General features: G+C 45.7%; 1 protein-coding gene across 1 annotated transcript; it reads right to left on the bottom strand.

Annotated features, from left to right (window-relative positions):
- Nucleotides 1–24,195: 24,195 nt before the first annotated feature.
- LOC102437311 (tissue factor pathway inhibitor-like) lies at nucleotides 24,196–51,224 on the bottom strand. Its single transcript, XM_006098406.1, has 11 exons — nucleotides 51,113–51,224; nucleotides 45,483–45,659; nucleotides 44,790–44,855; nucleotides 41,946–42,011; nucleotides 35,650–35,826; nucleotides 34,957–35,022; nucleotides 32,110–32,175; nucleotides 25,860–26,036; nucleotides 25,168–25,233; nucleotides 25,011–25,021; nucleotides 24,196–24,378 (listed from the first exon to the last, which is right to left on the bottom strand). The coding sequence occupies exons 1-11, from the start codon at nucleotides 51,222–51,224 to the stop codon at nucleotides 24,196–24,198; spliced, it is 1,167 nt and encodes a 388-aa protein (XP_006098468.1).
- Between the last annotated feature and the right edge of the window lie 20,865 nt (nucleotides 51,225–72,089).

Genomic DNA, 72,089 nt, shown 5'->3' with positions numbered 1-72,089 from the left:
AGCGCCCCATCTTCGCCTCCAGGAAGCAGAAGCCAGGCCGCCCTGGGGGTTGCACGTGTGTCAGAGAGTTCTCATTGAAGTAAGTTACTTATTTCTATTAGACTAGAGGCCCAGTGCACGAAATTGTGCATGGGTGGGGGTCCCCTCAGCCCAGCCTGCACCCTCTCCAATCAGGGACAGCTTGGGGATGTCCAACTGCCAGTTTAGGCCCAGTCCTAGCAGTTGGACATTCCTCTCACAATCTGGGACTGCTGGCTCCTAACTGCTCACCTGCCTGTCTGCCTGTTCGCCCCTAACTACCCCCCGCCCACTGCCAGCCTGATCACTCCTAACCACCTCTGCCTGCTGGCCTGGTCACCCCCAAGTGGCCCCCCTCTGCTGTCCTGGTCGCCACCAACTGCCCTCCCCCGCCGGCCTGGTTGCACCACGCATCCTGCTGTTCAGTCATTTGGTCGTCCCTCACTAACCCCTCTGCCGGCCTTGTTGCCCATGCAGCCTGTTCGGTTGTTACTGTTACTGTGAGGGCATCCCAGACAATATGCGTATTCCTCTATTGTTAGTATAGATGGACACATAAATGGTTGTGCTGAAGTCATTTAAGGAGCAAACATGGAAAGTTAACAACAAGAGGTGAACATGGAACAACCACACAGCGTGACAATGACCTGTGACATCGCCTGCGACATGTAGACTAAGACAGATGCAGCTATGATCGCAGGTGGCTGCCACTGGGATTCCATGCCCTAAATTTCTCGCCGTCAACTAGTGGGGCATTCACTACCAAGTAGTCCATGATTTGACAGAATAAAATACTGGGACATTTTACCCTCGGTTGGGAAGTATACAATATTATGGCTAAAACATGGTTTACTTATTTTTTTTTAATTAAGTTAATGTGTATCCACATTTAGGAAAATCTATAAATAGTTCATGTTTTTAGGTGTGAGGTCTCATGAGGGGAAAGTCTAATGTGTTGCTTCACTAAGAAATTTCAATCGCCCTGTGGATCAGTGGCTTCCACAAGCAAATAATTTTCATTCTTCAATTTTGTTGGAGACTGCATATTTGGTAATTGTCCCAACTAAGCTTTCTTTAAAAAAAAAAATTCATGCCTACGGTCCTTAGATATATAAAGTCGTATTCCTATTTCAGCTGTATACTAACAGTAAATATCAACAAGAGCAATTATGTATTGTTAAACATCTCTACTTTTTCTTAATGATCATCGACAACTCAAAGACATACGGATATCCATTGAGGGTCACATTGAATAAAATTTGCTAACGCCACACAACACTGAGATCATCCAGAGATACAGCTGAGAGCTAAGGTACGACTCACAATATCGAAGTCACTCTGTGGGAGAGGTAGCAATATCATGTGTGTGGCCCGTGTTGTAAATAATCTGCTACTAAATATCATATGCATTAGGATAAGAGTAAACACAGTGTGTGAAGCCTTTCCTATCACACACTATGCGTGTTATTTCTAATTTCTTGTTGTTTCTACTAAAAACAATATTTCAGCCCTGGCTGGTTGGCTCAGTGGATGTAGCTTCAGCCTGGGGACTGAGGGGTCCTGGGTCTGATTCCAATCAAGGGCACATGGCCAGGTTGTTGGCTCGATCCCCAGTGTGGAGCATGCAGAAGGCAGCCGATCCATGATTCTCCCTCATCATTGATGTTTCTCTCTCTGTCCCTCTCCCTTCCTCTCTGAATTCAATAAAAATATATTTAAAAAATAATAATAAAAAATAAAAACACTATTTCAAAGTTCACATATATTTATCATGAACCTCATGTCAGAAAAACCTAAGAATTGAATACATAAATGAGTTATATGAATAAGTAAATTATACTAAGTAATTATACAAATTATACTAGTTATCCGATATAATAAAGAGGTAATATGCAAATTGACCATCACTTCGACACACAAGATGGCCGCCCCCATGTAGCCACAGGATGGCCTGCACGGGAGGGCAGTTAGGGGTGACCAGGCCTGCAGGGGAAGGTAGTTGGGGGCGATCAGGCCAGCAGAGGAACACAGTTGGGGGCAATTGGGCTTGGAGGGGAGCAGTTAGGCATTGATCAGGCTGACAGATGAGTGGTTAGGGGGTGATCAGGCTGGCAGGCAGAAGCAGTTAGGGGCAATCAGGCAGGCAGGCAGATGAATGGTTGGGAGCCAGCAGTCCTGGATTGTGAGAGGGATGTCCAACTGCCCGTTTAGGCCTGATCCTTGTGGGCAGTTGAACATTCGTTGAGGTGTCCAAGTTGGAGAGGGTGCAGGCTGGGCCGAGGGACCACCCCCCCAGTGCATGAATTTTGTGTACCAGGTCTCTAGTACTAATAATAACCCCACAAAGGAATGTTCACCGTATTTCCATTACTGCCTCCCTGTCACCTGAAAGAAAATACAATAAATGCATATCAGTTATCACAGTCGATGAAAGAATGCTGTGAATTCTGGGACAATGTTTTCATTACCATTAAAATTATTATCATGAAGAATGTCAATACATTTCTTTTGATGTTCTCTAAGCATTAAATTATTTTCAAGTATTGTAACCATGAAGCCATCTCAATTTATCATAGTGATGTCTCTAAATCTATCTTCAAAGGTTGAAAACTTTTACAAAAATTAGAGTGCATGGCAAACTACTCAAAATACTGATGATTCAAGCAGTTTCGGGCTACCACTTGCTTCTTTTGAGAAGTTTATATGCTTCTTCTTCATTCATTGTTAATATAGAGATTAAATTTTGAATATTTCCTCCATCTTACGTACCTTGCAGAAGCCACACTCAGTCATAATGTATCGTATTTATATTGCCCTGAATTTGAGTTGCTGTTATTTTAAGATTTTGTGTATGATTGTATTTATGAGGAGCATTGGGTCTATTGTTCTCTTTTTAGAATTGTGTTTCTTTGGTGTGAGTGTAAGGTAATGCTGACTTATATCATGAACTGGAAAGGGTTCCCTCCTTTTCAATTTTCTGAAAGTCTGTGTTGGATTGGTATTGTGCTCCCTTAAATGTTTTCCAGAATTTACCAGTCAAGTCCTCTCGCCCTGCAGTATTCTCTGCTGCAAGTTTTTTATTCACAAACTTAGTTTGTTTACTATAGTGAGCGCTATCCAGGTGTTCTGTTCAACAGCGACGCTGAGTTCTCCCGGGAGGGAGCCTCTCTATGCGGAGAACCTAGTATTTACAGTTACCCAGGGCGATGGGATTATTTGAGGAGTTTTGGTGAGTTTTGTTTAGTAGATGTGTTCATTAAGGATAATTTACTTAAAGAATGATGCGCATTGTTATAGATTGGGTAATGTTTGGCTTTCACAGATTCCCTGTGGTTTTTTTTTAAGTTGTTAAATGTATTGGCACCAATTTGTTAGTAAGATATACTTATTATGTTTTTAATATTTGTCGATTCCTATATATGCTTTTTCCTGATATTGGTCCTTTCTTCTTATTTATTGAGGTTTATTTCTATATGTATTTTTTATTTTTAAATGTTTTACTGGGATGACATTTGTCAACATGAACATAGAGGTTTCAAGTGTGGGTTTCTATGTTATAAGATCTTTATCATTTCTGTTTCTCTCTCTCTCTCTCTCTCTCTCTCTCTCTCTCTCTCTCTCATATCTGCTTGGAACTTTACTACTTGTATTGATTTAAAAGGTACATCATGACCGGCCAGAGTATCAAAGTGGGGCTGAGCGTCAACCTATGAACCCGTGGTCAGGTTTTGATTCCCGATCAGGGCACATGCCCGGGTTGCGGGCTCCATCCCCAGTGTGGGGCGAGTAGGAGGCAGCGTATCCATGATTTTCTCTCATCATTGATGTTTCTATGTCTCCCTCTGCTTTCCTCTCTGCAATTAATAAAACTTTTTTTAAAAAAGAAATATCTAACTGAAACTGAGGAATTCACTGATTCTCCTGTTTCTGACAGTGCATTCTTGGAAAGTTTTGAAGTTGTGTGATTGAGGCATAGACTTAGCCAGTGAGGATTATTGTGTTGTTTTGGTTCATTGGCCCACATTCTTTCTCTTATGAATGTTTCTGTCCTATCGTCTGTGTTTGTTAATCATTCTTAGGGGTGTTGCTTGTGTGGTCGACCTTCTCTCACCCCTTCCCTTTTTACAGCTGGGTCTTTATTTTTAAAACTAGAGGCCCAGTGCACAAAATTCGTACATGTGGGGGTGAGTCCCTCAGGCTGGCCTGCACCCTCTCCAATCAGGTACCCTTTGGACATCCCTCTCACAATCTGGGACTGCTGGCTCCTAATTTCTCACCTTCCTGCCTGCTGATCGCCCCTAACCACTTCTGCCTGCCAGCCTGATCACCCCCTAACTGCTCCTCTGTTGGCCTGATTGACGCCTAACTGCTCCCCTGCTGCCCTGATCACCCCCAACTGCCCTACTCTGATGGCCTGTTCGCCCCCAACTACCCTCCCCTGCTGGCCTGACTGCCCACAACTTCCCTCCCCTGGCAGCCATCTACTTCCCTCCCCTGGCAGCCATCTTGTGAAGACATCACGCGAGAGTGTCGTGCGAGGGCGTGATGCCACCTAGGCTTTTATTACATAGGATATCTTTCCTGTAGTTAGTTCTTGATTGTTTGTATTAAGTCTAATAGACGGCTGTTCATTGGAGTGACTGCAGCGTTGCATGGTACTGTCATGATCGCTAAGGTTCTGTAGAAATCGAAGCTGTTTGTTTTCAGCTTTCCATCTGTTCTTTGTTCCCGTGTCCTCTTCCTGTCTCATAAAGTCTAAGTCCATGTCACTAATAATGTCTGTCCTGCAACTCATAGCTGCTGAGTTACACTCACTTTCTTGCAGATATAAACCCTGTTCTGCAAACTAGAAGTTATTTCTGCCATCTTATTCTGAGGAAGAGCGTCAGACAGCAATGGGGCTTGCTCTGTTTTATAGTGACCTGAAAGTAGTGAGCAGGAATGCTGAAGATGTGAATGTCGTGAGAGACTAATGACTTGGGAGAAATGCATGTTTTTCTATAACATGACAGGCCATTATTTTAATTAAATAGTGTAATTCTGCAAAATGAGTTTGGCCTAAAGTGACAAATGGTACCTCCCAAATGGAATTGGTTCGGATATGGGATGGTGTTTAATTAAAAGATTAATTAAAAACAAAACAGCGGGAACTGGAAAAGACGCTCAGCCAGGCCGCACACTGGTCTTCAAGTCCCGCTCGGTGCCCAGCTGGGGGCGTGCAGGAGGCAGCCCAGCAATTTCTCTCCTCTCTCCCTTCTCTCTGAAATCAATAAAAACTGTCTTCGAAAAGTTTTAAAAGCAAAGCAAAACAAAGAAAGAATCAAAAACCCCACCAAGTGCCTGCTCAATGGGAACTTCACATCAAGGTTCGATGACAGTCAGGAGCTGGGGGTGGAGGGGGGTGGCTGTGCAGGTTACCTGTGCGGTCCGCGTCCTCCTCGTCCTCCCTCTCAGGAGCAGCGTCCAGGGGGCGGAAGGCACCGCTGAGCAGCAGACACACGGAAGCCCAGAGGAGGGTTGTCTTCCTCATCACGCCACGTCTGCAACACAAGCCGGGACCTGGTGAGCCACGTGTACAACACAGGCCGGAACCTGGTGAGCCATGTGTACAACACAGGCCGGACCTGGTGAGCCACGTCTGTAACACAGACCCAGACACGGTGAGCCATGTCTGTAACACAGGCCGGACCTGGTGAGTCACATCTACAACACACCGGACCTGGTGAGCCACGTCTACAACACAGGCCCAGACCTGGTGAGCCACGTCTGTAACACAGACCCAGACCTGGTGAGCCACGTCTACAACACAGTCCAGACCTGGTGAGCCACGTCTACAACAGAGGCCGGACCTGGTGAGTCATGTCTACAACAAAGGCCCAGACATGGTGAGTCACATCTACAACACAGGCCGGACCTGGTGAGCCACGTCTGTAACACAGACTGGGACCTGGTGAGTCACGTCTGTAACACAGGCTAGACCTGGTGAAACACGTCTGTAACACAGGCCAGACCTGGTGAGCCATGTCTGTAACACAGGCTAGACCTGGTGAAACACGTCTGTAACACAGGCCAGACCTGGTGAGTCACTATTTGACAAAGGCAGCAAGAGCATACAATGGAATCAAGACAGTCTCTTCAATAAATGGTGTTGGAAAAATTGGACAGATACTTACAAAAAAAAATGAAACTAGACCACCAACTTACACCATACACAAAAATACACTCAAAATGGATAAAGGACTTAAATATTAGAGAGGAAACCATAAAAATCTTAGAAGACTCCATAGGCAGCAAAATAGCAAACATATGTCATAGCAATAGCTTTTACGATACAGCTCCTAGGACAATGGAAACTAAGCGGAAAATAAACAAATGGGACTACATCAAAATAAAAAGCTTCTGCACAGCAAAAGAAACCATCAACAAAACAACAAGAAAGCCCACTGCATGGGCGAACATATTTGCCATTGTTTTCTCCAATAAAAGTTTAATCTCCAAAATTTATAGGGATATCATACAACTTAACAAAATGAAATAAATGATCCAATCAAAAAATGGGCAAAGGACCTAAATAGACACTTTTCTAAAGAGGACATAAGGAAGGCCAAGAGACATATGAAAACATGCTCAAATCACTGATCATCCGAGAGATGCAAATCAAAATGACAACGAGGTACCATCTCACACCTGTGAGGATTGCAATAAATCAACAAAGGACAAGTGTTGGAGTGGATGTGGAGAAAAAGGAACCCTCGTGCACTGCTGGTGGGAATGCAGACTGGTGCAGCCACTGTGGAGAACAGTATAGTTTCCTCAAAAAACTAAAAATGGAACTCCCATTTGACCCTGTGATCCCACTTCTAGGGATATATCCCAAGAAACCAGAAACACCAATCAGAAAGGATATATGCACCCATATGTTCATAGCAGCACAATTCACCATAGCTAAGATCTGGAAACAGCCTAAGTGCCCATCAGTAGATGAATGGATTAGAAAACTGTGGTACATCTACAGGATGGAATACTATGCTGCTGTAAAAAAGAAGGAACTCTAACCATTTGCAACAGCATGGATGGAGCTGGAGAGCATTATACTAAGCGAAATACCAGGCAGAGAAAGATAAATATCACATGATCTCACTCATTTGTGGAATATAATGAATAACATAAACTGATGAACAAAAATAGAACTAGACACATAGAAGCATCGAACAGACTGTACAACCTATGAGGGAAGGCGGGGGTTGAGGGGAAAGAGATCAACCAAAGGACTTGTATGCATGCATATGAGCATAACCAATGGACACAGACAGTAGGGGGCTGAGGGCATGTGCTGGGGGGAGGGGGTGTCGGGGAGAAGTCAATGGGGGGAAAAAGGAGACTCATGTAATTCTTTAAACAATAAAGAATATTTTTTTAAAAAAAGAAGAGATAGAAAACCTAAGTAGCCCTATTTTAAAAATGGGATTTTGTAATTATAACCTTCCCACGAAGAAAACTCAGCCCCAGATGTTTTCACCGGTGAACTCTACCAAGCATTTAAAGGAGAAATAATACCAGTTTTACATGAACTTTTCTAGAAAATTTACCAGAAGGGAGGGCATACTTGAAATTTCATTCTGTGAGGTCTGAACCACCCTGAAACTACAGAGCAAAAATAAATTCATGATATCGTTAACCCATTTTAATCAATATTATAATTCAACTTATTTAAGTTATACTAATAGGTAAGATTTAAAAAATAAACTATTCTGAGTACTTCCTTTCTCTTTTCATATTGTCTTTCTACCTTTCTTCCTTCCTTTCTTTCTTTCTTTCTTTCTTTCTTTCTTTCTTTCTTTCTTTCTTTCTTTCTTTCTTTCTTCTTTCTTTCTTTCTTTCTTTCTTTCTTTCTTTCTTCTTTCTTCCTTTCTTTCTAGTTTTTGGCTGTTTGATTTTTCTTCTACTAGGTAGAGATATGAGTTGAAGTCAAAAATTTCTGACACTGAATTTAATGAACCATTCCTGAAGAACCGTTCTGTAACACACTGATGATTTTGTTAGGTTGCTGGGGAATAGATTGCTAGGGAATAAATAAAGCCTTTTGAAGTTGGCCTTTTCTTGGCAGTAGTTTGTCATCCTGTCCAGTTATCCTTTGAATTGAATAATGTAGATATAACTGACATCAGGAATTTAATTCGTAAGGATAGAATAAATTGGTGTTAAGAAAACTATAGTTTAGTACAAAAGCAGTTTTTCAATTTATAAATCATTACTATTATTTTTAAATTTAGTAACAATAGATGATTCCAGTTGAAATAGTGCACAACCAACAAATACCGGCTAGAGTGATAGGCAAACAATTGGACCAGCAGCACCAACTGCTGGCATCATTCATTGAACAGGAGTCACATGTCCCACAGAATTTTGATCTAGTCATTGGCAGTAAAACAAGTCCTTAAAGATTTCTGGCTGCACCTTAAAAAAATAAAAAATAAATAAAAGGCCCAATCCAGCCTCCCTGATAGAGAGAGGAGCCAAGTAGAAGTGTCATAAAGTACGACAACAAGATCCCATGGTCACCAAAAGAAGACAAATGTGTTTCTTTCGTTCAGCATTTTAAAGCTTCTCTTATGTCTATAATGTTAATTATCTGTATTTACCTACTACTGTTTATACTCTGCAGGCCTCTTTGAATATTTTATATCACTTTATCAGCCTATAGGCCCCAAATTAAACTTTCACTCCAATAAATTTTCAAAGATATCATTCCCCCTTCAGTTTCAAGACTCAATGGAATATAGATAACATGTCTTGAAGCAATCATGGACTAGAACAGTGATGGCAAACCTTTTGAGGTCGGCATGTCAGCATTTTGAAAAACCCTAACTTAACTCTGGTGCCGTGTCACATATAGAAATTTTTTGATCTTTGCAACCATAGTAAAATAAAGACTTATATTTTTGATATTTATTTTATATGTTTAAATGCCATTAACAAAGAAAAATCAACCAAAAAATGAGTTCGTGTGTCACCTCTGACACGCGTGTCATAGGCTCGCCATCACTGGACTAGAATGATGAATTTAAAAGGCACCTAAAAATGTTTTTTGAAAGGATATTGTTAGGTTAGAAAACTTGGCAATAACTTGAATTTGATACGGGGAGACCCCGCTGAGGTAAATATTATGCTTTCCCACATGAAGTGTGACTCTGGGTTGTATGTTTCCTGCTTGGCGTTGCCCTGCGTGTTTATGTTGTCATATATGACACTTGTTTTGTGACGAGTTCCCAGAGCTCTGAGTCAGAGTGGCTGTTGCTTATCTTTTCTTCTTCGTGCAGCTGCTGTCGGCCCTCATGTGTTGGTAAAACTCTCTTACAAGTGAGTGTATAAGTGAAGGTAGTGGTTTTGGTCATAGTTCGGGGGTCATGTACTGCCTTATTAGGTGCTTTCCTTTAAAAAATATTTTTATTGATTTTTTTAGAGCGAAGAAGGGAAAGGGAGAGAGATAGAAACGTCCATGAGAGAGACTCATCCATCAGTTGCCTCCTGCACGCCCCCTACCTGCAACTGAGGTCCATGCCCTTGACCTGAATCGAACCTGGTACCATTCAGTCTGCAGGCCGACGCTCTCTCCACTGAGCCACACCAGCTAGGGCTGTGTGCTTTCCTTTGCTACTAGAAGAAAGTTTCTAACCACCAAGCACATGACAGTACAGCATGTCGGTGTATATCTATTGCTTTAATTTACATAGTTGCTATACATATAGACTTGATTACCTATCTTCTTTTTTTTTTAACTAAATCTTTATTGTTCAGATTATTACATTGGTTCCTCTTTTTTCCCACCATAACTCCCCTCCACCCAGTTCCCACCCCACCCTCTGCCCTCACTCCCCACCTACTGTTCTAATCCATAGGTGCACGATTATTGTCCAATCTCTTCCCTCACCCCCCATACCCCTCCCCCCCCCAAGAATAGTCAGTCCATTCCCTTTCTATGTCCCTGATTCTATTACAATCACCAGTTCACACTGCTCATCAGATTATTCATTCACTTGATTTTTAGATTCACTTGTTGATAAATGTGTATTTGTTGTTCATAATTTGTATCTTTACCTTTTTCTTCTTCTTCCTCTTCTGAAAGGATACCTTTCAGCATTTCATATAATACTGGTTTGGTGGTGATGAACTCCTTTAGCTTTTCCTTATCTGTGAAGCTCTTTATCTGACCTTCACTTCTGAATGATAGCTTTGCTGGATAGAGTAGTCTTGGTTGTAGGTTCTTGGTATTCATCACTTTGAATATTTCTTGCCACTCCCTTCTGGCCTGCAAAGTTTCTGTTGAGAAATCAGCTGACATTCGTATGGGTACGCCCTTGTAGGTAACTGATTTTCTTTCTCTTGCTGCTTTTAGGATTCTCTCTTTGTCTTTTGCTCTTGGCATTTTAATTATGATGTGTCTTGGTGTGGTCCTCTTTGGATTCCTTTTGTTTGGGGTTCTCTGCGCTTCCTGGACTTGGAAGTCTATTTCTTTCACCAGGTAGGGGAAGTTTTCTGTCATTATTTCTTCAAATAGGTTTTCAATATCTTGCTCTCTCTCTTCTTCTGGCACCCCTATAATTCGGATGTTGGTACGCTTGAAGCTGTCCCAGAGGCTCATTACACTATCTTCGTATTTTTGGATTCTTTTTTCATGTTGCTTTTCTGGTTGGGTGTTTTTTGCTTCTTCGTATTTCAAATCTTTGACTTGATTCTTGCGATCCTCTGGTCTGCTGTTGGGAGTCTGTATAATATTCTTTATTTCAGTCAGTGTATGCTTAATTTCTAGTTGGTTCTTTATCACAACATCGAGGGTTTCACTAGATTTCTTGAGGATCTCACTACATTTATCGGCGGTCTCACCAGTCTTTTCGAGGGCCTTACTAAATTTATCGGCGGCTTCTAGACAGTTCTTTAAAGACCTTAAAAGTGTGATTTTTGAACTCTATATCTAGCAGTTTGCTTTCCTCCATTTCTGTCGTTTGTGTCCTGTTTCTTTGTCTCGGCATTTTTTATGCTTCGCTGTGTCGATAGAGTGCCTTTCTGTGCTAAGTGTCCCAATTACCTGAGGTAGACACTCTTGGTGCACCCCCTTGTGGGCTTTGTGCACAGTCTTGTTGTAATTAAGCCTTGATTGTTGTAGTTATCACTGGGAGGAATTGACCTCCAGGCCAATTGGCTGTGAGAATCAGCTGTGTCTGCAGTGGGAGAACTTCTGTGCTGGAGACACCCTTCTGGGGCAAGACTTGCTTCAATAGGGCTTTGGTGCTCACTGAGTCTGCCCCCTGAGTGTGTCTTTTATGGTTCCACGGAGCTGCAAACTGGATGGTCCCACTCTGACCTCTGGGCTTCCTGGCTCCTGGATCTCTAGGGAGGTGCTAATCTAGCTTTTGCCTGGAGCTATCCAGCAAAAGTCTCCCTGCAGGGCTTGGGAGGGGCGGGTCCCACGGGATCAACAGGGCGGGGCTAGCAATTATGGCTGCTCTCAGTCTTGCCCTCAGAGGCTCTACTTCTCAGTGTCCCGGTAATCACTGCAAGCCCCTCAGAGAGAAAGCTGCCCTCAGGTTCTGACCGATGCCAGACAGTCCCGATTCTCCCGTATGAGTCTGGGTCCCTAGAGACTCGCCGGGAACTGGAGCTCAGAGCCTGGGACTCCCTCCCGATTGAAAACGACAACCACACCCTCAGCCGCCAGCCGGCTCCGCATGCACTCGGCACCTTAGTATTTTACTTCTGTACTGCGCCTCCTCTGAGTCTCGGTATGCTTTTCTCTTTCCTTCTAGTTGTAGAATTTCAACTCAGCCAACATTCCTGTGGTTCTGGATGATGTCCATTCCATCTTTTAGTTGTATTTTTGAAGTGGTTGTGCCAGGAAACAACCTCTGGTGTTTACCTATGCCACCATCTTGGTTTCCACCTATCTTCTTATTTAAGTATCTTAGAACATGAGTTCTGATCTGTGGAGGCTTGAAAACATTTTTCATAAAGAGACTTGTTGATGTAAAAGGATTTAGAGTACAAAGATTCTAATGTTTATACCTCAATTAAAATACCATCAATGGCAATGAAAGAAGTTTCTTTAAACATAAGGCTCTCAGATAGTCTTTATTATATTTCTTTACACGTTGCTGAATAATATTTAAAGGTAAACCAGATACTCAGAAAATTCCAACTAAACAGACATAATTAGTGAAGAATTGCCACTTAAGCTTAAAATTACAAAAAAAGACTCCATGTGACCAACTCCTTACACGATGAGCTGTAACGTTTAAAAGCACCTATTGTGTGTAAACTGGCTTCAGAACGAAAGTCCAAGTGCTGAGGACATGGTAATTGAACACGCATTTACTCTGTTTCTAGAAGAGTCAGTTTTCATTTTAGGGGTGCAGACACGGTCCCCCGGCCCCTCTTTCCTCTCAGTGAGGACCCTGCTTCCCCCCAAAAAAGAAGTAGAGGCCCTGGCTCCTGGGCTGGGAAGTACATTCCCAAGTACTCACATGGGAATCTCTGGAGGAAGTTTCTGGAAAGGTTGTTTCAAAGCGAAGTGGAGGTGACTCTGTCTTCCTTGCAGGACTTGCAATGAGGATCTGCCTTTTGCGCTTCTTCTTTTAAGCAGATCAGGAAGGTGGTGGGGGGAGGTGTCTCGTGTGGAGAGTGGAGGCCCCCGAAGGGCAGGCAACGTGATCCTGAGCAGGGCAGGCGTGGTCAGGGTCACTCCCTCTGTGACCGGACAGGAAGCCTCCGGGCTCTCAGACATCACACACCCCAGGACCAGGCGGAGAGCAGGAGCCACGAGACATCTGAGCCGCGGAGGCTCCTTCACCAGCCCCCCAAAACCTTTTCTGATGTGGGGGAGCCACCAGAGGAAGTAGCTGTGATGTCCGAGGACTGTTTGAGCAGCTGCTGCGTTTGCTTTCCAGGATTTCTGGAAATCAGAGAAAAGCACTCACACAGAACTTGTTTTTCCAGTTACATGTTTAAAAATCACTATGTATTTCCTACAACATTGTTACTGCATACAATACATTTTTTTGCATTTTTTTATCTTTTCCAAGTTATTCCACCCCTATCTCCAGTTCTCTGTGAACACCTCTGCGGGCTGTTGCTCTCTGCTGAGGGAAGCACCGTCTTGCGTTGTCGGAGGCAGGATGTCAGGCAGGGCCCTGCCTCCCTTCGCGGCCACCTCCGCACCGCAGTCAGGTGTTCAACCTCCGCGCCTCAGTCTCTGTTTCTCCAACTCGTGATGGTGAAAGCTCCTGGTTTGATGTAAGTAGTGAATGGAATGATACTGGAAGCCTGTGTATACATCGACCTCTATATGCAACACTTAAGACAGGCTCCCAACACAGCAAACCTTCAATGCATGCTCTCATGTGCATTGCTATTGCTCATGTTATAATTATCCTTTTACACGGTGTGTGTGACTATTGAAAGCTGTCACTCAGCATGGCCCTGTGTAGGTTGCTAAGTTGCAGTTAACCTTTAGTATTTCCTATGGAATTATGGTCCCATCAGACTGAGATCACTAAAGATCGCAAGATCTACTTTGCCAAGAAGGTTGAAGTCATTTGATGAGAGAAATCCATTAGTTTCCCGTTTTTTTTCCACCTCGGATTCTCTTTGTGACTTCAACGTTTCTTCTGTCCTCTGACTTCTGCCTTTCCTCCTGTAGGTCTTTAATATTTACTGAGGAATTAGCAGGTGCCTGGCACGAAATGGTCTCATGTAGCTCTCACAGCTCCCTAGGAGGAAGGTCGCCTCTGTCCCCCCATCCGACGGGTGGAGGGGGGATGAGTGAGGTGTGAGGAGCTGTGGTTTGGGTGAGGAGATGCTCACTCCTCTGTGCTTCTTTCCACCACCTGCTGCATTCCATGCCCTCTGAGCAACCGCGCCTGCTGCACAACTCGTGCCCCCCGCCCCGCAGCTCAGCACCCCCCACCACTGTCCCTTTTTGCTCAGAGGGTGGAAAGGGGTGACCTGGCATTGATTACATCTGCTCAGGGAGAAGGAAGCTCAGCCAATCAGATTCCTCCTTGGGAACTTGAACTAAGACTCTAGAAAACAGCACATGGTCAATGCCGGCTTTTAACTGAAAAGCTGAGAGAGAGGGCTGGCAGCCACGATGCTGTGTGCAGGACACTTACGTGGAGAGAGAGGAAATGAAGACCTGAGAGGCAATGGCCCTGGGAGAGGAAGCAGGGAAAGAACAGAAGCCAGGACCATGCGGAGAGCAGGAGCCACGAGGCATCTGAGCCTTGGGGACGTCCTTCCTCGGGCCCCGGTCAGTCTCGCCTACTTCCAAGGACCCACACCCTTGTACAGGCCCCGATTTCCCCGAAGTCTCTTAAGAAATCTTGTTTCTTGTTCGGCAAGGAGCCCTGCGGAAGAGCCGCAGCTACTCCCACCGATGGCTGACTTCATGCCGAAGCCGCACTGGGCATCAGTGAGCACCGTGCACCCCGCGTTCCCATGCCACGCACACGCAGGGGCTTCCGTGCTGGAGGGAACATGGGATGCACAGTAACTGTGTTAGGACCGCCCGGCCCTCACTCACTTGCGGGCTCTGTGGGCTCAGCTCTCCTCTCCCCCAGGCTACGGGGGCTCCTGTTGGAGGGACCCCTCGTTGCCATTCCATGGTGTGCAACTAGCATCTTTGTATGAATCAGTTGCTGCTCCACGTGCTCACCACGACAGAGAGTCTCCTTGCCACTCATCACCGGTCTGTTCCTTCTCCCTCCAGCTCTCACACAATTGGAATGACATGCCGGACTCTAAATATGAATTTAATTTGTTTATTTCTTGTCCAAGAAAATAACAATGGCATTTCTTTTCTTTACTTGCCTTATGTATCAGGAAATATTTCTTAATTTCATTCACTGGGAATCTTGTCTATTCAAATCTATCAACTGTTTCAACAAGGCCAGGTGACAGAGCTGCTAAGAATGGCGTTGTGAGAAGAAGGGGTGCATTGCGGCAGGCCAGAGGACCCCCCAGCCAGGAAGGCCATGAAAAACCAAGTTACACAGACGTTTCAATAAACATCAGACAAAAGCTGAGTGTTTCTCTCCGTGCGTTCCCATCTGCTCCCCAGAACGGGAGGTGCCATTACTTCCCATTCCCACCAACAGCCTTTCACAGGGAGCGGCCTGAGCTTCTCTCTCTGTCCCTTGTCATCCTCTTATCTGGAATCTAAAGGACCTACTGCTGTGGCCAGCGTGTCCCTAAGCAGATTTCTGAGAACCGATAACAAATGGCAGCCTTTCACCTGTCTGGATTCCAGACGTGAAGAACCAAATTGGCCTTTAGGTTTTATCAAGCTGCATCTCTGGAAACTCAGGGGATAGGCCTGACCCACACACTTGGGTGCACAATTCCCTCTGGTCTTACTTCCTCATCAACAGAATTAACTTATCTTTCCAAGCCCCCGTGTGTGGAAAAGGCAACCTTTCCAGTCTAGCCTCCTCTACTGCGGACTACGGTGCTCGCTGAAGTCCAGTCACTTTCAGGGACACCCGGCCACTCAGCCGGCCACGTCCTCACTCCGTCCCTCTCCCCAGGACACCTGGTCCCTCGGAAGAGCTTGGGCCAGGCCTCTGGCCAGCGCGCTGCCCCTCGCCCAACCGTTGTCTGCTGAGAGCCCCTCGGCCTGCTGTGGGCACGACAGTCTGGCCAAGATTCTGGAATTAAAAATAGGTTCTTGCTTTAGACCCCAGTTCTTGCCAATTTAAAGCCATAACTTTGGATAATATCTTCTATCCTGTGGGTTAAAGCATCCATTCAGCCAGTTGAATGAAACCTCTGCTCTTTGCTCTTAGTGCTGTCTGCCCAGGGCAAAGAGCAAGGACAAAAATAGATGGAAAAACACATACCACAGAGCTGTCAACCAAATCCTGCCAGGCCAGTCCTGTTGCCTCATTTAAGCCAAATGTAGGATCGTCCTCGGTTCCCACCAGGGCAGAGGCCTCTCCGCAGGGCTCAGTGTGGGTTGGAAGGCAGGCCATGGGGTTGATTGGCTATGTGGGGAGCTTTCTTTAACCATCAAGTAGCTCAATCTCCTGAATTTCTAATACGTATCTCCAATGGCAATCTCTCTGATAAGGAGGCGGGAGGGTTGGTTTGTGTGTCAGGGAGGAAAACATCTGTTGCTCCTTCCCCACTCCTCCCGGAGCCCGGAGCCTGGAGCCCTGTCATCTTATTCCTCCGACCTGTGGTCCTCCCTCGGCCTCCTTTTCTGTCCCTTGTCATCCTTTTATCTGGATTCTAAGGGACCTACTGCTGTGGCCAGCGTGTCCCTAAGCAGATTTCTGAGAACCGATAACAAATGGCAGGGTTTCCCACTGCCTCTGCCAGGGGCCTGGAGGGCCCCAGGGAGGGTGGTTCCTTCAAACGGGCTCGCAGCGAGGGGGAAAGGAGCAGCGGCACAGGTTCCCCACAGGAGGAGCGAGTAGGCCCTCATCAGGGAACCCTGCAGCCTGTGGAGGTGGTTTGAGATCAGGCATAACCCAGACAGAGATGAGTGACATACTCCCTCCTTCTCCCCCGGGAGACAGCTCACCTCGGCTTCATCTGCCTTAGGACCTCATCTGGCTGTGGACACCAGACACCCTCGGCCCCACCCCCGGGCCCCAGGGCCCCCTCTTCCTCTCCTCCCTCTGCACTTCAGTGAGGGACGTGAAGTAATTCCTGGGGGATGTTGCCAGGAAATTCACTGAGGGGGAGCAGCAGTGCAAACAAAACAAAATAAAGTCATTTGAAATATGCTGCAAATTAAAGTTTTTGTTAAGCAAGAGAGCCATAAAAATAGGGTTTTCCGAGAGTGCATGGTCACGAGCAAGCGGATGTCACCTGTGGGAAAATAAGTTCTCAAATGAGGCGAAATCAAACTACACACGTCCAGGGCAGCGAGGACTGGAGCCCAGATGTGACTTCTGTTGGTCTGGTCCCCGTTTCTATCACTAAGCGAGTTCCTGCTCAGCGTTAGGTGAGGGCGGCTACTGAGCAGGAGTGTGACAGCGAAGGTGGGGGCGCGTCCTGCTGGAGGGTTAGCTGGCCTCTCAGGGTTTCTCCACACATCTGGGCCCTAACCTCCATCCTGGGCACCCAGGCCTCCTGAGACAGCGATCTTCCTTCCTCAGACAAAACAGCAAAAACTAAGACAATGGCGAGAGCTCATCTCTGCATCATCTGTGCTTGGTCCGTGCGTGTCACACACAGCGTGGGCACCACCACGGGCAGTTCCCTGAGCACTGAGTCACGGGGAGATCTGATCGTGGGCAGCACCGGGCACTCCCCTGCCGGCGTATGGCTCAGCGCGCACGTAGGCCTGTGAGGAGCCGCGGGCCAAGGTGCTGAGCGCTGCAGGCAGCTGCATGAGGGCACATACTTGTGTGTCTACACGTAGAAAAGGCCCAGTGAAATCATGCTACAAAAATGAGCAGTGGGACGCTCGCAGAGGGCACTGACGTACATGGAGCTGGTGGGCCTGGAGGCTGCTCTGGTGAGTCAGTGAGGAATCGCGAGCGGCCAGGAGGAGTAGGGCAATTTTAAGCCATCGGAAGTTTGTCAGACATACAGGTAATATATCACTAGGAAATGATATCAAATTGCTCATTTATTCGAGAGAATAGTGAAAGGAATCAAACATGAATGTAGGTCAGCAAAGCTTCAGTTCTCAGGATGGGGAAGGCTGTTTTCCTAAGTATTCAAAACCTGATTAAGACAACACAGAAAACTGTTCTAATAAAACATGAAAGCTTTGTTTTCTAGGTAGAAAACTTTTCATAGTATCTTATCAAGAGTAAAACAATAAGTACAAAGAAAACTTTGTCTTTTCAACAGACTAAACATACAGAAACCAAACTCTAATTCTGTATCAGTCTACTTTGGATATTTTCATCAATTTTCTTATATTTGTTTCAATCTTAATCAGCTTAACCATATGTACAATTTTATTTCTTAAGATTTCTCTTCACAAACCTAATTCTTTTCTAGTCCCTTTTAGTTTTCCTTTTCTTAGCTTATTTGGAAATAACCAACTTCAGAAAAATCATTTTCTTTTAATTTCTTCTAAAGATGTATCTCCACACCTTATACCTTCTCTTACCCCCCCCAAAATACAATTTTGTTCTATCTTAATTAGAATGCTTAACCCTTAAAAACCTTAATTTCTAGTGACAACTAAAAAGTCAGCAATTAGTATTCTTGAGATTGGCAAATTTATGAATACATTTTCTAACTTCTAGAAATATAGGTACTTTAATTGGCAAATATATTCACAATTTCTTAAGAAACATTTTAACATAAAGTACAAGACATAACTGGTCCAAGTTTATCTTTTAGTTTCTCTGTAAACATTCAGTATTTTATGTTAAGTCAAACTATCTAGATGATCAAAAATTTTACCATTTACCTTAGTAAAACTCTAAGGTTTCAAGTTACCAAAAGAATTTCTTAAATATTTGGCTACAATCCTCTGACCTAAGGGTTTTGTTTCCTCCCATTCTTTGTCTGGGAATTATTAAGAACTAAAACTTTTTTTCTGAGAAGACATGACATCAACTTCAGAGAAATCCCCACAACTGTTCATGTTTAAACAAGCCACCTGAGAATTTCCGTGAGACCCTGATGACATTGCCAGTGACATTCAAACTTCAAATCAGTGTCATCTATCAGGTGGTCTCTGCCTGCCTTCATTCGGCAAAAGAACCGAGCCTCACTTCTAGAAACCTCTCAACGGACAGCCTTATAGATCCCAAAACTGGTTCCTAATTTGCTCTGATCGTTAACCTTTTTTTTAAATGTTTTCATAGACATAACCCTTATTAAACACCTGATTATTTGCTTACACGCTACTGGCCATACTGATCTCACTTTGGGAGCCTACCACCTCCTGAAAGGAGACTCAGCAATTTACCTGAACTGGCTTATTCTCAGGATGGAATAATCACATTAATGAAATACAGAGCAGTCTACCAGCTTAGCTTCTGGAATGTGAAACATTTAAAGTTTCCAAGAGGGGGTTGAAGGGAGCTCGAGTGTTGCCTTTCTGAAGTTGTCACAGGACAGGGACTGGGATGGAGGAGAGCCTGTCCCGGCACAGTCTGGAATGTGTGGGTTCTTGACTTCCTGTAGGGATTTCATGACGTGAGTCTCTGTGATTTTGAGAGTATGTTCATTAAAGCTGGGACGGTGAAACAAAGGAAGGGCTGAAGATAGAAGAGGCAAGAACATGGAATGAGGAGTGAGTCACACTGGGCTGTGTGGCCTCAGGAAAGGAGTCACAGAGGCTAAAGGAGAGTCCTTAGGCAAGTTACTGGGGTTAGTGCAGAACAAGCGGCTGCTGCCTGCTGCTCCCCTGGTTACAAGTCTCCTGGGCACCCCTAGAGTTTAGGAGAAGGAGAGTAAACATAGGAGCCTGAGAAAAGGGGGGCATGGGCATGCTCCAGGGAGAGTGTGAGCTGGGTCCTCGTCTTGACAGTTCTTACCTGTTTTCTTAAGGTGGGACTTTGAGGAGGTCTCAGGGGAGGGTCTTCACAGAATATTCAACAGCTTTCCAGGTGTGTCCCTCAATACGCCAGTGCATCCAATGGGCCTATATGGGAGTCTGGCTTCCTTCGCCAGGCAGCTTCACTGCTTCACTGTTATCTTGGGATTGTCCGGCTCTAGTTGGGTTTTTGTTCTTTATTCCCCTGACTTCATTGTTCTGGGGTTTGGCTGGCACTAGGGGCGCTAACTGGGCCTCTGATATTTCCCTCCTTTGCCAGGCTGGGGAGGAGAGGTATAGACCATCTGCTCCTCCGCGCCCTTGGAAGATCTGGCGGTTTATTAGCAGGCTGTCGACTCCTCGGCTTGTTTAATTATCCTACCTCAGATTCCCTCATTCCACTGCCCAAGGAGACTCCCTGGCTTCTTCCTGTCCTGCCCTAACGCTGCCCTTCTGGGGAATTGAGTTTAGGCTGTTTATTAAGGAACAAGACTCAGAAAGAGCCTCTGACCACCACCGCTTTCCTGCCCTGGAAACCTGAGCAGAGAAACCTGATGTCGGAAGGCAGCCTGGGCTTCAGCACCTTAGAAATCTGCTCTGTTGCGTGCGCTCCAAGCCTGTTGGCTCGATGCCTTCTGTGCCCCGTGGCTTCTGAGCTGCCCAGCAAGAACGTCCCTGCCACGTACGTGCTGCTCTGTCTCACGCCCTGGAACCACCCGTTCTCACTCTTAAGGTCGAATAACCTGGACCCCCTTTCCTCCTTTGTCCAAAATGCCTGATATATCCGGTGTTACTGCCCACGGCCCTTGGAATTCTCAAGCCTGTGAGTTCTCCATGCTCATGTATTTAACATTGATGTTCTCCTGTGAATCTGTCTCTGTTAATTACTTTCTGGCCCAGCTAGAATAACTTGGAAAGTGGGAGGAAAAGCAATCATGTATTTTGTAGTTACCTCACTACTATTCTGTCTTTTATAAATGATTATTTCAATCGTGAAACAATCATCCCAAGTAGCTCTTATTACTATTTTAAATTCAAAGGAATCAGAACAATGGAACGCTTCATTCAGCGGGGCAGAATTTAGCACGTACAGAGGGTAAGGAGCAGTGCGTAGCATAAGCCCACGTCTGTGCGAATCCCTTGTCTGTAATCTTAGGTTACACCGCGTTAGAAAGTGGAGGAAATGGCGTTCCGATGCCCATTGGCAAGGGCTGGCATCATGAAAGTCACTTCATATTCTCCCCTCTTTCATCGCGTGTTATCTTTCTGGCCCAAGGACTGAGGTCAGAAGTGTCTGCTGGGTTGAAGTGCTTGTTAATAGGATGACATTGGAATGGAATCGACATCGTCAGGAATAGCAAGGACACGGTAGCACTCTGAATACCATCTTCCTTCAAATTCCGTGCCGATGATTCTTTTCTTGCTCACAGAGAGCGTGGAAGTAGTTGTGGCTAATTACTGCCCTCTCTCGACAGCGTGTTAGAGAAGCTAATTGATGACTCAGGAGTATTTCATGTTGGAGTTGGGAGAAATCTCATCTCCAAAGATGAGTGATTCAATGTGGAGGGTGGGAGAGCCTCACCCAACAGCCAGAGCTGGTTAATGAGACGAGCCGACCGAGGCCCCGTGTGTCAGGACCGCCCGTCCCTACTGTGTCAACTCCATGGAAATCAGTCACTGCCGTTTGCCTAACAGTGTTTTCCGTGTTACGAGTCTCACACATAAAGTTTACAATGGTCTAGTGTAAGGCTGTTCTCTTCTCATTTCCCTCCACCAGGGGGCGCATGCTTCTGGGGCTCCGGTTCCGGTGGTTCTCAACCTTCCTAATGCCGCGACCCTGTAGTACAGTTCCTCATGTTGTGGTGACCCCCAATTTCATTGTTACACATTGAACATAATTAAAGCACAGTGATTAATCACAAAAACAATCTGTAACTATATATGTGTTTTCCGATGGTCTTAGGCGACCCCTGTGAAAGGGTCGTTCGACCCCACAGGTTGAGAACCGCTGGGTTAGACAATCCCACGCGGAGAAAAGGAAGATGTTGGAGAAGACAGCGCTGTCCATCCCACCGCTAGCTCGGCTGTTTTCTACTCAGATATATTTGTGTTCTGCTCTCCGCTGGGTCATACATTTCCAATATGATGCGCATATAATTGATAGGGTAAGTTTCCGAATGTTTACAAAGATGACACAAGGAATAATGACCATATTTAATATATAATTTCTAAGCAACATAAGATATTTAAATATTTTCAAATGAGTTGGAAAAATGAACATAGTTTTATTAGAGAAACCGAAAGAACATTTACTGATTTTTACCCCTTTGTACCCATGTTTAAGTTTCCACATTGAAAATATTGCTAGCACCTCTCAGGCAACCATCTCAAAATCAAATAAAAAAATCAAATTATTAAATGCATATAATTTTTTACCTTTTCCTCAGTTAATCTTGTTAACAGTAAAACCACTTCATCTCTGTGCTCTTCATTCTTCATTCTATAAAATTGTTACTTCAGCAGAACAAAATTTACCGAGCAGTTACTACTTCAGCCTAATTGTCTGAATAATTGTTACGGCCCAAAGAGACTTCGTTCTAAAATCTGAAATGTTCCATACTCAGCGGCTTGTGGTGCCAGTGGCTACTGTTTGATTGGCTTCTGATGCAGCGAGCGCTACGCTAATTCCCTTCATGTGGGCCTCACGGGTCCCCACAATCCCTTCACCCAGAAGAGGGGATGAGGGACACGGAGGCTAACTTTATTGTTTTCTTCCACAATTCTTAACAATTCTTCAGTGGTGTCTGACAGTTTACCGACCGCCAGTCAAGACCCCTATCAGCTAATCAGGGCGATATGCAAATTAACCTCCAACAAAGATGGCGGTTAATTTGCATATGCAGGTTCCAAGAGGTGGAGCAAAGCCAAACAGCCCCGAAGATGGCCGAGCAGCGAGGCCTTAAGGCCCGGGATCAGTGTGACAGGGGGCAACCCACCCCTCCCCGATCAGCCCTGCTCTGTGCCTGACAGGGGGCGGCATCACAGCCTCCCGATCTGCCTGCTCTATGTGTGACGGGGGCCACGTCGAAACCCCCTGATCCGCCCTTCTCTGTGCATGACAGGGGAAGGTGCCCCAACTTCCCATCGTCCCTGCTATGTGCGTGACAGGGGAAGTTGCCCCAACTTCCCATCGTCCCTGCTCTGTGTGTGACAGGGGGCTGAACCCCAACCCCCTGATCAGCCCTGTTCTGTGCGTGACAGGAGGCAGCGCCATGACCTCCCCATTGGCCCTGCTCTGTGCATGACAGGGGACAGCAGCCCAATGCCCTGATCCGCCCTGCTCTGTGTGTGATAGGGGGTGGCGCCCCAGCTCCTTGATCGGCCCTGCTCTGTGCGTGACAGGGAGCAGTGCCCCAACCCCTGATCCGCCCTGCTCTGTGTATGACAGGGGGCAGCGCCACAACCTCCCCATCGGCCCTGCCTTGAGTGTGACAAGGGGCAGCACCCCAACCCTCTGACCCACCCTGCTCTGAGCCCGACCAGGGGCTGCAGGACAGGCACCTAGGGATTGGGCCTGCTTTCTGCCACCCTGGAGCGGGCCTAAACCAGCAGGTCGTTGTCTCCTGAGGGGTCCCAGACTGTGAGAGGGCACAAGTGGGGCTGAGGGACACCTCCCCACCCCCGCCAGTGCAGAAATTTCTGTGCACCGGGCCTCTAGTCCATTATAATGTCCCTAGAAAAGACAGGATGGGGTTTTTCTATCAGCACCGTCTTATAGCAATGCTCCCCAAATGCACTGCTGCGGGATTGTCCGGTATTCGAGAAGGAAAAGGTCGGGCACTTATTTTCACACAGCGCCGCGTAGCCAGGCTTTCCTAACCTCTTCCTCCTCCATTCCTCACTTGTCCTATATAGTCAATCCCAAATTCATATTTCAATAGGGAGTATATTTTATTTTATTTTAAATATATTTTTATTGATTTCAGAGAGGAAGAGGGGAGAGAGAGAAAGAGAGACATCAATGATGAGAGAGAATCATTGATCGGCTGCCTCCTTCACGCCCCCTACTGGGGATCGAGTCCGAAACCCTGGCCTGTGCCGTTGACCAGAATGGAACCTGGGACCCTTCAGTCTGAAGGCTGATGCTCTATCCATGAGCCAAACCTGTAGGACAATAGGGAGTTTATTTTAGCAAAGAACATGTGCATCCAATGAGTCTTGTTAATCTATTAGTTTTTAGTTTGTATTTTGTTCATTGTTGGATACGCGTTGCTGTGAGGTTGTGTGATAGTCACAGGCATGAGAGAGCATTCCTACTCTCTTCCTTGTTCATGTAAAATGCGTGTCATTCCAAACATCTTGGTCTACGAATGGGAAGCCTGTGGTTTTTCTCTTGTAAAGGGATCTGATGTTGTTTAAGTTTTAGAAAAACTTCCCTGGAGAACTCTTGTGACCAGGGCTAACCAGCCACCTGTTACAGAGCAGACTGGCCGGGAGGACAGGGAACGGGGGAGCCAGGGGCCCGGAGCCAGGGGCAGGGGCTGCTTGGCTGGCGGACCTGGCGAGGAGGGCTCTCTCTGTGTCTCGCCCGCTCTCCCTAGGAAGGAGGGCGGGGCACATCCTGGTATAATTTTTGTCTTGTCTTGTCTATTTGGGAGCCAGCTGCTCAGAGCTCAGTGTGAGGCTCGGCTGTCACCCGGGCGGCTGGGTAGGCTCTGCTGGGAGTTTCCACGCTTCTTGGTCTGAGACACATTGTGAAACACTGGCTGCCTCTGGGGGGCGGTAAGGGGTGGTGCTGAGTGGGCTTTGCAGAGGGAGCAACCCTTCTGGTGGCTAATGAGGCGGCAGCTCACTGTCTATGGGGGAAAAGGGTTACAGCTGTGAGCATGGGAAGCATAGTTCATTCTTGTGTTTTATTTGTGTATTATTGTATTACTTACTATTATTAATCTATTTTACCCACCCTGTATATATTATATTAATGTACTAACACATTAACAAAGTGATTATAATAATTATACTAATTATATTATTATATTAATTGTATTATATTTATTCTGTTATATTTCTTTATATTATATTTTATTTCCTATTCTCTCTGAGTCCTGTATGATCTCTGTGACTACCCACCCACCCATCCCTATCTTTCCATCTGGTGCCTGTGCCGCCTGGATATCTTTGCCTGTGGGAGATCTATTGCTTTTTTTTTTTTTGTATATCGTGTCCCAACATGTTGAAAGATTGTTAGGATAAAACTAATTTACACATCCAATTGCAAAGCCACTTTCCTGTCAGCACATACATATTTAAAATAGATAAGTCACATCTTGAAGCATCTCCTTTCAGTCCCCGTGAATGTTGCGGTTTGGGTGACACGCGTGTTGAGGCCCACACGCGGTGGCTGGCGTCTGAACAAACAGCAAGGCAGGGTGAGAGGCAGGGGGTGCCACTGGGCAGGCAACAGAGACAGAGACATGATCAAGCTCACCGCGCCCTCTTCTGGGACAACGGGAAAAGTGCTGACAGACTCTGAGAGTCTGAAAAGCTGGTGTAATTGTTGAAAAGCACAGTTCTAATGTCCATCCCACTTCTGTTGTTAACATGTTATCTTTCTGGCAGCAATTTCAAAAAAATAACGTTCTTACCCCAGACTGTGGCATTCCTCTTGGCAGGGCCGGGAGTGGAGGAGGCAGTGGGCTGGGCGCTGTCATCTGCAGGGAGAGTGCAGCCAGTTAACACGCGAGACACGGGCACAGCTCCTGCTCACAGGAAGGCCACGCCAGCAGGCGTGTTGAGAAAAGTAAACTTCCAGAAAGCTTGTTCACAGGCTCTGTGAAATCAGCGCACAGTGGGGCTTTAAACATCTCTATGCTACTTATATAAACTGAGATAATATCTCCAGGAGCAATTTTGGGTTCTTAGCAAAACAAAGGTATGAGGGTTCATGATTGTCCCTCTGTTACTGCGTGTCATGGGCACATCAAACGATCAATTTTCAAGGTGGAAGGTTCTCTGTCCTGAAATGGCCGTGAAGGTCAGGAGTTCAGATCCCCGCTCTCACCCCTTAGAGACAACGGTTTTCTCGGGAAAGAAAACCAAATAACGGAGAATGAAAAATGTAATGTCCATCTGGGGAAGCCATGGCCCTGAAGTCAGGTTTGTTGGTATCTGTGCTTTAACACATTTCTTTCACATCCTGACTAGTTTCTATCAGATTCAGTGGAAACGAATGCATCTCACTGGTCTGGGAACACACAGGCCAGGCACACCTGTCCTCAGGACACCATATGTTTGAAACGCCAGAAAACACAGTGAAGGGAGAGGAACACAGACGCACCCGGGTCCCCACAGGAGCGCTGGCAATCTGCCTCGGTTTCAAAGTTGTTTAGGTTCCCATCGCAGCCTCCATACCCGAACGCCTCACAGCGCCCAGAGCGGTGGTTGTAGAAGTAGCGCCTAAAGTATAAGCGGCAACGCCCCATCCTCTTCTCCAAGAAGCAGAAGCCAGGCTGTCCTGGGGGTTGCACGTGTGTCAGAGAGTTCTCCTTGGAGTAAGTTACTTATTCCTATTAAACTAGAGGCCCAGTGCACGAAATTGTGCATGGGTGGGGGTCCCCTCAGCCCAGCCTGCACCCTCTCCAATCAGGGACACCTTGGGGGATGTCCAACTGCCAGTTTAGGCCCAGTCCTAGCAGTTGGACATTCCTCTCACAATCTGGGACTGCTGGCTCCTAACTGCTCACCTGCCTGGATGCCTGCCTGATCGCCCCTAAGTAACCCCTGCCCCCTGCCAGCCTGATCACTCCTAAGCACCTCGGCCTGCTGGCCTGGTCAGCCCCAACAGTTCCCTCTCTACCGTCCTGGTGGCAACCAACTGCCCTCCCCCGCCGGCCTGGTTGTCCCACGCAGCCTGCTGTTCAGTCATTTGATCGTCCCTCACTGACCCCTCTGCCAGCCTTGTCGCCCCATGCAGCCTGTTCGGTTCTTACTGTTACTGTGAGGGCATCCCGGACAATATGCATATTCCTCTATTGTTAGTATAGATGGACACATCAATGGTTGTGCTGAAATCATTTAAGGAGTAAACATGGAAAGTTAACAACAAGAGGTGAACACGGAACAACCACACAGCGTTACAATGGCCTGTGACATAGCCTGGGACATGTAGACTAAGCAGATGCAACTATGATCGCAGGTGACTGCCACTGGGATTCCATGTCCTAAATTTCTCCCCGTCAACTCCTGGGGCATTCACTACAAAGTAGTCCATGATTTGACAGAATAAGATACTGGGACATTTTACCCTCGGTTGGGAAGTATACAATATTATGGTAAAACATGGTTTACTTATTTTTATTTATTTTAGTTTATTTGTATCCACATTTAGGAAAATCTATAAATAGTTCATGTTTTTAGGTGTGAGGTCTCATGAGGGGAAAGTGTAATGTGTTGCTTCACTAAGAAATTTCAATCGCCCAGTGGCTCAGTGGCTTCTACAAGCAAATAATTTTCATTCTTCAATTTTGTTGGAGACCGTATATTTGGCACTTGTCCCTACTAAGCATTTTTTAAAAAAAATTCATGCCCACAGTTCTTAGATATATAAAGTGGTATTCCTATTTCATCTGTATACTAACACTAAATATCAACAAGAGCAATTACGTATTGTTAAACATCTCTACTTTTTCTTAATGATCATCGACAACTCAAAGACATACAGATATACATTGAGGGTCACATTGAATAAAATTTGCTAAGGCCACACAACACTGAGATCATCCAGAGATACAGCTGAGAGCTAAGGTACGATTGGCAATATCAAAACCACTCTGTGGGAGAGGTAGCAATATCATGTGTGTGGCCCGTGTTGTAATTAATCTGCTACTAAATATCATACACATTAGGATGAGAGTAAACACAGTGTGTGAAGCCTTTCCTACCTCACACTATGCCTGTTATTTCTAATTTCTTGTTGTTTCTACTAAAGACAATATTTCAGCCCTGGCTGGTTTGGCTCAGTGGATGGAGCTTCAGCCTGCGGACTGAAGGGTCCAGGGTTTTATTCCAGTCAAGGGTGCATGCCCGGGTTGTGGGCTCGATCCGCAGTGTGGGGCCTGCTGAAGGCATCCGATCTATGATTCTCCCTCATCTTGATGTTTCTCTCTCTCTCTCCCTCTCCCTTCCTCTCTGAATTCAATAAAAATATATTTAAAAAATAATAATAAAAAATAAAAACACTATTTCAAAGATCACATATTTATCATGAACCTCATTGTCAGAAAAACGTAAGAATTGAATACATAAATGAGTTATATGAATAAGTAAATTATACTAAGTAATTATACAAATTATACTAGGTATCTGATATAATAAAGAGGTAATATGCAAATTGACCATCAGATGGACTGCAGGGGAGGGCAGTCGCCCATGTAGACACTAGATGGACTGCAGGGCAGTTGATGGTGACCAGGCAGGCAGGGGAGGGCAGTTGGGGGCGATCAGGCCAGCAGAGGAACACAGGTGGGGGCGATTGGGCTGGCAGCGGAGCAGTTAGGCATTGATCAGGCTGACAGGGGAGTGGTTAGGGGTGATCAGGCTGGCAGGCAGAAGCAGTTAGGGGCAATCAGGCAGGCAGGCAGATGAATGGTTGGGAGCCAGCAGTCCTGGATTGTGAGAGGGATGTCCAACTGCCCGTTTAGGCCCGATCCTTGCGGGCAGTTGAACATCCCTTGAGGGGTCCCAGGTTGGAGAGGGTGCAGGCTGGGCTGAGGAACCCCCCACCCCCAGTGCATGAGTTTTGTGCACCAGGCCTCTAGTAATAATAATAACCACACAAAGGAATGTTCACCGTGTGTCCATGACTGGGCCTCCCTGTCACCTGAAAGAAAATACAATAAATGTGTATCGTTATCACAGTCGATGAAATAATGCTGTGAATTTCAGAACGATCCATTCATTACCATTAAAATTATTATCATGAAGAATGTCAATACATTTCTTTTGATGTTCTCTAAACATTAAATTATTTTCAAGTATTGTAACCATGAAGCCATCTCATTTTATCATAGTGATGTCTCTAAACCTATCTTCAAAGGTTGAACACATTTACGGAAATAAGAGTGCATGGCAAACTACATGAAATACTGGTGATTCAAGCAGTTTTGGGCTACCACTTGCTTCTTTTGAGAAGTTTATATGTTTCTTCTTCATTCATTGTTAATACAGAGATTAAATTTTGAATATTTCCTCCATCTTACGTGCCTTGCAGAAGCCACACTCAGTCATAATGTATCGTATTTATATTGCCCTGATTTTGAATTGCTCTTATTTTAAGATTTGGGTATGACTGTATTTATGAGGAGCATTGGGTCTGTGGCTCTCTTTTTGGAATTGTGTTTCTTTGGTGTGAGAGTAAGTTAATGCTGACTTCATATCATGAACTGGAAAGGGTTCCCTCCTTTTCAATTTTCTGAAAGTCTGTGTTGGATTGGTATTGTGCTCCCTTAAATGTTTTCCAGAATTTACCAGTCAAGTCCTCTCACCCTGCAGTATTCTCTGCTGCAAGTTTTTTATTCACAAACTTAGTTTGTTTACTAGAGGGAGCGCTACCCAGGCATTCTGTTCAACAGCAACGCTGAGTTCTCCCGGGAGGGAGCCTCTCTATGGGGAGAACCTAGTATTTACAGTTACCCAGGGCGATGGGATTATTTGAGGAGTTTTGGTGAGTTTTGTTTAGTAGATGTGTTCATTAAGGATAATTTACTTAAAGAATGATGCGCATTGTTATAGATTGGGTAATGTTTGGCTTTCAAGGATTTGCTGTGGTTTTTTCCAAGTTGTTAAATGTATTGGCACCAATTTGTTAGTAAGATTTACTTATTATCATTATAATATTTGTAGATCCCTATGTATGCTTTTTCCTGATATTGGTCCTTTCTTCTTATTTATTGAGGTTTATTTCTATATGTATTTTTTATTTTTAAATGTTTTACTAATTGTATTGGGATGACATTGGTGAACATGAACATAGAGGTTTTTAGTGTGGGTTTCTATAATATATCATTTCTGTTTCTCTCTCTCTCTCTCTCTCTCTCTCTCTCTCTCTCTCTCTCATATCTACTTGGAACATTACTACTAGTATTGATTTAAATGGTACATCATGACCGGCCTGAGTACCATAGTGGGGCTGAGGGTCAACCTATGAACCCGAGTTCAGGTTTTGATTCCCGATTAGGGCACATGACCGGGTTGCAGGCTCCATCCCCCGTGTGGGGCAAGTAGGAGGCAGCTTATCCATGATTTTCTCTCATCATTGATGTTTCTATGTCTCCCTCTGCTTTCCTCTCTGCAATTAATAAAACTATACTTTAAAAAAAGAAATATCTAACTGAAACTGAGGAATTCACTGATTCTCCTGTTTCTGACAGTGCATTCTTGGAAACTTTTGAAGTTGTGTGATTGAGGCATAGACTTAGCCAGTGAGGATTATTGTGTTGTTTTGGTTCATTTGCCCACATTCTTTTTCGTATGAATGTTTCTGTCCTATCGTCTGCGTTTATTAATCATTCTTAGGGGTGGTGCTTGTGTGGTCGACCTTCTCTCACCCCTTCCCTTTTTACAGCTGGGTCTTTATTTTTAAAACTAGAGGCCCAGTGCACAAAATTCGTGCATGGGGGGTGAGTCCCTTAGGCTGGCCTGCACCCTCTCCAATCTGCGACGCCTTGGACATCCCTCTCACAATCTGGGACTGCTGGCTCCTAACTGCTCACCAGCCTGCCTGCCTGATCGCCCCTAACCACTTCTGCCTGCCAGCCTGATCACCCCCTAACTGCTCCTCTGCTGGCCTGATTGATGCCTAACTGCCCCCCTGCTGGCCTGATCACCCCCAACTGCCCTACTCTGATGGCCTGTTCACCCCCAACTACCCTCCCCTGCTGGCCTGATTGCCCACAACTGCCCTCCCAGGCAGCCATCTTGTGAAGATATCACGCGAGGGTGTCATGCGAGGGCGTGATGCCACCTAGGCTTTTATTACATAGGATATCTTTCCTGTAGTTAGTTCTTGATTGTTCTGTATTAAGTCTAATAAATGGCTGTTCACTGGAGTGACTGCAGCGTTGCATGGTACTGTCATGATCACTAAGGTTCCATAGGAATTGGAGTTGTTTGTTTTCTGCTTTCCATCTGTTCTTTGTTCCCGTGTCCCTCTTCCTGTCTGATAAAGTCTAAGTCCATGTGACTAATAATGTCTGTCCTGCAAGTCATAGCTGCTGAGTTACACTCACTTCCTTGGAGATATAAACCCTGTTCTGAAAACTAGAAGTTATTTCTGCCATCTTATTCTGAGGAAGAGCGTCAGACGACAATGGGGCTTGCTCTGTTTAAGATTTAGAAAGACTTCCCTGGAGAACTCTTGTGACCGGGGCTAACCAGCCACCTGTTACAGAGCAGACCAGCATGGTGGACAGGGATCGGGGAGCCAGGGGCCTGGAGCCAGGGGCGGGGGCCTGCTTGGATGGCGGACCTGGCGAGGAAGGCTCTCTCTGTGTCTCGCCAACTCTCCCAGGAAGGAGGGCCAGATGCATCCTGGTATAATTTTTGTCTGGTCTTGTCTGTTTGGTAGCCAGCTGCTCAGAGGCTCGGCTGCCAGGCGGGCGGTGGGGTTGTCTCTGCGGGGAGTTTCCACACTTCTTGGTCTGAGACACGTTGTGAAACACTGGCTGCCTCTGGGGGGCGGTGGGGGTGCTGAGTGGGCTTTGCAGAGGGAGCAACCGTTCTGTTGGCTAATGTGGCGGCAACTCACTGTCTATGGGGGGCAATGGGTTACAGCTGTGAGCATGGGAAGCATAGTTTATTCTTGTGTTTTCTTTGTGTATTGTATTATTTATTTTTATTAATCTATTTTACCCACCCTGTATATATTATATTAATCTATTAAGACATTACAAAGTCATTATATAATTATACTAATTATATTATTATATTAATTGTATTATACTTATTCTGTTATATTTCATTATATTATATTTTATTTCATATTCTCTCTGAATCCTGTATGATCTAGGTGACTACCCACCCACCCATCCCCATCTTTCCATCTGGTGCCTGTGCCACCTGGATTTCTGAGCCTGTGTGAGTCCTATTGCTTTTTTTTTTTTTGTATATCGTGTCCCAACATGTTGAAAGATTGTTAGGATAAAACTAATTTACAATCCAATTGCAAAGCCACTTTCCTGTCAGCACATACACATTTTAAATAGATAAGTCACATCTTGAAGAATCTCCTTTCGTCCCCGTGAATGTTCTGGTTTGGGTGACACTCGTGTTGAGGCCCACATACTGGGGCTGGAGTCTGAACAAACAGCAAGGCGGGGTGAGAGGCAGGGAGTGCCACTGGGTTAGCGACAGAGACAGAGAGGTGATCAAGCTCACCTCGCCCTCTTCCGGGACAACGGGAAAAGTGCTGACACACTCGAAGTCTGAAAAGCTGATATAATTGTTTAAAAGCACAGTTCTAATGTCCATCCCACTTCTGTTGTTAACTTGTTGTTTTTCTGGCAGCAATTTAAAAAAAATAACGGTCTTACCCCAGACTCCGGCATTCCTTGTGGCAGGGCCGGGAGTGGAGAAGGCAGTGGGCTGGGCGCTGTCATCTGCGGGGAGAGTGCAGCCAATTAACACGCCAGACACGGGCACAGCTCATGCTCACAGGAAGGCCACGCCAGCAGGCGTGTTGGGAAAAGTAAACTTCCAGAAAGCTTTTTCACAGTCTCTGTGAAATCAGCGCACAGTGGGGCTTTAAACATCTCTATGCTACTTATATAAACTGAGGTAATATCTCCAAGAGCAATTTTGTGGTTCTTAGCAAAACAAAGGTATGAGGGTTAATGTTTGTCCCTCCGTTACTGCATGTCATGGGCAGATCAAACGATCAATTTTCAAGGTGGAAGGTTCTCTGTCCTGAAATGGCCGTGAAGGTCAGGAGTTTAGAGCCCCGTTCTTGCCACTTAGAGACAACGGTTTTCTCAGGAAAGAAAACGAAATAACGGAGAATGAAAAATATAATGTTCATCTAGGGAAGCCATGGCCCCGAAGTCAGGTTTTTGGGTATCTGTGCTTTAACACATTTCTTTCACATCCTGACTGCTGGAAGCCAGTCCATCCTTGCTGCTTGACACAGTCGCTGCAGGAAAGAAACATCGCACAGCATATGTTTCAAGGGACCTGGCGTATATAGCATACTGTTGTTGATATGTTTGCTCCCCTTGGCGCTATGTGTTTTAATCAAGGTCACCTCTCTGAGAGAGGTTGTTTCCCCAGGTAGGGATTTTTCCCTGAAGTTAGGGAGGGGATAAAACCCCTTAACTAAGTGCCAGGCGGGTAGTTAATCACTTTAACTACAAACAATCACCCTTAAGCTACATAATCTTTACTCCCTGGAATGGAGATAAGAAACGCCCTAACCTTTGCAATAGAAATTGACAGGATTAAAATCAACTGGTATAAATACAGATGTAACAAGACAATAAACACGAGAACTTTGCTGGAGATCCTGACCAGAACTTGGCTGGAGTTCTGGCTAGAGATCCTGGCTAGGCTGCTGATCAATTGAACGCTGTCTCTGTGTCATTCCTTCTTCGACTCCGTCCACACCTTTGGGGACCCCTGGACCTGTTGGGGTTGGACCCCAACATCTGGCGCCCGAACCGGGACTCTTAGATAAGTCCCCCGTACTTGGGACGGATAGGACTGCACCGTAGGGTGCTGCAGACCCCCCCCCTAGAGAGGATACGTAGGGTAAGTGTGTAGTTAGTACAGAACATAGATTGACAAGATTGGTCATACTGAGTCTATAGAAGAAAGACTCTGTATTAATCTTTTAATGCATATGCTTGCTAGCAGAGGAGTTAAGGTTACTCCCAGTCAGACAGAAAGTTTTATACAAGATGTATGTCAATGGCTTCCTGAGGATGGAACTGTTAATTTAGAAACTCGGACTAAAGTAGGAGAGCAATTAAAGAATTATTACAGCTACCATGGATCTGAGAAGGTCCCGGCAGATACCCTTTCCCTCTGGAATTCAATTCATGACACCTTGGCACCAGAGGCAGAAACGGTTGAACTTTCTCAAACTTTAAATAGTCCCTTGGCTCCAGCTCAATCTAAGAGCAATTTAGCTATGCCTACTGATTGGAAGGAGAATAAATATCATAAACATGACCATTGGTCCTTTCCAGTCAGTAGAGAGGAGAGAGGCCCTCCCATTCAAAACAGGCTCCCTAAATTAGAAAGGAAGCCTGAACCAGGTCCTGCGGCTCCTATGAGCTTCATGTCTAAATTTCAAAGGGCGATAAGAGAAGTTGAAGCTAATGGAGATCTTGAATTCTCACTCTGCTTCCCAGTTGCATATGAGAATGAGTTTGGTGAGGATGAAAACCCCACCTGGAAGTCTATACCTTACAAAATACTTAAAGAATTAAAATCGGCCTGCTCTGAATATGGACCTCTAGCTCCTTACACACAAACCTTGGTAGAAACCCTAGCCAGTAAATGGATGACTCCTTATGATTCGTCACAGGTTTGTAAAGCCTGTCTCTCAGGAGGCGATTACTTATTATGGAAAACTGAATATGATGATCTTGCTAAGAGAGCTGTAGCCACTAGCAAAAATTCCAGAGGAGGAATAACCCTAGACATGATATTAGGAGAAGGTGATTTTAACACGGCTCAGGAGCAAATGTATATGCCCAAAGAGGCACTTATTAAAGTAACCAGTTGTGCAGTAAATGCCTGGAAATCCCTACCTTATACAGTAGGAAAAACAACCACCCTTATAGAGGTTAAACAGAAGGTCGAGGAACCGTATCAGGATTTCCTTTCTCGCCTCATACAGGCAGTCAAGAGAGTAATCAGTAACGAAGAGGCAGCCGATATCCTAATTAAACAACTGGCTTTTGAAAATGCTAATAATACCTGTCAGGCCTTATTAAGGCCGATTCGCAGAACGGGAACTACAAATGATTTTGTAAAACAGTGTGCTGATGTAAGTCCAGCATTTATACAGGGTGTAGCTATAGCTGCAGCTCTCAAAGGGGAGACATACCCTCAATATGTACAGGGCATAGGACAAGCCAGCAATAATACAGGTAATAAACGATATATGAACTGCTACTCTTGTGGCTTATCTGGGCACTTTAGCAGAGAATGCCCAAATAGAAATAATAATACTCAAGCCAGATGGCAAGCTCCTCGACAGCCTGGAAATACATCAGGGAATAATATTAATCCTCCAAAAACCGTTTGTCCCCGATGTCAGAAAGGATTCCATTGGGCAAAGGAATGTAGATCAAAAAGCACAGTTCTAATGTCCATCCCACTTCTGTTGTTAACATGTTGTTTTTCTGGCAGCAATTTCAAAAAAATAACGTTCTTACCCGAGACTCCGGCATTCCTTGGGGCAGGGCCAGGAGTGGAAGAGGCAGTGGGCTGGGTGCTGTCATCTGCAGGGAGAGTGCAGCCAGTTAAAACGCCAGACACGGGCACCGCTCATGCTCACAGGAAGTCCACGCCAGCAGGCGTGTTGAGAAAAGTAAACTTCCAGAAAGCTTGTTCACAGGCTCTGTGAAATCAGCGCACAGTGGGGCTTTAAACATCTCTATGCTACTTATATAAACTGAGATAATATCTCCAGGAGCAATTTTGTGGTTCTTAGTGTAACAGAGGTATGAGGGTTAATGTTTGTCCCTCTGTTACTGCGTGTCATGGGCAAATCAAACGATCAATTTTCAAGGTGGAAGGTTCTCTGTCCTGAAACGGCCGTGAAGGTCAGGAGTTCAGAGCCCCACTCTCACCCCTTAGAGACAACGGTTTTCTCAGGAAAGAAAACGAAATAACGAAGAATGAAAAATGTAATGTCCATCTAGGGAAGCCATGGCCCTGAAGTCAGGTTTGTTGCTATCTGTGCTTTCACACATTTCTTTCACATCCTGACTCATTTCTATCAGATTCAGGGGAAACGAATGCATCCCACTGGTCTGGGAACACACAGGCCAGGCACACCTGTCCTCAGGACGCCTTACGATTGAAACGTCAGGAAACACAGTGAAGGGAGAGGAGCGCAGACGCACCCGGGTCCCCACAGGCGCGCTGGCAATCTGCCTCGCTTTCGAAGTTGTTTAGGTTCCCATCGCAGCCTCCATACCCGAACGCCTCACAGCGCCCAGAGCGGTGGTTGTAGAAGTAGCGCCTGAAGTATAAGCGGCAGCGCCCCATCCTCTTCTCCAAGAAGCAGAAGCCGGGCCGCCCTGGGGGTTGCACGTGTGTCAGAGAGTTCTCCTTGGAGTAAGTTACTTATTTCTATTATACTAGAGGCCCAGTGCATGAAATTGTGCATGGGTGGGGGTCCCCTCAGCCCAGCCTGCACCCTCTCCAATCAGGGACACCTTGGGGGATGTCCAACTGCCAGTTTAGGCCCAGTCCTAGCATTTGGACATTCCTCTCACAATCTGGGACTGCTGGCTCCTAACTGCTCAGCTGCCTGCCTTCTTGATTGCCCCTAACTATACCCCGCCCCCTGCCAGCCTGATCACTCCTAACCACCTCTGCCTGCTGGACTGGTCACCCCCAACTGACCCCCCTCTGCTGTTTTGGTCGCCACCAGCTGCCCTCCCCCGCCAGCCTGGTCGCACCACGCAGCCTGCTGTTCAGTCATTTGGTCTTCCCTCACTGACCCCTCTGCTGTCCTCGTCGCACCACCCAGCCTGTTTGGTCGTTACTGTTACTGTGAGGGCATCCCGGACAATATGCATAATCCTCTATTGTTAGTATAGATGGACACATCACTGGTTGTGCTGAAGTCATTTAAGGAGCAAACATGGAAAGTTAACAACAAGAGGTGAACATGGAACAACCACACAGCGTGACAATGACCTGCGACATAGCCTGCGACATGTAGACTAAGGCAGATGCAGCTATGATCACACGTGGCTGCCACTGGGATTCCATGTCCTAAATTTCTCGCCTCAATTAGTGTGGCATTCACTACCAAGTAGTCCATGATTTGACCGAATAAGATACTGGGACCTGTTACCCTCGGTTGGGAAGTATTCAATATTATGGCTAAAACATGGTTTACTTATTTTTTTTATTAAGTTTATGTGTATCCACATTTAGGAAAATCTATAAATAGTTCATGTTTTTAGGTGTGAGGTCTCATGAGGCAGGCGGGTGCTGCTGGGCCAGCGACAGAGACAGAGACTTGATCGAGCTGTGGCTCAGTGGCTTCCACAAGCCACATAATTTTCATTCTTCAATTTTGTTGGAGACTGTATATTTGGCACTTGTTCCAACTAAGCTTTCTTTCAAAAAAAAATTCATGCCCACAGTCCTTAGATATAAATTGGTATTCCTATTTAATCTGTATACAAACACTAAATTTCAACAGGAGCAATTACGCATTGGTAAACATCTCTACTTTTTCTTAATGATCGTCGACAACTAAAAGACATACGGATATTTATTGAGGGTCACATTGAATAAAGTTCACTAACGCCACACAACACTGAGATCATCCAGAGATACAGCTGAGAGCTAAGGTATGACTCGCAATATCGAAGCCACTCTGTGGGAGAGGTAGCAATATCCTGTGTGTGGCCCGAGTTGTAATTAATCTGCTTCTAAATATCATACGCTTAGGATGAGAGTAAACACAGTGTGTGAAGCCTTTCCTACCACACATTATGCCTGTTATTTCTAATTTCTTGTTGTTTCTACTAAAAACAATATTTCAGCCCTGGCTGGTTTGGCTCAGTGGATGGAGCTTCAGCCTGCGGACTGAAGGGTCCAGGGTTTTATTCCAGTCAAGGGTGCATGCCCGGGTTGTGGGCTCGATCCGCAGTGTGGGGCCGGCAGAAGGCAGCCGATCCATGATTCTCCCTCATCTTGATGTTTCTCTCTCTCTCTCCCTCTCCCTTCCTCTCTGAATTCAATAAAAATATATTTAAAAAATAATAATAAAAAATAAAAACACTATTTCAAAGCTCACATATTTATCATGAACCTCATTGTCAGAAAAACGTAAGAATTGAATACATAAATGAGTTATATGAATAAGTAAATTATACTAAGTAATTATACAAATTATACTAGGTATCTGATATAATAAAGAGGTAATATGCAAATTGACCATCAATCCAACACACAAGGTGGCTGCGCCCATGTAGCCACTAGATGGACTGCAGGGGAGGGCAGTTGTGGGTGACCAAGCCTGCAAGGGAGGGCAGTTGATGGTGACCAGGCAGGCAGGGGAGGGCAGTTGGGGGCGATCAGGCCAGCAGAGGAACACAGGTGGGGGCGATTGGGCTGGCAGCGGAGCAGTTAGGCATTGATCAGGCTGACAGGGGAGTGGTTAGGGGTGATCAGGCTGGCAGGCAGAAGCAGTTAGGGGCAATCAGGCAGGCAGGCAGATGAATGGTTGGGAGCCAGCAGTCCTGGATTGTGAGAGGGATGTCCAACTGCCCGTTTAGGCCCGATCCTTGCGGGCAGTTGAACATCCCTTGAGGGGTCCCAGGTTGGAGAGGGTGCAGGCTGGGCTGAGGAACCCCCCACCCCCAGTGCATGAGTTTTGTGCACCAGGCCTCTAGTAATAATAATAACCACACAAAGGAATGTTCACCGTGTGTCCATGACTGGGCCTCCCTGTCACCAGAAAGAAAATACAATAAATGCGTATCAGTTATCACAGTCGATGAAAGAATGCTGTGAATTCCAGGAGGATGTGTTCATTACCATTAAAATTATTATCATGAAGAATGTCAATACATTTCTTTTGATGTTCTCTAAACATTAAATTATTTTCAAGTATTGTAACCATGAAGCCATCTCATTTTATCATAGTGATGTCTCTAAACCTATCTTCAAAGGTTGAACACATTTACGGAAATAAGAGTGCATGGCAAACTACATGAAATACTGGTGATTCAAGCAGTTTTGGGCTACCACTTGCTTCTTTTGAGAAGTTTATATGTTTCTTCTTCATTCATTGTTAATACAGAGATTAAATTTTGAATATTTCCTCCATCTTACGTGCCTTGCAGAAGCCACACTCAGTCATAATGTATCGTATTTATATTGCCCTGATTTTGAGTTGCTCTTATTTTAAGATTTGGGTATGACTGTATTTGTGAGGAGCATTGGGTCTGTGGCTCTCTTTTTGGAATTGTGTTTCTTTGGTGTGAGAGTAAGTTAATGCTGACTTCATATCATGAACTGGAAAGGGTTCCCTCCTTTTCAATTTTTTGAAAGTCTGTGTTGGATTGGTATTGTGCTCCCTTAAATGTTTTCCAGAATTTACCAGTCAAGTCCTCTCGCCCTGCAGTATTCTCTGCTGCAAGTTTTTCATTCACAAACTTAGTTTGTTTACTAGAGGGAGCGCTACCCAGGCGTTCTGTTCAACAGCAACGCTGAGTTCTCCCGGGAGGGAGCCTCTCTATGGGGAGAACCTAGTATTTACAGTTACCCAGGGCGATGGGATTATTTGAGGAGTTTTGGTGCGTTTTGTTTAGTAGATGTGTTCATTAAGGATAATTTACTTAAAGAATGATGCACATTGTTGTAGTTTGGGTAATGTTTGGCTTTCAAGGATTCCCTGTGGTTTTTTCCAAGTTGTTAAATGTATTGGCACCAATTTGTTAGTAAGATTTTCTTATTATCTTTTTAAAATTTGTGGATCCCTATCTATGCTTTTTCCTGATATTGGTCATTTCTTCTTATTTATTGTGGTTTATTTCTACATGTATTTTTTATTTTTTGAATGTTTTATTAAGTGTATTGGGATGACATTTGTCAACATGAACATAGAGGTTTCAAGTGTGGGTTTCTATGTTATAAGATCTTTATCATTTCTCTCTCTCTCTCTCTCTCTCTCTCTCTCTCTCTCTCTCTCTCTCTCATATCTACTTGGAACATTACTACTAGTATTGATTTAAATGGTACATCATGACCGGCCTGAGTACCATAGTGGGGCTGAGCGTCAACCTATGAACCCGAGGTCAGGTTTTGATTCCCGATTGGGGCACATGCCCGAGTTGCAGGCTCCATCCCCAGTGTGGGGCGAGTAGGAGGCAGCTTATCCATGATTTTCTCTCATCATTGATGTTTCTATCTCTCCCTCTGCTTTCCTCTCTGCAATTAATAAAACTTTTTTTAAAAAAAGAAATATCTAACTGAAACTGAGGAATTCACTGATTCTCCTGTTTCTGACAGTGCATTCTTGGAAACTTTTGAAGTTGTGTGATTGAGGCGTAGACTTGGCCAGTGAGGATTATTGTGTTTTGATTCATTGGTCCACATTCTTTCTCTTATGAATGTTTCTGTCCTATCGTCTGCGTTTGTAAATCATTTTTAGGGGTGGTTCTTGTGTGGTCGACCTTCTCTCACTCCTTCCCTTTTTACAGCTAGGTCTTTATTTTTAAAACTAGAGGCCCAGTGCACAAAATTCGTGCATGGGGGGTGAGTCCCTTAGGCTGGCCTGCACCCTCTCCAATCTGCGACGCCTTGGACATCCCTCTCACAATCTGGGACTGCTGGCTCCTAACTGCTCACCAGCCTGCCTGCCTGATCGCCCCTAACCACTTCTGCCTGCCAGCCTGATCACCCCCTAACTGCTCCTCTGCTGGCCTGATTGATGCCTAACTGCCCCCCTGCTGGCCTGATCACCCCCAACTGCCCTACTCTGATGGCCTGTTCACCCCCAACTACCCTCCCCTGCTGGACTGATTGCCCACAACTGCCCTCCCCTGGCAGCCATCTTGTGAAGACATCATGCGAGGGTGTTCTGCGAGGGCGTGATGCCACCTAGGCTTTTATTACATAGGATATCTTTCCTGTAGTTAGTTCTTGATTGTTCTGTATTAAGTCTAATAAACGGCTGTTCATTGGAGTGACTGCAGCGTTGCATGGTACTGTCATGATCGCTAAGGTTCCATAGGAATTGGAGATGTTTGTTTTCTGCTTTCCATCTGTTCTTTGTTCCCGTGTCCCTCTTCCTGTCTGATAAACTCTAAGTTCATGTCACTAATAATGTCTGTCCTGCAACTCATAGCTGCTGAGTTACCCTCACTTCCTTGCAGATATAAACCCTGTTTTGCAAACTAGAAGTTATTTCTGCCATCTTATTCTGAGGAAGAACATCAGACAACAATGGGGCTTGCTTTGTTTAAGTTTTAGAAACACTTCCCTGGAGAACTCTTGTGACCGGGGCTAACCAGCCACCTGTTACAGAGCAGACTGGCCGGGAGGACAGGGAACGGGGGAGCCAGGGGCCCGGAGCCAAGGGAGAGGGGCTGCTTGGATGGCGGACCTGGTGAGGAAGGCTCTCTCTGTGTCTCGCCCGCTCTCCCAGGAAGGAGGGCCAGACGCATCCTGGTATAATTTTTGTCTGGTCTTGTCTATTTGGGAGCCAGCTGCTCAGAGCTCAGTGTGAGGCTCGGCTGCCAGGCGGGCGGTGGGGTTGTCTCTGCGGGGAGTTTCCACACTTCTGGGTCTGAGACACATTGTGAAACACAGGCTGCCTCTGGGGGGCGGTGGGGGTGCTGAGTGGGCTTTGCAGAGGGAGCAACCATTCTGGTGGCTAATGTGGCGGCAGCTCACTGTCTATGGGGGCAATGGGTTACAGCTGTGAGCATGGGAAGCATAGTTTATTCTTGTGTTTTATTTGTGTATTGTATTATTTATTTTTATTAATCTATTTTACCCACCCTGTATATATTATATTAATGTACTAACACATTAACAAAGTGATTATAATAATTATACTAATTATATTATTATATTAATTGTATTATACTTATTCTGTTATATTTCATTATATTATATTTTATTTCATATTCTCTCTGAATCCTGTATGATCTCTGTGACTACCCACCCACCCATCCCCATCTTTCCATCTGGTGCCTGGATTTCTGAGCCTGTGTGAGTCCTATTGCTTTTTTTTTTTTTGTATATCATGTCCCAACATGTTGAAAGATTGTTAGGATAAAACTAATTTACAATCCAATTGCAAAGCCACTTTCCTGTCAGCACATACACATTTTAAATAGATAAGTCACATCTTGAAGAATCTCCTTTCGTCCCCGTGAATGTTCCGGTTTGGGTGACACTCGTGTTGAGGCCCACATACTGGGGCTGGAGTCTGAACAAACAGCAAGGCGGGGTGAGAGGCAGGGAGTGCCACTGGGTGAGGGACAGAGACAGAAACGTGATCAAGCTCACCTCGCCCTCTTCCGGGACAACGGGAAAAGTGCTGACACACTCGAAGTCTGAAAAGCTGATATAATTGTTTAAAAGCACAGTTCTAATGTCCATCCCACTTCTGATGTTAACATGTTGTTTTTCTGGCAGCAATTTCAAAAAATAACGTTCTTACCCCAGACTCCAGCATTCCTCTTGGCAGGGCCGGGAGTGGAGAAGGCAGTGGGCTGGGCAATGTCATCTGTGAGGAGAGTGCAGCCAGTTAACACGCGAGACAGGGGCACAGCTCATGCTCACAGGAAGGCCACGCCAGCAGGCATGTTGGGAAAAGTAAACTTCCAGAAAGCTTTTTCACAGTCTCTGTGAAATCAGCGCACAGTGGGGCTTTAACATCTCTATGCTACTTATATAAACTGAGATAATATCTCCAAGAGCAATTTTGTGGTTCTTAGCAAAACAAAGGTATGAGGGTTAATGTTTGTCCCTCCGTTACTGCATGTCATGGGCAGATCAAACGATCAATTTTCAAGGTGGAAGGTTCTCTGTCCTGTAATGGCTGTGAAGGTCAGGAGTTCAGAGCCCCGCTCTTGCCACTTAGAGACAACGGTTTTCTCAGGAAAGAAAACGAAATAATGGAGAATGAAAAATGTAATGTTCATCTAGGGAAGCCATGGCCCCGAAGTCAGGTTTTTGGGTATCTGTGCTTTAACACATTTCTTTCACATCCTGACTGCTGGAAGCCAGTCCATCCTTGCTGCTTGACACAGTCGCTGCAGGAAAGAAACATCGCACAGCATATGTTTCAAGGGACTTGGTGTATATAGCATACTGTTGTTGATATGTTTGCTCCCCTTGGCGCTATGTGTTTTAATCAAGGTCACCTCTCTGAGAGAGGTTGTTTCCCCAGGTAGGGATTTTTCCCTGAAGTTAGGGAGGGGATAAAACCCCTTAACTAAGTGCCAGGCGGGTAGTTAATCACTTTAACTACAAACAATCACCCTTAAGCTACATAATCTTTACTCCCTGGAATGGAGATAAGAAACGCCCTAACCTTTGCAATAGAAATTGACAGGATTAAAATCAACTGGTATAAATACAGATGTAACAAGACAATAAACACGAGAACTTTGCTGGAGATCCTGACCAGAACTTGGCTGGAGTTCTGGCTAGAGATCCTGGCTAGGCTGCTGATCAATTGAACGCTGTCTCTGTGTCATTCCTTCTTCGACTCCGTCCACACCTTTGGGGACCCTTGGACCTGTTGGGGTTGGACCCCAACATCTGGCGCCCGAACAGGGACTCTTAGATAAGTCCCCCATACTTGGGACGGATAGGACTGCACCGTAGGGTGCTGCAGATCCCCCCTATAGAGGATAAGTAGGGTAAGGGTGTAGTTAGTACAGAACTTAGATTGACAAGATCGGTCATACTGAGTCTATAGAAGAAAGACTCTGTATTAATCTTTTAATGCATATGCTTGCTAGCAGAGGAGTTAAGGTTACTCCCAGTCAGACAGAAAGTTTTATACAAGATGTATGTCAATGGCTTCCTGAGGATGGAACTGTTAATTTAGAAACTTGGACTAAAGTAGGAGAGCAATTAAAGAATTATTACAGCTACCATGGATCTGAGAAGGTCCCGGCAGATACCCTTTCCCTCTGGAATTCAATTCATGACACCTTGGCACCAGAGGCAGAAACGGTTGAACTTTCTCAAACTTTAAATAGTCCCTTGGCTCCAGCTCAATCTAAGAGCAATTTAGCTATGCCTACTGATTGGAAGGAGAATAAATATCATAAACATGACCATTGGTCCTTTCCAGTCAGTAGAGAGGAGAGAGGCCCTCCCATTCAAAACAGGCTCCCTAAATTAGAAAGGAAGCCTGAACCAGGTCCTGCGGCTCCTATGAGCTTCATGTCTAAATTTCAAAGGGCGATAAGAGAAGTTGAAGCTAATGGAGATCTTGAATTCTCACTCTGCTTCCCAGTTGCATATGAGAATGAGTTTGGTGAGGACGAAAACCCCACCTGGAAGTCTATACCTTACAAAATACTTAAAGAATTAAAATCGGCCTGCTCTGAATATGGACCTCTAGCTCCTTACACACAAACCTTGGTAGAAACCCTAGCCAGTAAATGGATGACTCCTTATGATTCGTCACAGGTTTGTAAAGCCTGTCTCTCAGGAGGCGATTACTTATTATGGAAAACTGAATATGATGATCTTGCTAAGAGAGCTGTAGCCACTAGCAAAAATTCCAGAGGAGGAATAACCCTAGACATGATATTAGGAGAAGGTGATTTTAACACGGCTCAGGAGCAAATGTATATGCCCAAAGAGGCACTTATTAAAGTAACCAGTTGTGCAGTAAATGCCTGGAAATCCCTACCTTATACAGTAGGAAAAACAACCACCCTTATAGAGGTTAAACAGAAGGTCGAGGAACCGTATCAGGATTTCCTTTCTCGCCTCATACAGGCAGTCAAGAGAGTAATCAGTAACGAAGAGGCAGCCGATATCCTAATCAAACAACTGGCTTTTGAAAATGCTAATAATACCTGTCAGGCCTTATTAAGGCCGATTCGCAGAACGGGAACTACAAATGATTTTGTAAAACAGTGTGCTGATGTAAGTCCAGCATTTATACAGGGTGTAGCTATAGCTGCAGCTCTCAAAGGGGAGACATACCCTCAATATGTACAGGGCATAGGACAAGCCAGCAATAATACAGGTAATAAACGATATATGAACTGCTACTCTTGTGGCTTATCTGGGCACTTTAGCAGAGAATGCCCAAATAGAAATAATAATACTCAAGCCAGATGGCAAGCTCCTCGACAGCCTGGAAATACATCAGGGAATAATATTAATCCTCCAAAAACCGTTTGTCCCCGATGTCAGAAAGGATTCCATTGGGCAAAGGAATGTAGATCAAAAAGCACAGTTCTAATGTCCATCCCACTTCTGTTGTTAACATGTTGTTTTTCTGGCAGCAATTTCAAAAAAATAACGTTCTTACCCGAGACTCCGGCATTCCTTTGGGCAGGGCCAGGAGTGGAAGAGGCAGTGGGCTGGGTGCTGTCATCTGCAGGGAGAGTGCAGCCAGTTAAAACGCCAGACACGGGCACCGCTCATGCTCACAGGAAGTCCATGCCAGCAGGCGTGTTGAGAAAAGTAAACTTCCAGAAAGCCTGTTCACAGGCTCTGTGAAATCAGGGCACAGTGGGGCTTTAAACATCTCTATGCTACTTATATAAACTGAGATAATATCTCCAGGAGCAATTTTGTGGTTCTTAGTGTAACAGAGGTATGAGGGTAAATGTTTGTCCTTCCGTTACTGCGTGTCATGGGCACATCAAACGATCGATTTTCAAGGTGGAAGGTTCTCTGTCCTGAAATGGCCGTGAAGGTCAGGAGTTCAGAGCCCCACTCTCACCCCTTAGAGACAACGGTTTTCTCGGGAAAGAAAAAGAAATAACAGAGAATGAAAAACGTAATGTCCATCTAGGGAAGCCATGGCCCTGAAGTCAGGTTTGTTGCTATCTGTGCTTTCACACATTTCTTTCACATCCTGACTCATTTCTATCAGATTCAGTGGAAACGAATGCATCCCACTGGTCTGGGAACACACAGGCCAGGCACACCTGTCCTCAGGACGCCTTACGTTTGAAACACCAGGAAACACAGTGAAGGGAGAGGAGCGCAGACGCACCCGGGTCCCCACAGGTGCGCTGGCAATCTGCCTCGCTTTCGAAGTTGTTTAGGTTCCCATCGCAGCCTCCATACCCGAACGCCTCACAGCGCCCGGAGCGGTGGTTGTAGAAGTAGCGCTTGAAGTATAAGCCGCAGGGCCCCATATCCGCATCCAGGAAGCAGAAGTCGGGCCGCTCTGGGGGTTGCACGTGTGTCAGAGAGTTCTCCTTGGAGTAAGTTACCTATTCCTATTAAACTAGAGGCCCAGTGCACGAAATTGTGCATGGGTGGGGGTCCCCTCAGCCCAGCCTGCACCCTCTCCAAACAGGGACTCCTTGGGGGATGTCCAACTGCCAGTTTAGGCCCAGTCCTAGCAGTTGGACATTCCTCTCACAATCTGGGACTGCTGGCGCCTAACTGCTCACCTGCCTGCCTGCCTGATCGCCCCTAAGTACCCCCCGCCCCCTGCCAGCCTGATCACTCCTAACCACCTCTGCCTGCTGGCCTGGTCACCCCCAACTGCCCCCCCTCTGCTGTCCTGGTCGCCACCAACTGCCCTCCCCTGCCGGCCTGGTTGTCCCACGCGGCCTGCAGTTCAGTCATTTGGTCGTCCCTCACTGACCCCTCTGCTGTCATCGTCGCACCACCCAGCCTGTTTGGTTGTTACTGTTACTGTGAGGGCATCCCGGAAAATATGCATATTCCTCTATTGTTAGTATAGATGGACACATCACTGGTTGTGCTGAAGTCATTTAAGGAGCAAACATGGAAAGTTAACAACAAGAGGTGAACATGGAACAACCACACAGCATGACAATGACCTGCGACATCGCCTGCGACATGTAGACTAAGGCAGATGCAGCTATGATCACACGTGGCTGCCACTGGGATTCCATGTCCTAAATTTCTCGCCATCAATGGGTGGGGCATTCACTACCAAGTCGTCCATGATTTGAGCAAATACGATACTGGGACATTTTACCCTCGGTTGGGAAGTATACAATATTATGGCTAAAATATGATTTACTTATTTTTTTAAATTAAGTTTATGTGTATCCACATTTAGGAAAATCTATCAATAGTTCATGTTTTTAGGTGTGAGGTCTCATGACGGGAAAGTGTAATGTGTTGCTTCACTAAGAAATTTCAATCGCCCAGCTGGTGTGGCTCAGTGGCTTCCACAAGCCACATAATTTTCATTCTTCAATTTTGTTGGAGACTGTATATTTGGCACTTGTTCCAAGTAAGCTTTCTTTCAAAAAAAATTCATGCCCACAGTCCTTAGATATATAAAGTGGTATTCCTATTTAATCTGTATACAAACACTAAATATCAACAAGAGCAATTACGCATTGGTAAACATCTCTACTTTTTCTTAATGATCGTCGACAACTAAAAGACATACGGATATTTATTGAGGGTCACATTGAATAAAGTTCACTAACGCCACACAACACTGAGATCATCCAGAGATACAGCTGAGAGCTAAGGTACGACTCGCAATATTGAAGTCACTCTGTGGGAGAGGTAGCAATATCCTGTGTGTGGCCCGAGTTGTAATTAATGTGCTTCTAAATATCATACGCTTAGGATGAGAGTAAACACAGTGTGTGAAGCCTTTCCTACCACACATTATGCCTGTTATTTCTAATTTCTTGTTGTTTCTACTAAAAACAATATTTCAGCCCTGGCTGGTTTGGCTCAGTGGATGGAGCTTCAGCCTGCGGACTGAAGGGTCCAGGGTTTTATTCCAGTCAAGGGTGCATGCCCGGGTTGTGGGCTCAATCCCCAGTGTGGGGCCGGCAGAAGGTAGCCGATCCATGATTCTCCCTCATCTTGATGTTTCTCTCTCTCTCTCCCTCTCCCTTCCTCTCTGAATTCAATAAAAATATATTTAAAAAATAATAACAAAAAATAAAAACACTATTTCAAAGTTCACATATATTTATCATGAACCTCATGTCAGAAAAACCTAAGAATTGAATACATAAATGAGTTATATGAATAAGTAAATTATACTAAGTAATTATACAAATCATACTAGTTATCTGATATAATAAAGAGGTAATATGCAAATTGACCATCACTCCAATACCCAAGATGGCTGCCCTCATGTAGCCACAAGATGGCCTGCAGGGGAGGGCAGTTAGGAGTGACCAGGACTGCAGGGGAGGGAAGTTGTGGGTGACCGAGCCTGCAAGGGAGGGCAGTTGGGGGCGATCAGGCCAGCAGGGGAGCGCAGTTGGGGGCGAATGGGATGGCAGGGGACCAGTTACGCATCAATCAGGCTGACAGGGGAGTAGATAGGGGGTGATCAGGCTGGCAGGCAGAAGCAGTTAGGTGCAATCAGGCAGGCAGTCAGATGAATGGTTGGGAGCCAGCAGTCCTGGATTGTGAGAGGGATGTCCAACTGCCCATTTAGGCCCTATCCTCGCGGGCAGTTGAACATCCCTTGAGGGGTGCCAGGTTGGAGAGGGTGCAGGCTGGGCTGAGGGACCCCCCCCAGTGCATGAATTTCGTGCACCAGGCCTCTAGTACTCATAATAACCACACAAAGGAATGTTCACCGTTTATCCATGATTTTACCGCCTCGTCACCTGAAAGAAAAAACAATAAATGCGTATCAGTTATCACAGTCGATGAAAGAATGCTGTGAATTCCAGGACGATGTGTTCATTATCATTAAAATTATTATCATGAAGAATGTCAATATATTTCTTTTGATGTTCTCTAAGCATTAAATTATTTTCAAGTATTGTAACCATGAAGCCATCTCATCTTATCATAATGATGTCTCTAAACCTATCTTCAAAGGTTGAACACATTTACAGAAATAATAGTGTATGGCAAACTACTTGAAATACTGGTGATTCAAGCAGTTATGGGCTACCACTTGCTTCTTTTGAGAATTTTATATGTTTCTTCTTCATTCATTGTAATATAGAGATTAAATTTTGAACATTTACTCCATCTTACGTGCCTTGCAGAAGCCACACTCAGTCATAATGTATCGTATTTATATTGCACTGAATTTGAGTTGCTGTTATTTTAAGATTTTGTGTATGACTGTATTTATGAGGAGCATTGGGTCTGTGGTTCTCTTTTGGGAATTGTGTTTCTTTGGTGTGAGAGTAAGTTAATGCTGACTTCATATCATGAACTGGAAAGGGTTCCCTCCTTTTCCATTTTCTGAAAGTCTGTGTTGGATTGGTATTGTGCTCCCTTAAATGTTTTCCAGAATTTACCAGTCAAGTCCTCTCGCCTTGCAGTATTCTCTGCTGCAAGTTTTTTATTCACAAACTTAATTTGTTTACTAGAGGGAGCGCTACCCAGGCGTTCTGTTCAACAGCAACGCCGAGTTCTCCCGGGAGGGAGCCTCTCTATGAGGAGAACCTAGTATTTACAGTTACCCAGGGCGATGGGATTATTTGAGGAGTTTTGGTGCGTTTTGTTTAGTAGATGTGTTCATTAAGGATAATTTACTTAAAGAATGATGCACATTGTTGTAGATTGGGTAATGTTTGGCTTTCAAGGATTTGCTGTGGTTTTTTCCAAGTTGTTAAATGTATTGGCACCAATTTGTTAGTAGGATTTACTTATTATCATTTTAATATTTGTAGATCCCTATGTATGCTTTTTCCTGATATTGGTCCTTTCTTCTTATTTATTGAGGTTTATTTCTATATGTATTTTTTATTTTTAAATGTTTTATTAAGTGTATTGGGATGACATTGGTGAACATGAACATAGAGGTTTCAAGTGTGGGTTTCTATGTTATAAGATCTTTATCATTTCTGTTTCTCTCTCTCTCTCTCTCTTTCTCTCTCTCTCTCTCTCTCTCTCATATCTACTTGGAACATTACTACTAGTATTGATTTAAATGGTACATCATGACCGGCCTGAGTACCATAGTGGGGCTTAGCGTCAACCTATGATCCCGAGGTCAGGTTTTGATTCCCGATTAGGGCACATGCCCGGGTTGCAGGCTCCATCCCCAGTGTGTGGCGAGTAGGAGGCAGCATATCCATGATTTTCTCTCATCATTGATGTTTCTATCTCTCCCTTTCCTTTTCTATCTGCAATTAATAAAAATTTTTTTTAAAAAAAGAAATATCTAACTGAAACTGAGGAATTCACTGATTCTCCTGTTTCTGACAGTGCATTCTTGGAAAATTTTGAAGTTGTGTGATTGGGGCGTAGACTTAGCCAGTGAGGATTACTGTGTTGTTTTGGTTCATCGGCCCACATTCTTTCTCTTATGAATGTTTCTGTCCTATGGTCTGTGTTTGTTAATCATTCTTAGGGGTGGTGCTTGTGTGGTCGGCCTTCTCTCACCCCTTCCCTTTTTACAGCTTGGTCTTTATTTTTAAAACTAGAGGCCCAGTGCCCAAAATTCGTGTATGGGGGGTGAGTCCCTTAGTCTGGCCTGCACCCTCTCCAATCTGGGACCCCTTGGACATCCCTTTCACAATCTGGGACTGCTGGCTCCTAACTGCTCACCTTCCTGCCTGCCTGATTGCCCCTAACCACTTCTGCCTGCCAGCCTGATCACCCCCTAACTGCTCCTCTGCTGGCCTGATTGACGCCTAACTGCTCCCCTGCTGACCTGATCACCCCCAACTGCCCTACTCTGATGGTCTGTTTGCCCCCAACTACCCTCCCCTGCAGGTCTGATTACCCACAACTGCCCTCACCTGGCAGCCATCTTGTGATGACATGAGGGCAGCCATCTTGTGATCACATCACCCGACGGTGTCGTGAGAGGGCGTGATGCCACCTAGGCTTTTATTACATAGGATATCTTTCCTGTAGTTAGTTCTTGATTGTTCTGTATTAAGTCTAATAGACGGCTGTTCATTGGAGTGACTGCAGCGTTGCATGGTACTGTCATGATCCCTCAGGTTCTGTAGAAATCGGTGTTGTTTGTTTTCTGCTTTCCATCTGTTCTTTGTTCCCGTGTCCCTCTTCCTGTCTCATAAAGTCTAAGTCCATGTGACTGATAATGTCTGTCTTGCAAGTCATAGCTGCTGAGTTACACTCACTTTCTTGCTGATATAAACCCTGTTCTGCAAACTAGAAGTTATTTCTGCCATCTTATTCTGAGGAAGAGCGTCAGACAGCAATGGGGCTCGCTCTGTTTTATAGTGACCTGAAAGTAGTGAGCAGGAATGCTGAAGATGTGAATGTCGTGAGAGACTAATGACTTGGGAGAAACGCATGTTGTTCTATAACATGACAGGCCATTATTTTAATTAAATAGTGTAATTCTGCAAAATGACTTTTGCCTAAAGTGACAAATGGTACCTCCCAAATGGAATTGGTTCGGATATGGGATGGTGTTTAATTAAAAGATTAATTAAAAACAAAACAGCGGGAACTGGAAAAGACGCTCAGCCAGGCCGCACACTGGTCTTCAAGTCCCGCTAGGTGCCCAGCTGGGGGCGTGCAGGAGGCAGCCCAGCAATTTCTCTGCTCTCTCTCTCCCTTCTCTCTGAAATCAATAAAAAATGTCTTTGAAAAGTTTTAAAAACAAAGCAAAACAAACAAAGAAAGAAACACCCCACCAAGTTCCTGCTCAATGGGAACTTCACATCAAGGTTCGATGACAGTCAGGAGCTGGGGGTGGAGGGGGGTGGCTGTACAGGTTACCTGTGCCGTCCGCGTCCTCCTCGTCCTCCCTCTCAGGAGCAGCGTCCAGGGGGCGGAAGGCACCGCTGAGCAGCAGACACACGGAAGCCCAGAGGAGGGTTGTCTTCCTCATCGCACCACGTCTGCAACACAAGCCGGGACCTGGTGAGCCACGTGTACAACACAGGCCGGGACCTGGTGAGCCATGTGTACAACACAGGCCGGACCTGGTGAGCCACGTCTGTAACACAGGCCGGACCTGGTGAGTCACATCTACAACACACCGGACCTGGTGAGCCACGTCTACAACACAGGCCCAGACCTGGTGAGCCACGTCTACAACACAGTCCAGACCTGGTGAGCCACGTCTACAACAGAGGCCGGACCTGGTGAGTCATGTCTACAACACAGGCCCAGACATGGTGAGTCACATCTACAACACAGGCCGGACCTGGTGAGCCACGTCTGTAACACAGACTGGGACCTGGTGAGTCACGTCTGTAACACAGGCTAGACCTGGTGAAACACGTCTGTAACACAGGCCAGACCTGGTGAGCCATGTCTGTAACACAGGCTAGACCTGGTGAAACACGTCTGTAACACAGGCCAGACCTGGTGAGCCACGTCTGTAACACAGGCCGGACCTGGTGAGCCATGTCTGTAACACTGGCCAGACCTGGTGAGCCACGTCTGTAACACAGGCCGGGACCTGGTGAGTCACTATTTGACAAAGGCAGCAAGAGCATACAATGGAATCAAGACAGTCTCTTCAATAAATGGTGTTGGGATAATTGGACAGATACTTACAAAAAAATGAAACTAGACCACCAACTTACACCATACACAAAAATACACTCAAAATGGATAAAGGACTTAAATATTAGAGAGGAAACCATAAAAATCTTAGAAGACTCCATAGGCAGCAAAATAGCAGACATATGTCGTAGCAATAGCTTTTATGATACAGCTCCTAGGACAATGGAAACTAAGGAGAAAATAAACAAATGGGACTACATCAAAATCAAAAGCTTCTGCACAGCAAAAGAAACCATCAACAAAACAACAAGAAAGCCCACTGCATGGGAGAACATATTTGCCATTGTTTTCTCCGATAAAGGTTTAATCTCCAAAATTTATAGGGAAATCATACAACTTAACAAAAGGAGATAAATGATCCAATCAAAAAATGGGCAAAGGACCTAAATAGACACTTTTCTAAAGAGGACATAAGGAAAGCCAAGAGACATATGAAAACATGCTCAAAGTCACTAATCATCCGAGAGATGCAAATCAAAACAACAATGAGGTACTATCTCACACCTGTCAGAATGGCCATCATCAACAAATCAACAAACGACAAGTGCTGGAGAGGATGTGGAGAAAAAGGAACACTCGTGCACTGCTGGTGGGAATGCAGACTGGTGCAGCCACTATGGAAGACAGTATGGAGTTTCCTCAAAAAACTAAAAATGGAACTCCCATTTGACCCTGTGATCCCACTTCTAGGAATATAGCCAAAGAAACCAGAAACACCAATCAGAAAGGATATATGCACCCCTATGTTCATAGCGGCACAATTTACAATAGCTAAGATCTGGAAACAGCCTAAGTGCCCATCAGTAGATGAATGGATTAGAAAACTGTGGTACATCTACAGGATGGAATACTATGCTGCTGTAAAAAAGAAGGAATTTTTACTATTTGCAACAGCATGGATGGAACTGGAGAGCATTATACTAAGCGAAATACCAGGCAGAGAAAGATAAATATCACATTATCTCACTCATTTGTGGAATATAATGAACAACATAAACTGATGAACAAAAATAGAACTAGACACATAGAAGCATCGAACAGACTGTACAACCTATGAGGGAAGGCAGAGGTGTGGGGGTAAGAGATCAACCAAAGGACTTGTATGCATGCATATGAGCATAACCAATGGACACAGACAGTAGGGGGCTGAGGGCATGTGCTGGGGGGAGGGGGTGTCAGGGAGAAGTCAATGGGAGAAAAAAGGAGACTCATGTAATTCTTTAAACAATAAAGAATAGTTTTTTAAAAAAAAGAAGAGATAGATAACCTAAGTAGCCCTATTTTAAAAATGGGATTTTGTAATTATAACCTTCCCACGAAGAAAACTCAGCCCCAGATGTTTTCACCGGTGAACTCTACCAAGCATTTAAAGGAGAAATAATAGCAATTTTACATCAACTTTTCTAGAAAATTTACCAGAAGGGAGGGCATACTTGAAATTTCATTCTGTGAGTTCTGAATTACCCTGATACCGAAACTACAGAGCAAAAATAAATTAATGATATCATTAACCCATTTTAATCAATATTATAATTCAACTTATTTAAGTTATACTAATAGGTAAGATTTAAAAAATAAACTATTCTGAGTACTTCCTTTCTCCTTTCTTTCTTTCTTTCTTTCTTTCTTTCTTTCTTTCTTCTTTCTTTCTTTCTTTCTTTCTTTCTTTCTTTCTTTCTAGTTTTTGGCTGTTTGCTTTTTTCTCCTTCTACTAGGTAGAGATATCAGTTGAAGTCAAAAATTTCTGACACTGAATTTAATGAACCATTCCTGAAGAACCGTTCTGTAACACACTTATGATTTTGTTAGGTTGCTGGGGAATAGATTGCTAGGGAATAAATAAAGCCTTTTGAAGTTGGCTTTTCCTGCCAGTAGTTTGTCATCCTGTCAAGTTATCCTTTGAATTGAATAATGTAGATATAACTGACATCAGGAATTTAATTCGTAAGGATAGAATAAATTAGTATTATGAAAACTATAGTTTAGTACAAAAGCAGTTTTTCAATTCATAAATCATTACTATTATTTTTAAATTTAGTAACAATAGATGATTCCAGTTGAAATAGTGCACAACCAACAAATACCGGCTATAGTGATAGGCAAACAATTGGACCAACAGCACCAACTGCTGGCATCATTCATTGAACAGGAGTCACATGTCCCACAGAGTTTTGATCTAGTAATTGGCAGTAAAACAAATCCTTAAAGATATCTGGCTGCACCTTAAAAAAATAAAAAATAAATAAAAGGCCCAATCCAGCCTCCCTAATAGAGAGAGGAGCCAAGTGGAAGTGTCATAAAGTCCGACAACAAGATCCCATGGTCACCAAAAGAAGACAAATGTGTTTCTTAGGTTCAGCATTTTAAAGCTTCTCTTATGTCTATAATGTTAATTATCTGTATTTACCTCACTACTGTTCATACTCTGCAGGCCCCTTTGAATATTTTGTTTCACTTTATCAGCCTATAGGCCCCAAATTAAACTTTCATACTCCGATAAATTTTCAAAGATATCATTCCCCCTTCAGTTTCAGGACTCAATGGAATATAGATAACATGTCTTGAAGTAATCATGGACTAGAGCAGTGATGGCGAACCTTTTGAGCTCGGCGTGTCCGCATTTTGAAAAACCCTAACTTAACTCTAGTGCCGTGTCACAAATAGAAATTTTTTGATCTTTGCAACCATAGTAAAACAAAGACTTATATTTTTGATATTTATTTTATATGTTTAAATGCCATTAACAAAGAAAAATCAACCAAAAAATGAGTTCGTGTGTCACCTCTGACACGCGTGTCATAGGTTCGCCATCACTGGACTAGAATGAAGAATTTAAAAGGAACCTAAAAATGGTTTTTGAAAGGATTTTGTTAGGTTAGAAAACTTGGCAATAACTTGAATTTGATACGGGGAGACCCCGCTGAGGTAAATATTATGCTTTCCCACATGAAGTGTGACTCTGGGTTGTATGTTTCCTGCTTGGCGTTGCCCTGCGTGTTTATGTTGTCATATATGACACTTGTTTTGTGACGAGTTCCCAGAGCTCTGAGTCAGAGTGGCTGTTGCTTATCTTTTCTTCTTCGTGCAGCTGCTGTCGGCCCTCATGTGTTGGTAAAACTCTCTTACAAGTGAGTGTATAAGTGAAGGTAGTGGTTTGGGTCATAGTTCGGTGGTCATGTACTGCCTTATTAGGTGCTTTCCTTTAAAAAATATTTTTACTGATTTTTTTAGAGCGAGGAAGGGAAAGAGAGAGAGATAGAAACGTCCATGAGAGAGACTCATCCATCAGTTGCCTCCTGCACGCCCCCTACCTGCAACTGAGGTCCATGCCCTTGACCTGAATCGAACCTGGTACCATTCAGTCTGCAGGCCGACGCTCTCTCCACTGAGCCACACCAGCTAGGGCTGTGTGCTTTCCTTTGCTACTAGAAGAAAGTTTCTAACCACCAAGCACATGACAGTACAGCATGTCGGTGTATATCTATTGCTTTAATTTACATACTTGCTATACATATAGACTTGATTACCTATCTTCTTTTTTTTTTTAACTAAATCTTTATTGTTCAGATTATTACATTGGTTCCTCTTTTTTCCCACCATAACTCCCCTCCACCCAGTTCCCACCCCACCCTCTGCCCTCACTCCCCACCTACTGTTCTAATCCATAGGTGCACGATTATTGTCCAATCTCTTCCCTCACCCCCCATACCCCTCCCTCCCCAAGAATAGTCAGTCCATTCCCTTTCTATGTCCCTGATTCTATTACAATCACCAGTTCACACTGTTCATCAGATTATTCATTCACTTGATTTTTAGATTCACTTGTTGATAGATGTGTATTTGTTGTTCATAATTTGTATCTTTACCTTTTTCTTCTTCTTCCTCTTCTGAAAGGATACCTTTCAGCATTTCATATAATACTGGTTTGGTGGTGATGAACTCCTTTAGCTTTTCCTTATCTGTGAAGCTCTTTATCTGACCTTCACTTCTGAATGATAGCTTTGCTGGATAGAGTAGTCTTGGTTGTAGGTTCTTGGTATTCATCACTTTGAATATTTCTTGCCACTCCCTTCTGGCCTGCAAAGTTTCTGTTGAGAAATCAGCTGACATTCGTATGGGTACTCCCTTGTAGGTAACTGATTTTCTTTCTCTTGCTGCTTTTAGGATTCTCTCTTTGTCTTTTGCTCTTGGCATTTTAATTATGATGTGTCTTGGTGTGGTCCTCTTTGGATTCCTTTTGTTTGGGGTTCTCTGCGCTTCCTGGACTTGGAAGTCTATTTCTTTCACCAGGTAGGGGAAGTTTTCTGTCATTATTTCTTCAAGTAGGTTTTCAATATCTTGCTCTCTCTCTTCTTCTGGCACCCCTATAATTCGGATGTTGGTACGCTTGAAGCTGTCCCAGAGGCTCCTTACACTATCTTGGTATTTTTGGATTCTTTTTTCATGTTGCTTTTCTGGTTGGGTGTTTTTTGCTTCTTTGTATTTCAAATCTTTGACTTGATTCTTGCGATCCTCTGGTCTGCTGTTGGGAGTCTGTATAATATTCTTTATTTCAGTCAGTGTATGCTTAATTTCTAGTTGGTTCTTTATCACAACATCGAGGGTTTCACTAGATTTCTTGAGGATCTCACTACATTTATCGGCGGTCTCACCAGTCTTTTCGAGGGCCTTACTAAATTTATCGGCGGCTTCTAGACAGTCCTTTAAAGACCTTAAAAGTGTGATTTTTGAACTCTATATCTAGCAGTTTGCTTTCCTCCATTTCTGTCGTTTGTGTCCTGTTTCTTTGTCTCGGCATTTTTTATGCTTCGCTGTGTCGATAGAGTGCCTTTCTGTGCTAAGTGTCCCAATTACCTGAGGTAGACACTCTTGGTGCACCCCCTTGTGGGCTTTGTGCACAGTCTTGTTGTAATTAAGCCTTGATTGTTGTAGTTATCACTGGGAGGAATTGACCTCCAGGCCAATTGGCTGTGAGAATCAGCTGTGTCTGCAGTGGGAGAACTTCTGTGCTGGAGACACCCTTCTGGGGCAAGACTTGCTTCAATAGGGCTTTGGTGCTCACTGAGTCTGCCCCCTGAGTGTGTCTTTTATGGTTCCACGGAGCTGCAAACTGGATGGTCCCACTCTGACCTCTGGGCTTCCTGGCTCCTGGATCTCTAGGGAGGTGCTAATCTAGCTTTTGCCTGGAGCTATCCAGCAAAAGTCTCCCTGCAGGGCTTGGGAGGGGCGGGTCCCACGGGATCAACAGGGTGGGGCTAGCAATTATGGCTGCTCTCAGTCTTGCCCTCAGAGGCTCTACTTCTCAGTGTCTGGGTAATCGCTGCAAGCCCCTCGGAGAGAAAGCTGCCCTCGGGTTCTGACCGATGCCAGACAGTCCCGATTCTCCCGTATGAGTCTGGGTCCCTAGAGACTCGCCGGGAACTGGAGCTCAGAGCCTGGGACTCCCTCCCGATTGAAAACGACAACCGCACCCTCAGCCGCCAGCCAGCTCCGCATGCACTCGCACCTTAGTATTTTACTTCTGTACTGCGCCTTCTCTGAGTCTCGGTATGCTTTTCTCTTTCCTTCTAGTTGTAGAATTTCAACTCAGCCAACATTCCTGTGGTTCTGGATGATGTCCATTCCATCTTTTAGTTGTATTTTTGAAGTGGTTGTGCGAGGCAGCAAACTCTGGTGTTTACTTATGCTGCCATCTTGGTTTCCACCTATCTTCTTATTTAAGTATCTTAGAACATGAGTTCTTTCTGTGGAGGCTTGAAAACATTTTTCATAAAGAGATTTGTTGATGTAAAAGGATTTAGAGTACAAAGATTCTAATGTTTATACCTCAATTAAAATACCATCAATGGCAATGAAAGAACGTTCTTTAAACATAAGGCTCTCAGATAGTCTTTATTATATTTCTTTACACGTTGCTGAATAATATTTAAAGGTAAACCAGATACTCAGAAAATTCCAACTAAACAGACATAATTAGTGAAGAATTGCCACTTAAGCTTAAAATTACAAAAAAAGACTCCATGTGACCAACTCCTTACACGATGAGCTGTAACTTTTAAAAGCACATATTGTGTGTAAACTGGCTTCAGAACGAAAGCCCAAGTGCTGAGGACATGGTGCATTGAACACGCATTTGCTCTGTTTCTAGAAAAGAGTCAGTTTTCGTTTTAGGGGTGCAGACACGGTCCCCCTGCCCCTCTTTCCTCTCAGTGAGGACCCTGCTTCCCCCCCAAAAAGAAGTAGAGGCCCTGGCTCCTGGGCTGGGAAGTACATTCCCAAGTACTCACATGGGAATCTCTGGAGGAAGTTTCTGGAAAGGTTGTTTCAAAGCGAAGTGGAGGTGACTCTGTCTTCCTTGCAGGACTTGCAATGAGGATCTGCCTTTTGCGCTTCTTCTTTTAAGCAGATCAGGAAGGTGGTGGGGGGAGGTGTCTCGTGTGGGGTATGGAGGCCTGCAAAGGGCAGGCAACCTGATCCTGAGCAGGGCAGGCGTGGTCAGGGTCACTCCCTCTGTGACCCGACAGGAAGCCTCCGGGCTCTCAGACATCACACACCCCAGGTGACAGGCACTGCCACTTCCTGTCTTGGTCTCCCCAACCCCGTTAGGATCCTTCACCAGCCCCCCAAAACCTTTTCTGATCGGGGGAGCCACCAGAGGAAGTAGCTGTGATGTCCGAGGACTGTTTGAGCAGCTGCTGCGTTTGCTTTCCAGGATTTTTGGAAATCAGAGAAAAGCACTCACACAGAACTTGTTTTTCCAGTTACATGTTTAAAAATCACTATGTATTTCCTACGACATTGTTACTGCACACAATACATTTTTTTGCAGTTTTTTATCTTTTCCAAGTTATCCCACCCCTATCTCCAGTTCTCTGTGAACACCTCTGCGGGCTGTTGCTCTCTGCTGAGGGAAGCACCGTCTTGCGTTGTCGGAGGCAGGATGTCAGGCAGGGCCCTGCCTCCCTTCTCGGCCACCTCCGCACCGCAGTCAGGTGTTCAACCTCCGCGCCTCAGTCTCTGTTTCTCCAACTCGTGATGGTGAAAGCTCCTGGTTTGATGTAAGTAGTGAATGGAATGATACTGGAAGCCTGTGTATACATCGACCTCTATATGCAACACTTAAGACAGGCTCCCAACACAGCAAACCTTCAATGCATGCTCTCATGTGCATTGCTATTGCTCATGTTATAATTATCCTTTTACACGGTGTGTGTGACTATTGAAAGCTGTCACTCAGCATGGCCCTGTGTAGGTTGCTAAGTTGCAGTTAACCTTTAGTATTTCCTATGGAATTATGGTCCCATCAGACTGAGATCACTAAAGATCGCAAGATCTACTTTGCCAAGAAGGTTGAAGTCATTTGATGAGAGAAATCCATTAGTTTCCCATTTTTTCCACCTCGGATTCTCTTTGTGACTTCAACGTTTCTTCTGTCCTCTGACTTCTGCCTTTCCTCCTGTAGGTCTTTAATATTTACTGAGGAATTAGCAGGTGCCTGGCACGAAATGGTCTCATGTAGCTCTCACAGCTCCCTAGGAGGAAGGTCGCCTCTGTCCCCCCATCCGACGGGTGGAGGGGGGATGAGTGAGGTGTGAGGAGCTGTGGTTTGGGTGAGGAGATGCTCACTCCTCTGTGCTTCTTTCCACCACCTGCTGCATTCCATGCCCTCTGAGCAACCGCGCCTGCTGCACAACTCGTGCCCCCCGCCCCGCAGCTCAGCACCCCCCACCCCCCACATCTCAGCCCCCCAATGCAGCTCAGCACCCCCCCCCGGAGCACAGCCCCCCCTACAGCTCAGCCCCCCCCTCAGCTCAGCCCCCCAATGCAGCTCAGCACCACCCCTGCAGCTCAGCACCCCCACTGTCCCTTTTTGCTCAGAGGGTGGAAGGAGTGACCTGGCATTGATTACATCTGCTCAGGGAGAAGGAAGCTCAGCCAATCAGATTCCTCCTTGGGAACTTGAACTAAGACTCTAGAAAACAGCACATGGTCAATGCCGGCTTTTAACTGAAAAGCTGAGAGAGAGGGCTGGCAGCCACGATGCTGTGTGCAGGACGCTTACGTGGAGAGAGAGGAAATGAATACCTGAGAGGCAATGGCCCTGGGAGATGGCCCTGGGAGAGGAAGCAGGGAAAGAACAGAAGCCAGGACCATGCGGAGAGCAGGAGCCACGAGACATCTGAGCCGCAGGGACGTCCTTCCTCGGGCCCCAGTCAGTCTCGCCTACTTCCAAGGACCCACACCCTTGTACAGGCCCCGATTTCCCCGAAGTCTCTTAAGAAATCTTGTTTCTTGTTCGGCAAAGAGCCCTGCGGAGGAGCCGCAGCTACTCCCACCGATGGCTGACTTCATCCAGAAGCCGCGCTGGGCATCAGTGAGCACCGCGCACCCCGCGTTCCCATGCCACGCACACGCAGGGGCTTCCGTGCTGGAGGGAACATGGGATGCACAGTAACTGTGTTAGGACCGCCCGGCCCTCACTCACTTGCGGGCTCTGTGCGCTCAGATCTCCTCTCCCCCAGGCTAAGGGGGCTCCTGTTTGAGGGACCCCTTGTTGCCATTCCATCGTGTGCAACTAGCGTCTTTGTATGAAACAGTTGCTGCTCCATGTGCTCTCCTTGCCACTCATCACCGGTCTGTTCCTTCTCCCTCCAGCTCTCACACAATTGGAATGACATGCCGGACTCTAAATATGAATTTAATTTATTTCTTGTCCAAGAAAAGAGCAATGGCATTTCTTTTCTTTACTTGCCTTATGTATCAGGAAACATTTCTTAATTTCATTCACTGGGAATCTTGTCTATTCAAATCTATCAACTGTTTCAACAAGGCCAGGTGACAGAGCTGCTAAGAATGGCGTTGTGAGAAGAAGGGGTGCATTGCGGCAGGCCAGAGGACCCCCCAGCCAGGAAGGCCATGAAAAACCAAGTTACACAGACGTTTCGATAAACATCAGACCAAAGCTGAGTGTTTCTCTCCATGCGTTCCCGTCTGCTCCCAGAACGGGAGGTGCCATTACTTCCCATTCCCACCAACAGCCTCTCACACGGAGCGGCCTGAGCTTCGCTCTCTGTCCCTTGTCATCCTTTGATCTGGAATCTAAAGGACCTACTGCTGTGGCCAGCGTGTCCCTAAGCAGATTTCTGAGAACCGATAAGAAATGGCAGCGTTTCACCTGTCTGGATTCCAGACGTGAAGAACCAAATTGGCCTTTAGGTTTTATCAAGCTGCATCTCTGGAAACTCAGGGGATAGGCCTGACCCACACACCTGGGTGCACAATTCCCTCTGGACTTACTTCCTCATCAACAGAATGAACTTATCTTTCCAAGCCCCCGTGTGTGGAAAAGGCAACCTTTCCAGTCTAGCCTCCTCTACTGCGGACTACGGTGCTCGCTGAAGTCCAGTCACTTTCAGGGACACCCGGCCACTCAGCCGGCCACATCCTCACTCCGTCCCTCTCCCCAGGACACCTGGTCCCTCGGAAGAGCTTGAGCCAGGCCTCTGGCCAGCACACTGCCCCTCGCCCAACCGTTGTCTGCTGAGAGCCCCTCGGCCTGCTGTGGGCACGACAGTCTGGCCAAGATTCTGGAATTAAAAATAGGTTCTTGCTTTAGACCCCAGTTCTTGCCAATTTAAAGCCATATCTTTGGCTAATATCTTCTATCCTGTGGGTTGAAGCATCCATTCAGCCAGTTGAATGAAACCTCTGCTCTTTGCTCTTAGCGCTGTCTGCCCAGGGCAAAGAGCAAGGACAAAAATAGATGGAAAAACACATACCACAGAGCTGTCAACCAAATCCTGCCAGGCCAGTCCTGTTGCCTCATTTTAGCCAAATGTAGGATCGTCCTCGGTTCCCACCAGGGCAGAGGCCTGTCCGCAGGGCTCAGTGTGGGTTGGAAGGCAGGGCATGGGGTTGACTGGCTACGTGGGGAGCTTTCTTTAACCATCAAGTAGCTCAATCTCCTGAATTTCTAATACGTATCTCCAATGGCAATCTCTCTGATAAGGAGGCGGGAGGGTTGGTTTGTGTGTCAGGGAGGAAAACATCTGTTGCTCCTTCCCCATTCCTCCCGGAGCCCGGAGCCTGGAGCCCTTCATCTTATTCCTGGAACGTGTGGTCCTCCCTCGGCCTCCTTTTCTGTCCCTTGTCATCCTTTTATCTGGGATCTAAACGGCCTACTGCTGTGGCCAGTGTGTCCCTAAGCAGATTTCTGAGAACCGATAACAAATGGCAGCGTTTCCCACTGCCTCTGCCAGGGGCCTGGCGGGCCCCACGGAGGGTGGTTCCGTCAAACAGACTCCCAGTGAGGGGGAAAGGAGCAGCGGCACAGGTTCCCCACAGGAGGAGCGAGTAGGCCCTCATCGGGGAACCCTGCAGCCTGTGGAGGTGGTTTGAGATCAGGCATAACCCAGACAGAGATGAGTGACATACTCCCTCCTCCTCCCCCGGGAGACAGCTCACCTCGGCCGCATCTGCCTTAGGACCTCATCTGGCTCTGGACACCAGACACCCTCGGCCCCACCCCCGGCCCCAGGGCCCCCTCTTCCTCTCCTCCCTCTGCACTTCAGTGTGGGACATGAAGTAATTCCTGGGGGATGTTGCCGGGAAATTCACTGATGGGGAGCAGCAGTACAAACAAAACAAAATAATGTCATTTGAAATATGCTGCAAATTAAAGTTTTTGTTAAGCAATAGAGCCATAAAAATAGGGTTTTGTGAGAGTGCATGGTCACGAGCAAGCGGATGTCACCTGTGGGAAAATAAGTTCTCAAATGAGGCGAAATCAAACTACACACGTCCAGGGCAGCGAGGACTGGAGCCCAGATGTGACTTCTGTTGGTCTGGTCCCCGTTTCTATCACTAAGCGAGTTCCTGCTCAGCGTTAGGTGAGGGCGGCTACTGAGCAGGAGTGTGACAGCGACGGTGGGGGCTCATCCTGTTGGAGGGTTAGCTGGCCTCTCAGGGGTTCTCCACACAACTGGGCCCTAACCTCCATCCTGGGCACCCAGGCCTCCTGAGACAGCGATCTTCCTTCCTCAGACAAAACAGCAAAAACTAAGACAATGGCGAGAGCTCATCTCTGCATCATCTGTGCTTGGTCCGTGCGTGTCACACACAGCGTGGGCACCACCACGGGCTGTGCCCTGAGCACTGAGTCACGGGGAGATCTGATCGTGGGCAGCACCGGGCACTCCCCCGCCAGCCCACGGCCCAGCACTCAGGTAGGCCTGTGAGGAGCCGCGGGCCATGGTGCTGAGCAGTGCGGGCAGCTGCATGAGGGCACATACTTGTGTGTCTACACGTAGAAAAGTCGCAGTGAAATCATGCTACAAAAATGAGCAGTGGGACGCTCGCAGAGGGCACTGACGTACATGGAGCTGGTGGGCCTGGAGGCTGCTCTGGTGAGTCAGTGAGGAATGGCGAGCGGCCAGGAGGAGTAGGGCACGGCTGTGCGCACTGTAGACTTTACAATACGGATCCGGAGCGTCACCGCATTTCAAATGGGCCGGATGCGGCCCGCGGGCGGTAGTTTGCCCACGGCTGCCCTAGGTCCTAGGAATTTCTCGGGTCCATGAGAGCGCATGGGGCCACCTGGACAGTGTGCGGTCTGACGTTGACTGAAGCCGTGTTGTGCACACATGGCTGTACATTATTGCTACTTGCTGATATACTTTTTAAAGGTGATGTCCAAGAGGAAAACTAAAGCAATCGAATTCCTGGCTGTGTCTTTCGGGATTTCTGGAATTAGATCTATTGGATGGCGCAGTGAGATAACTTAGAACCTGCACTTCCATTAAACTGTTCTTTCCGGTTCTCGTTTAGTTGATTTGCCGAACTCCTGTGAGCATCTGGAGACAGGATCTGTATCCCTAAGACATGAGTAAAGAGGTCAATCCTTTTGCTTCTCACTGAGGAGCATTAGGGGTTTCTTATATAAATGTTCCTCTGTGGAATAGGTCCTCTGCTGCTAGCACATCTGTTTAAAAGGTATTGTAAGGTATTGTACATTGTCCGGACAGCATGGCTCAGTGGCTGAGCATCGACCTATGAACCAGGAGGTCATGGATGGATTCCCGCCCGATCCCCAGTGTGGGGCCTGCCAATCCATGATCGTCTTTCAACATTGATGTTTCTATCTCTCTCTTCTTTCTTCTCTGAAATCAAGAAAGATATATTTAGAAAAAGAATAATGAAAACGCACATATAAAAACAATAATACATGGAACAGAAATAGCACGGCGCCCTGCGTGGCCGGCGATGTGAGCTGTGACAGACAGCGGGCTCTCTTCTGCTGTCCGCCTGTCCCTGGAACGCTGGCAGCCTGTGTCCTCGGAATTTCACTCTCAGGAGCTTCTTTTTTGCCTCCATTTTCTTTTTCTCATGAGGAAAACAGAGAAATATGTTTCACCTGGGCGGGCTACTTCCCTCTTTCGACAGAAGCCTTGCCTGCTTGAGGGAACTGGGACGGAATAGACTGGAGTTAGGGGCGCACGTGGCCCCTTGGAGGTTCGCCACTCGGGTAGGAAGCTTTGGACACACTTGGCGGCAGGAGAGCAAGCACCCGGGAGACAGCACCTGACTTTCTTTCCTTGTGTACGTCCCTCTCCTGGGGGATGGGTGTGGATCTGAGGTGCCAGGGGACAAATCTGTTGTCCTTCTCATCTCTGCCAGCCGCTGGGAAGTAAGCATTAGTCCAGGCCCCCCTGGTCCGGCTGCTTTCTCAGCCTTTCGGGGAACTTCAGTGAGAAAAAGGTCAAATGGGAAAAGGCGCCTCTGATGAGATGGAAGCTGATTGATCACAGGAGAAACGTCCCTCACATCTGCCCAGTCCCCCCCCGCCCCCAGGCTCTGCCCCGTGGGAGAGGCACCCAGCGGCGAGCACGCTTCGGGCTGCTCACCATGTGTTCCTTGAAAATCCAAGTTGTGTGAAATGGACAGCACTTCGTTTCACCCGGATGAGGAAGCCATGTGAGCAAAGGCCCGTCTGGTTCTGACGGGTTTGCCTAAGTGAACTCCTCATGACGGCACCAAGGGTGTTTGAGGACCTCAAGCCGTGACCCGCCTCCGGAACCGAGCTCAGCAGTTCTGCCAGGTGCACACGTGGTCCCAGGACATTACCGTAAAGTCCAGGGGCCTGCTTGCTCTGCACTGGGATGTGGAGCTGGCAGCTTATACTTTTAACCGTTCTGAGTTTTAGCCTTTAATCATCTATTTTTATTTTTTTTCTGTTCTAAGCTCTAGTGTGAGGCTCTTAATGGTCCTTCCGTTTGAATGACTTTGCAGGACTGTTTTTCCTAATATGCTCTGTGTATTCACGTACACAGGACAGATCACACCCACGAGTGTGAATATAGTAAACCTGGAAGGTGGGTCTGTGTTCACTTCATGTCGACATAGCAGCCGCCTCCTGGGCCCCGGGACAGACTCTGCCCCCCTCAGCCAGCACGGGACGCGGTGCCTCTACGATCATGACACTGAGTAATTGACAGGCCGCAGACAGAAGTTGTCCTCAGCCTCAGGCTCCCCTGCACTCTGGGCAGTTCTCACCACGTATTCCCTTCTGAACCTGCCTAGAGCGCTGCGTGGACACCTGCCTGTTTCCATCCCAGTCTCCATACCATATGGATTACATTTCCTCCCTGACTGAGTTTGAGGGGTGATTACTCAGACCAGAAACTCTCTCTCTTACTGAGACTGCTGCGGGCGTTTGCCTCAGAGAACCATCCCTCTCTCCACTCCTGCTGTTTAAGGCTGTCGGCAGGGAGCCCGTGCCCAGAATTTCAGCGTGTGAGGCCAGCCACCATCCTCATCTTCCCTTTATTATAATAATTTTTCATTTAGAAAGTACATCTTGTCTTTATATCTCCCTCTTAAATGTGTGCTCCTGTTCTCACTCCCCTGAGGGAAACCAGGAACACACGATGTTCGATGCCATCTGAAATTCGGAGATGATGGCTCACCCACGACGTGGGTTCTGTGATTTTCTGTCTCCCGTTGTCTAATGACACAAGACACAGCTGCTACAGAAGTGAGAACAGAAAGACTTAACTAGATTTTTGGTCAGATTCATAAAAACATTGCTAACAGGTAAACTGTCTTAGAAATATAAAAATTGGTTCTCTCAAGTTTGTTTTTATTAAAACATGTTTACTCACAAGTTCCTTATGAAACATTGCAAAGTGAAAACCAAAATACCATGTAAACACCCCACCTGGGAGTATCTATTGAGCACCTCCCATAGGACAAACACTATTCTAGGATCTAAGGAGCAGCAAAGAACAGGACAGGGAAACTCCTGTCCCGGAACTTGCAGATCAATGCTGTAAACTGAATGTTTCTAAGGACCAGGATTCTTGCTCAATGACTGAGGATTATAGAAAAAAAAAAGAGAATGTCTCATGTTGTAAAACATCTTTTCAAGCTGTGTGGGGCTAAAAGCATTAATATTTCCCCCACCTTCTAAGTTCTAGTGGGTCAATAATGAAATTAACAAAGGCAAGTTGAAAGGAGAACAATCCACATTTTAGTACATGTGCATGGAGAATTCACATGAGCGTGAAAATCCCAAAGACATGAGGCAGCATTGGGGTCTAAGACATCTTTAGAGAAAAAGAAAAAGGAGGGGCAGCGGGGGATAGATTTCAGAAGAGAGAATGGTGATTCGCAGGCAGCTGAGGAAGACAGAACCCAGGCGGGGAGAACACTCCCGCGGGGCAGCTCAGAGACCGGCACCTGGGGCGACCCAGCAGCAGGCCAAGTCTTCCTGACTGGTTCCGGGGCGAGGGTCTCAGTTCCTTAAGCAAGACCCCCTTCCCGAGGCAGGGTCCGTCCAATCTCCAGGCAGGAACGGTCTGAGGTCAACGGCTCTTTCCGAGTCTTGGTTCTTAGCAAACATCTTCAAATCACTCATCCCCAAAGGGCAGCTTCCAGGTGGCAAGACTCTGGATCCTCCCAGTCCTGCCTTTGACCCTGTGAGTAGTTTCACATTCAGAAGCCATGTTGGCAGATGGCTCCATATTTCATCGATCCATTCACTCCTGGAAATACATCTGTCTAGGTAAGCCCTTGAGTCTCATTTCAGGAGGCGGCTATGTATACGGCTCCCAGTGGAGACCTAGATTGTGTAAATAAGCAATCGGGTATTTAGTAAGAGGTACGTCTATGAAAAAAAAGGGAAAAAAACAAAGATCAATCATTGGAACAGACCACAGACTTGGTTTCTGGGTTCTGAAGGCAAGCAATCAAGAAATCTCTAGATGTCTCTCTTGAATCATCTTCAGATGGAGAGAAAGTAGGCAGTGACAATCTGACAGATATGATCTTTTTTTCATATATACCAGTATATATATTTTTATTGATTTCAGAGAGGAAGGGAGAAGGAGAGAGAGATAGAAACATCAATGATGAGAATCACCGATTGGCGATTGGCTGCTTCCTTTACGCCCCACACTGGGGATGGATCCCACAACCCAGGCATGTGCCCTGTCCGGGAATTGAACAGTGACCTCCTGGTTCATAGGTTAGTGCTCAACTACTGAGCCAAGCCAGCTAGGCTAGACTACTGATTTGAAGTTTGTCTCTGATGATGTCACCTGGTGCTCAGACAAGCTCTGCAGGACTTACCAAGTGTCAGTTGTCTGAGATTAAGAATGACCTGTGCTGAAGATTTCTCTGACATTTATATCAAGTCACTTATTTGCCATTTGTAATTGCAAGTCCCAGAAAAAATTTTTTCCTTCCCAACTATTCCAAGGAAAAGGATGGGAGAAAAAATGAAGCATTAGTTCCGAGGGTTGTAGCCAAATATTTCATAAAACCAGAATTCAAAATCCAGTCCGGTGTGTAGGTGGAAAACAACACTTTAAAGACAACTAAACTAGAATCTAAGATCCACAACTGTGTAATATGGTTTCTATTGAGACACAACTTCTTCTAAAACAGGGGTGGGCAAACTTTTTGACTCGAGGGCCACAATGGGTTCTTAAACTGGACCGGAGGGGCCGGCACAGAAGCATGGATGGAGTGTTTGTGTGAACTAATATAAATTCAAAGTAAACATCATTACATAAAAGGGTATGGTCTTTTTTTTTTTTTAGTTTTATTCATTTCAAACGGGCCGGATCCGGCCCGTGGGCCTTAGTTTGCCCACGGCTGTTCTAAAATCACCTTCCTTTTTTACCAAAGATGGCCCAGTTAAGACGAACGTGTTGCACACATCTAGTTCCGTCAGGATGACCTGATGAGCTGCACAGATGCCGTCAGAGAACACAGAGTCTCTCCATCCGGTGCCAGCAGAGCCCAACATGAACCCTGAGGAGAGCAGTGGAGAAATGTGGCCCTTTGTTCCCAACGTGCCCTTGGTAGATGGGAAGCCGACGCCTAGAGCCCGAGCTCCCTGGCGGTGTGCAAGTTCCTGCCTACACAGGGCAAGTGGCCAGCGGCCTGGGTGAGGGTTGGGACGTTCTGGGAGCAGTGTGGTCAGAGGGAGGTAAAGGTCAGGAGCCAGTTCTGCACGTCCTGGAGGCAGGAACGCCCCTCTGGCTCCGGGGCTCTGTCTGGTTTGATGGGAAAGTAGATATGGTCCTTCCACCTCAGGGCTCAGGGACTGAAACTTCGCTTAAGTCAGGATGTTATCTGGACTGGCTGGAGGTGACCCCACTGGGGCCAGGCTATGGCCTCTGTTGCCTTGGGGGTTGCTGATTTTCTGGGAAAATGGTTAGGTCACTGGGGGTGTGAGGGGGGAGAGAGAGAGAGAGAGAGAGAGAGAGAGAGAGAGGAGAGAGGATTTCTAGAGCTGAGATTTAAAATGATATTTACTCAATGACAATAGGACCATCATCCACTCAAAGTATGACCGGAAAATGTGTTGGCAGAAACTGGGAGTACACCTAACTAGTCTTCTCCATCGATCTTTCTGAAGATGAAGTGTATTTGCAAATGCGTCAGATAAAAATAATGACTGTCTGTAGGTGACATGTTTTGACAAAGAAATTTGATTTTCTGTAACAACATTTTAAGATATCAACTCTTGGAGATTTTTATGTAATCTCTAGAACATCCATTTTATTATTAAGAATAATATATATATACACACACACACACACACACACACACACACACACACTTAATTATTATGTCTTTATTTAACAAAGCTTCTCCTGTGATTTTATCAAACCAAATGGGACTAATTGGTTTAAAACTTCTCTCTTTATAAGGAAGAGAGAACAAATCTTCTAGGGATCCCAGGGGCCCATTGGGATACCCAAAGGCATTTTCAGGTTGAAAAAGGTCTTCTTTTACAATTTTAAGCCATCGGAAGTTTGTCAGATATACAGGTAATATATCACTAGGAAATGATATCAAATTGCTCATTTCTTTGAGAGAATAGTGAAAGGAATCAAACATGAATGTAGGTCAGCAAAGCTTCAGTTCTCAGGATGGGGAAGGCTGTTTTCCTAAGTATTCAAAACCTGATTAAGACAACACAGAAAACTGTTCTAATAAAACATGAAAGCTTTGTTTTCTAGGGAGAAAACTTTTCATAGTATCTTATCAAGAGTAAAACAATAAGTACAAAGAAAACTTTGTCTTTTCAACAGACTAAACATACAAAAACCAAACTCTAGTCCTGTATCAGCTTCCTTTTGATATTTACATCAATTTTCTTATATTTGTTTCAATCTTAATCAGCTTAACCATATGTACAATTTTATTTCTTAAGATTTCTCTTCACAAACCTAAAACTTTCCTAGTCCCTTTTAGTTTTCCTTTTCTTAGCTTATTTGGAAATAACCAACTTCAGAACAATCATTTTCTCCCCTGGATGTGGGGGTCCCGCAGGACCCGGTTCCCTCCTCGGGACGGGGTCGGGCTAAAGGATGAAAACAGAGCTCATGTCATGCTCTCGCCACATGCTGAGCGATGAGATGCACAAACAACAAATCCATGCAGTTTTTATTTTTATTTTTTTTTAATTCCCACCCGAGGCTATGTTTCCATTGAATTTTAGAGAGAGTGGAAGAGAGAGGGAAAGACAGACAGAAACAGCAATGTGAGAGAAACACATCGATGGGTTGCCTCCTGCATGTGCCTGGACCAGGGCCGGGGCTGGGGAGGAGCCTGAAACCGAGGTACATGCCCTTGACCGGAATGGAACCCGGGTTCTTTGGTCTGCAGGTGGTCGCTCTATCCACTGAGCAACACCGGCCTGGCTCACTGTAGATTTTTCACGTTTATCTGAAAGCCGAAGAGTGTGCCTTTCCTCTCCCAAAACCGGGCCACTGAGCACGGCTCGCTGTGGCTGATGCCTTGGCCTCTGCGACCTGCCGCTGAGCACAGAGCTGGCCGTCGGGGGGCCGTCCCGGGCACCAGGGTGAGGGCGCTGTTCTCCATCCGGGAGATCTTCCTGCCACTCGCTCTCTTCCTGTTCTGCGGACAACACTGGCCACCAGACCCAGTGAGGACCCGCATTGTTTGTCTCTGAAACACCCTCCACTCCGGCCCATCCACAGTCTCTCCGCTCGTTAGGAGCAGTCAGTCTCCCTGAGATGAGACGGGTCCCCCCAGTGATGAGCTGGCACATTGCTATCTGCGACGTTTAAACACATAACTTACACGATTGTTTCAACATGTGCATAGACAGTAGGACTCTATTCTTTTGCAATTTTCTTTTTCTTCACACATCATTATTTTTCTCAAATGTATACTTGCTTATCTGGGTGGACCTACTTCCTGCAGTTTAGTGAGGGGATAGTATTCCATGTATTAAAAAATACAATTCACTTTTCCATCCCCCGCTGAGGAGCAGCTAGGTTTTGTGGCGTTTATTGGGGTGGCATTGGTTCGCAAAGCCAGCAGGGCTCGAGGAGCAGTTGCATTTTGGATACAAGTCCTTTATCAGATTCACCTTCTGCAAATGTTTTCCTCAGTCTGTGCCTCGTCTCTTCACTCCCCAGGTGACTGACTGGTTTTTATTTTCATCCAATGATGTTCTTATATAGAAACACTCTTAGAACATGTAAAACAAGCAAACAAGTGTCCAGTTTCACGTTTAACAACGCTCCTTCCCTTGTTTGGCCAATCGAAGTGACACTTCTGGGAGGACTCTGAGCTGTCACTGGATGTCGCTGTTGTCTCACCAGACACGGCTGTTGTGCTCATAAAGACAATAATTTAGAACATTTGCTAAAGAAACACTTTATTGGAAAAGGGAAATGCTTAGAATCTTCAAACAGTATTTGGTTGTTAGTAAATTCTGGGGTAAGGATTTAATTGGTGAGTCTCACCACTACCCAGAAATTATTCAAGATACATCTTTGTGTTGATAGTGCTCGTGTTCCCAGGATCTCCAGTTGCTGTGGGGCCTCACATATCAGAGAGCACCGAGCTCTGCGGGCGCACCTCCCCGCTCCGTCTGTCACGGGCCGTGAAGAGCTGTCTTTTTACGCATGTTGTGCCAGTGCCAGGCCTTCTCAGACGTACGTGGTCTAAAGAACAAGAAATCCTGTAACTCCTCCTTCAGGGTAAATACAGCATCAGGGGACCGTGATGACGGAGGAAATCTGCCTTAATTTTTCCAGCAACCACAGGTGTGAGCCGAGAGGACTAAGTTCTGAGATCGAGTTAGAGACTTATTTTTCATTTAGTCAGTGAATTCTGGCCCAATGGTCCCTCTACGTGATATGGCTCAGAGTTCATTCTTTAATGGTACAGACATGTCCAGGATTGCAAAGGGATGGAATAAGGTTCTTTATACAGTTAGATACATGACCAGCTTGTTTCTCTACTGTTAAGTGTTTAAAAGACGATGGCACATTTATATCTTCTCAGCTAGCAAGCTATCGATATCTCAAAAGAGACTTGCTGAGTTATTGCTATACCAAGTGAGACAGAACTTCTGCCTGTGATGTGGGGGAGCCCTCAGAGGCTGAGAGTCCAGCAGCGGTTAGTCACACGGCGGCCAGAACCCTTGGTCCAAGGTGCTAACTGCATGAGTCAGATCCGGGCCCCCGGGGGCAGCATGCCCGAGCAGGTGAGGTATCGCCGGGTTGGAACTGTGATAAACACAAACGCAGTATCGCACCGTAAGGATAATGCTTCGATGGGAGGGAGAGGATCAGCGGATGGGATGTTTGAGCCCAGAGTAGCCCTCATGCTCATACGGGATGATGAAGGTGTT

This window comes from Myotis lucifugus, unplaced genomic scaffold (genome assembly GCF_000147115.1).
Source record: "Myotis lucifugus unplaced genomic scaffold, Myoluc2.0 scaffold_234, whole genome shotgun sequence".
In the NCBI taxonomy this organism is placed as follows: Eukaryota; Metazoa; Chordata; class Mammalia; order Chiroptera; family Vespertilionidae; genus Myotis; species Myotis lucifugus.
Note: the sequence above shows the minus strand (reverse complement) of the source record. Positions and strands in the feature narration are given on the sequence as shown.

Excerpts from the sequence above, each read along its gene's own strand:
- LOC102437311 (XM_006098406.1), bottom strand. The coding sequence starts at position 51,224 with ATGAGGAAGACAACCCTCCTCTGGGCTTCCGTGTGTCTGCTGCTCAGC. Across the intron at positions 32,176-34,956 it reads AAGGAATGCCGGAGTCTCGG|ATGACAGCGCCCAGCCCACT; the intron begins GTAAGAACGTTA and ends CTCTCCCCGCAG. Across the intron at positions 26,037-32,109 it reads AAGGAATGCCGGAGTCTGGG|GACAGCCTGGCTTCTGCTTC; the intron begins GTAAGACCGTTA and ends TGCAACCCCCAG.